Source organism: Chiloscyllium punctatum, chromosome 17, assembly GCF_047496795.1.
Source record: "Chiloscyllium punctatum isolate Juve2018m chromosome 17, sChiPun1.3, whole genome shotgun sequence".
NCBI classification, from domain to species: Eukaryota; Metazoa; Chordata; class Chondrichthyes; order Orectolobiformes; family Hemiscylliidae; genus Chiloscyllium; species Chiloscyllium punctatum.
In genome coordinates, this window is record NC_092755.1 from 4292206 (window position 1) to 4364294 (window position 72089).

Below are 72089 nucleotides of genomic sequence, written 5' to 3' on the forward strand. Positions count from 1 at the left end.
CTGTACCCCTCTCTCTGTACCCCTCTCTCTTCCCCCTCTCTCTGTCCCCGTCTCTCTGTCCCCATCTCTCTGCGACCCTCTGTCTGCCCTCCTCTCTCTGCCCTCTCTCTCTCTGCCCCCTCTCTCTGTACCCCTCTCTCTGTCCCCTCACCCTCTGCACAATCTCTCTCTGTCCCCCTGTCTCTCTGCCCCCATCTCTGTCCTCCCTCTGTCCCCCTCTCTCTGTCACCCCCTCTCTGTCCTCCTCTCTCTCTGTCCTGCACTCTCTCTGACCTCCCTCTCTCTACCCCCTTCTCTGTCCCCCTCTTTCTGCGCCTCTCTCTCTGCCCCCTCTCTCTGCCCCCTCTCTCTGTCCCCACACCCTCTGCCCCCTCTCTCTCTCTGTCCCCTCTCTCTCTCTGCCCCCCCTCTCTGTCGCCCCCTCTCAGTCCCCCTTTCTCTGTGCCCCCCCTCTCTGTACTGCTCTCTCTCTGTTCCCCCTCTCTCTCTGACCTCCTCTCTCTGTCCCACTCTGTCTGTCCCCCTCTCTCTGTTCCCCCTCTCTCTCTGTCCCCTTCTCTCTCCCACCCGCCTCTCTCTGCCCCTCTCACTCCCATCCGCCTCTCTCTATCCCTCCCTCTCTCTGTCCCCCTCTCTCTGTCGCACTCTCTCTACCCCCTCTCTGTCACCTCTCTCTGTGTCCACGTCTCTCTGACCCACTCTCTCTGGTCCCTCTCTCTCTCTCTGACCCCCTGCTCTCTCTGTCCCCATCTCTTTCGGTCACCCCTCTCTATCCCTCCTCTCTCTGTCCTCTCCCTCACCGTCTCCCCTGCACCCCCACTGTCCCCCACTCACTCCATCCCCCATTCTCTGTCCCCCTCTCTCTGTCCATCTCTCTCCATCCCCCATTCTCTGTCCCCCTCCCTCTGTCCCATTCTCTCTGTCCACTCCCTCTCTGTCCATCCCTACCCTCCCTGCCCCAAAGCAGTCCATCCTCTTCTCGGTCCCCCTCTCTCTGACCCACTCTCTCTGACCCACTCTCTCTCCCCCACTCTGCACCACTGTCTCTGTCCCCCCTCCCTCTTTCCCCGGTCTGTCGTCCTCATTCTGCCCCCTCTCTGTCACCACTCTCTCTGTCCCCCTCTGTCTCTCCCCCTGTCTCTGCCCTCTCTCTCTCTGACCCCTTCTCTCTGTACCCCTCTCTCTGTACCCTCTCTCTGCCCACCTCTCTCTTTCCCCGTCTCTCTCCCCCTCTCTCTCTGCCCCCATCTATCTCCTCCTCTCTCTGTCCCCCTCTCTCTGTCACCCCCTCTCTGTCCTCCTCACTCTCTCTCCTGCACTCTCTCTGTCCTCCCTCTCTCTGCCCCCCCTCTGTCCTCCTCTCTCTGCGCCCCTCTCTCTCGGGCCCACTCTCTGTCCTCCTCTCTCTTTGTCCTCCACTCTCTCACTCCTCCCTCTCTCTGCCCACCCTCTGTCCCACCTCTTTCTGCCCCCTCTCTTTGTGCCCCCCTCTCTCTCTGTCCTGCTCTCTCTCTGTTCCCCATCTCTCTGACCCGCGCTCTCTGTCACACTCTGTCTGTCCCCCCTCTCTCTGTTCCCCCTCTCTCTCTGTCCCCTTCTCTCGCCACCCTCTCTCTGTCACCCTGTCTCTCTCACCCGCCTCTCTCTGCCCCTCTCTCTCCCATCCGCCTCTCTCTGTCCCTCCCTCTCTCTGTCCCCCTCTCTCTGTCGCACTCTCTCTGCCCCCTCTTTGTCACCTCTCTCAGTGTCCACGTCTCTCTGACCCACTCTCTCTGGTCCCTCTCTCACTCTCTGACCCCGTGCTCTCTCTTTCCCCATCTCTTTCTGTTCCCCCTCTCTATCCCTCCTCTCTCTGTCCTCTCCCTCACCGTCCCCCCTGCACCCCCACTCTCCCCACTCACTCCATCCCCCATTCTCTGTCCCCCTCTCTCAGTTCCCCCTCTCTCTCTGTCCCCCCTTCTCTGTCGCATTCTCGGTCTCTGTTCCTGCTCTCTCTGTCCCCCTCTCGCTGCCCCCTCTCTCGGCCCCACTCTCTCTGTTGCCCTCTCTCTGTGCCCCTCTCTCTCTCCCACTCTGTACACCTCTCTCTGTCCCACAGTCTCTGTCCCCCCTCCCTCTGACCTCCTCTATCTCCCTCTCTCTCTGTCCCACTCTCTTTGACCCCCTCTCCCTCCCCCGCTTTCTGTCCCCCTCTCTCTGAACCCCTCTATCTCCCTCACTCTCTCTGCCCCCTCTCCGTCCCCCCTATCACTGTTCCCCTCTCTCTGACCATGTCTGACACCATCTCTCTATCCCACTCCCTCTATAACTCTCTCTCTGTCCCGCCACAATCTGTCCTCCCTCTCTGTACCCCTTTCTCTCTCCCCCCTCTCTCTGTCCCCCCTCTCTCTGTCACCCCTCTCTCGGTCGCCCTCTCTCTGCCCCTCTCTCTGTCACCCCTCTCTCGGTCGCCCTGTCTCTGCCCCCTCTCTGTCACCGTCTCTGTCACCCTCTCTTTCTGTCCCCCTCTCTCTGACCCCTCTCTCTCCCCCACTCTCTGTCCCCCTCTCTCTGTTGCCCTCTCTCTGCGCCTCTCTCTCTCTCTCTCCCACTCTGTACACCTCTCTCTGTCCCCAGTCTCTGCCCCCCCTCCCTCTGATCTCCTCTATCTCCCTCTCTCTCTGTCCCGCTCTTTGACCCCCGCTCCCTCCCCCACTTTCCGTCCCCCCTCTCTCTGACCACCTCTATCTCCCTCACTCTCTGTGCCCCTCTCTCTGTCGCCCTCTCTCTGCCCCCTCTCCCTCCCACCCGCCTCTCTCTGTCCCACCCTCTGCCTCCTCTCTCTTTCACCTCTCTCTCTGCCACCTCTCTCTGTCCCGCTCTCTCTGTACCCCTCTCTCTCTGTCCCGCTCTCTCTTTCCCCCCTCACACTGTAATCCCCCTCTCTCTGTCCCCATCTTTCTGCACCCTCTCTCTCCCCCGGTCTCTGTTCCTCTCTCTCTGTTGCTCTCTCTCTGTCTCCCTCTCTCTGTCCCCTCTATCTGTCATCCTCTCTCTCTGTCCCCTCTCTCTGCCTCTTCTCTCTCTCCCACTCTGTACCCCTCTTTTTGTCCCCCAGTCTCTGTCGCCCCTCCCTCTGACCTCCTCTATCTCCCTCTCTCAGTGTCCCTCACTCTTTGACACCCTCTCACTCCCCCACTTTCCGTCCCCCTCTCTCTGACCCCCTCTATCTCCCTCACTCTCTGTGCCCCTCTCTCTGTCGCCCTCTCTCTGCCCCCTCTACATCCCACCCGCCTCTCTCTGTCCCACTCTCTGCCCCCCCTCTCTGTCCGCTAGTTCTCTGCCACCTCTCTCTATCCCGCTCTCTCTGTCCGCTCTCTCGCTGTCCCCCTCTCTCTTCCCCCCCCTCCCTCTGTCACCCCCTCTCTTTGTCCTTCTCTTTCTGCACCCTTTCTCTCCCCCGCTCTCTGTCCCCCTCTCTCTGATTCCCACTCTCTGTCCCCAACTCTCTGTCCCATTTCTCTCTGTCACCCTCTCTCTGTCCACCCCACCGTCCACACCTCTCTGTCCCATCTTTCTCTGTCACCCTCTCTGTCCCCCTCTCTCAGCCCGCATCTCTCTCCCCGACTCTGTACCCCTCTCTATGTCGCCCGCTCTCTGTTCACACACCCTCTGACCCCCTCAATCTATCCCCACTCTCTGTCCTCTCTCTCTCTGTCCCCCTCTCTCTGTCCCCCTCTATCACACCCACTCTCTCCCACACTCTCTCTTTCACCCTCTTTTTGCCCCCTCTCGGTCACCGTCTGTCTGTACCCCTCTCTCTGTCCCCCCTCTCTGTCCCCCCTCTCTCTGCCCCCTCTCTCTGTCCCCCTCTCTCTCTGTTCCCCCTCTCTCTGTTCCCCCTCTCTCTCTGACCCCCCTCTCTGTCGCACTATCTCTCTCTGTTCCCCCTCTCTCTGTCCCACCTCTTTCTGTCCCCTTCTCTCTCTCTGCTCCCCCACTCTCTGTCCCCCCTCTCTCTCTGTTCCCCCTCTCTCTGTTCACCCTCTCTCTCTGTCCCCACCTCTCTTTCGCACTCTCTCTCCCTGTTCCCCCCTCTCTGTTCCCTCTCTCTGTTTCCCCCCTCTCTGTCGCCCTCTCTCTGCTCCATCTCTGTCACCGTCCTTCTGTCCCCCCGTCACCCTCTCTCTGTCCCCCTTTCTCTGACACCATCTCTCTGTCCCCCCTCCCTCTATCCCCGTCTCTCTATCCCCCTCTCTCTCTGTCCCCCATCTCTCTGTCACCCCACTCTCTGAGCCCTCTCTCTCCCCCGCTCTCTGTCTCCCCTCTCTCTGTCGCCCTCTTTCTGACCCGTCTCTGTCACCGTCTCTCTGTCCCCCTCTTTCTCTGTCCCCCTCTCTCTCTGTAACCCTCTTTATGCCCCCTCTCTCTCCCCCGCTCTCTGTCCCCCTCTCTCTGTTGCCCTCACGCTGCGCCCCTCTCTCTCTCTCCCACTCTGTACACTTCTCTCTGTCCCTCAGTCTCTGCCCCCCTCACTCTGACTTCCTCTTTCTCACTCTCTCTCTGTCCCGCTCTCATTGATCCCCTCTCCCTCCCCCACTTTCGGTCCCCCTTTCTCTGACCTCATCTATCTCCCTCACTCTCTGTGCCCCTCTCTCTGTCGCCCACTCTCTGCCCCCTCTCCCTCCCACCCGCCTCTCTCTGTCCCAACCTCTGTCCCCCTCTCTCTGTCTCCTCTCTCTCTGTCTCCTCTCTCTGTCCCGCTCTCTCTGTCCCCCTCTTCCTCTGTCCCCCTCTCTCTGTCCCCCCTCTCTCTGTCACCCCCCTCTCTCTGTCAACCCCCTCTCTCTATCCCCCTCTTTATGCCCCCTCTCCCTCACCCGCTTTCTGTCTCCCTCTCTCTGTCCGTCTCTCTCTGTCCCCCCTCTCGCTGTTCCCCCTCTCTCTGTCCCCCTCTTTCTGCTCCCCCTCACTGTCCCTTCTCGTTGTCGCTCTATCTCTGCCCCCTCTCTGTCACCGTCGCTCTGTCCACCCTCCCTCTGCCCCACTCCTTCTATCTCCCACTCACTCTATACCCCCTCTCTCTGTCCCCCTCTCTCTGCCCCCTCTCTCTGTCCCCCTCTCTCTGTTGCCCTCCCTCTGCGCCCCTCCGTCTCTCCAACTCTGTACCCCTCTCTCTGTCCCCCAGTCTCTGTCCCCATTCGCTCTGACCTCCTCTATCTCCCTCTCTCTCTCTGTCCCCCTCTCTCTGTGCCCCTCTCTCTGCTCCCCCTCTCTCTGTCCCCCCCTCTCTCTCTGTTCCCCCCTCTCTGTTCACCCTCTCTCTCTGTCCCCCCCCCTGTTGCACTCTCTCTCTCTGTTCCCCCCTCTCTGTTCCCCTCTCTCTGTTTCCCCCCTCTCTGTCCACCTCTCTCTGCCCTCTCTCTGACACCATCTCTCTGTCCCCCTCCCTCTACCCCCTCTCTCTGTCCCGCCTCAATCTGTCCTCCCTCTCTGTAGTCCTCTCTCTGTACCCGCTCTCTCTGTCCCCCATCTCTCTCTCTCCCCTCTCTCTGTCTCCCTCTTTCTGACCCGTCTCTATCACCATCTCTCTGCCCCCCTCTTTCTCTGTCCCTCTCTCTCTCTGTCACCCTCTCTCTGTCAACCTCTCTCTCTGTCCACCTCTCTCTGCCCCCTCTCTCTGTTGCCCTCACTCTGCGCCCCTCTCTCTCTCTCCCACTATGTACATTTCTCTCTGTCCCTCAGTCTCTGTCCCCCCTCCCTCTGATCTCCTCTATCTCACTCTCTCTCTGTCCCGCTCTCTTAGATCCCCTCTCCCTCCCCCACTTTCCACCCGCCTCTCTCTGTCCCATCCTCTGTCCCTACTCTCTCTGACCCTCTCTCTCTGCCACCTCTCTCTGTCCCGCTCTCTCTGTCCTCCTCTCTCTCGGTCATCCCCTTTCTCTGTCCCGCTCTTTCTGCCCCCTCTATCTCCCCGCTCTCTGTCCCCCTCTCTCTGTTGCCCACTCACTGTCGCCCTCTCTCTGTCCCCCTCTCTCTTCCCCCCCTCTCGCTGGCCCCCTCTCTGTCCCCCTCTCTCCGTTTTCCCCCTCACTACCCCCTCTTTCTGGCTCTCTCTCTGCCCCCTCTCTGTCACCATCACTCTGACCCCCCTCCCTCTGTCCCCCTCCTTCTCTCTCCCACCCTCTCTATCCCCCCTCTCTCCGTCCCCCACTCTCTGCGCCCGCTCTGTCACCGTCTCTCTGTCCCCCTCCCTCTGTCCCCTCTCTCTTTCTACCCACTCTCTGTTCCCCCTCTCTCTGTCCCCATCTCTCTGCCCCTCTCTTTCACCGTCTCTCTGTTCCCCCCTCTCTCTGTCCCCCTATCTCTGTCCTGCTCTCCCTCTGTCCCGCTCTCTCTTTCACCCTCTCTCTGCCCCCCTCTCTGTCACCCCTTATCTCTGCCCCCTCCCCTCACTATCACCCCCTCTCTCTGTCCCCCTCTCTCTGTCACACTCTTTTTGCCCCCTCTCTGTCACCGTCTCTCTGTCCCCCTCCCCCTGTCCCCCTCTCTCTGTCCCCCTCCCTCTGACTTCCTCTATCTCCCCCTCTTTCCGTCCCCTCTCTCTGACCCCCCTCTATCTCCCTCACTCTCTGTGTCCCTCTCTCTGTCGCCTTCTCTTTGCCCCCTCTCCATTCCACCTGCCTTTCCCTGTCCCCCCTCATTGTCCCCCTCTCTCTCTGCCCCCTCTCTCTGTCCCCCTCTCTCTCTGCCCCCTCTCTCTGTTCCCCTCTCTCTCTGTCCCGCTTTCTCTCTGTTTCCCCGCTCTCCGACCCCCTCTGTCTGCCCCCTCTCTCTCCCCCGCTCACTGTCCCCCTCTCTCTGTTGCCCTCTCTCTGCCCACTCTCTCTCCCCACTCTCTCTGCCCCCCTCTCTCTCCCCCACTCTGTCCTCCTCCCTTTGACCGCCTCTATCTCCCCCACCCTGCTCCGCTGTCTCTGACCCCGTGTACCTCCCCCTCTTTCCGTCCCCCTCTCTCTGACACCTTCTATCTCCCTCCCTCTCTGTGTTCCTCTCTCTGCCGCCCTCCCTCAGAACCTCTCTCCCTCTCACCCGCCTCTCTCTGTGCCCCCTCTCTGTCCCCTCTCTCCCTGCCCCCCTCTGTCTCTTTCCCCCTCTCTCTCCCCCTCTCTCTCTGTCCCCCTCTCTCTCTCTGTCCCCCCCGACCCCCTCTCTCCCTGTCCTCGTCTCTCTCTAACCCCCTCTCTCTGTCCCCCCCTCACTCTGTCCATTCTCTCTCCCAACCCCTCTCTCTGCCCGTCTATCTCCCACCCGCCTCTCTCATTCCCTCCCTCTCTCTGTCCCCCTCTCTCTGTCGAGTTCTCACTACCCCCTCTCTGTCACATCTCTCTGTGTCCCTGTCTCTCTGCCCTCACTCTCTCTGTTCCCTCTCTCTCTCTCTGTCCCCGTGCTCTCGCTGTCCCTATCCGTTTCTGTTCCCCATCTCTATCTCTCCTCTCTCTGTCCACTCAATCTCCGTCCATCCCTGGCCCCCCTCTGCCCCCACTCAGTCCATCCCCCTCTCTCTGTCCCCCTCTCTCTGTACTCCTCGCTCTGACCCCCTCTCTTAGACCCACTCTCTCTCTCCCACTCTGTACCCCTCTCTCTGTCCCCCACTCTCTGAACCCCCTCCCTATGTGCGTCTCTCTGTCCCCCTCTTTCTGCCCCCCTCTCGCCCCCGCTCTATGTCCCCCCTCCCTGTTTCCCACTCTCTGTCCCCTTCTCTCTGACCCCCCCTCTCTCTTTCCTACCCTCTCTCTGTCCCCACTCTCTGTCCCCACCTCTCTGTCCCATCTCTCTCTGTCACCCTCTCTCTGTCCCCCTCTCTCTCCGTCTACCCCTCTCACTGTCCCCCCTCTCTGTCCCCACCTCTCTGTCCCATCTCTCTCAGTCACTCTCTCTCTGTCACCCTCTCTCTGTCAGCATCTCTCTCCCCGACTCTACACCCCTCTCTATGTCCCCCACTCTCTGTTCACCCACCCTCTGACACCCTCTAGATCCCCCTTTTTCTGTCCCCCTCTCTCTGTCCCCCCTCTATCACCCCCTCTCTCTGTCTCAGTCTCTCTGTCACCCTCTTTTTCACCCTCTCTGTCACCGTCTCTCTGTCCCCCTCTCTGTCCCCCCTCTCTGCTCCCCCTCTCTCTGTGCCCCTCTCTCTGCTCCACCTCTCTCTGTCCCCCTCTCTCTCTGTCCCCCTCTCTCTGCCCCCTCTATCTGTCCCCCGTCTCTCTGTCCCCCTGTCTCTGTCCCCCTCTCTCTGTCTCCCTCTCTCTGTCACCCCTCTCTCTCTGTCCCCTCTCTCTCTGTCCCTCTCTCTGCTCCTCCTCTCTCTTTCCCCCCTCTCTCTCTGTCCCACCTCTCTGTCACACTCACTCTCTCTGTTCCTCCTCTCTGTCCCCCTCTCTCTGTGTCCCCCCTCTCTGTCCCCCTCTCTCTGCACCCTCTCTCTCACTGTCTCTCTGTCCCCCTCCCTCTATCACCCTCTCTGTCCCCCGTCTCTCTCTCTCCCCTCTCTCTCTCTCTGTCCCACTCTCTCTGCCCCCTCTCTGACACCATCTCTCTGTCCCCCCTCCCTCTATACCCCTCTCTCTGTCCCGCCTCAATCTGTCCTCCCTCTCTGTACCCCTTTCTCTGTCTCCCCTCTCTCTGTCCACCCTCTCTCTTTCACCCTTCTCTCTCTGAGCCCTCTCTCTCCCCCGCTCTCTGTCTCCCCTCGCTCTGTCGCCCACTCTCTGCCCCGTCTCTCTGTCCCCCTCTTTCTCTGTCCCCCTCTTTCTCTCTCCCCCGCTCTCTGTCCCCCTCTCTCTGTTGCCCTCTCTCTGCGCCCTTCTCTCTGCCCCCTCTCCCTCCCACCCGTTCTGTCCCATCCTCTGTCCCCCCTCTCTATGCCCCCTCTCCCTCACACGCGCCTCTCTCTGTCCCAACCTCTGTTCCCCTCTCTCTGTCCTCTCTCTCTCTCTGCCACCTCTCTCTGTCCCGCTCTCTCTGTCCCCCCTCTCTCTGTCCCCCTCTCTCTGATCCCCTTCTCTCTGTCACCCTCTCTCTCTGTCCTCCAATTTCGGCCCCCTCTCCCTCCCCGCTCTCTGTCCCCCTCCCTCTGTTGCCCACTCTCTGTCGCCCTCTCTCTGTCCCCCTCTCTCAGTCCCCCCTCTCGCTGTGCCCCCTTCTCTGTCCCCGCTCACTGTCCCCTCTCTTTGTCGCTCTCTCTCTGCCCCCCTCTGTCACCATCACTCTGCACCCCTCCCTCTGTCCCCCTCCTTCTCTCTCCCACCCACTCTATCCCCCATCCCTCTGTCCCCCAACTCTCTGCGCCAGCTCTGTCACCGTCTCTCTGCCCCCCCTCCCTCTGTCCCACTCCCTCTGGCCCCTCTCTCTGTCCCCCCACTCGCTGTTCCCTGTCTCTCTGTCCCCATCTCTCTGCCCCCTCTCTTTCACCGTCTCTCTGTTCCCCCTCTCTGTCCCGCTCTCCCTCTGTCCCGCGCTCTCTTTCACCCTCGGTCTGCCTCCCTCTCTGTCACCCCTTCTCTCTGCCCCCTCCCCTCTCTATAACCCCCTCTCTCAGTCCCCCTCTCTCTATAACCGTCTTTTTGCCCCCCTCTGTCACCGTCTCACTGTCCACCTCCCTCTGTCCCCCTCTCTCTGTCCCCTTCCTCTGACTCCCTCTACCTCCCCCTCTTTCCTTCCCCTCTCTCTGACCCCCTCTATCTCCCTCACTGTCTGTGTCCCTCTCTCTGTCGCCTTCTCTCTGACCCCCTCTCCCTCACAACTGCCATTCTCTGTCCCCCTCATTTTCCACCTCACTCTCTGCCCCCTTTCTCTCTGTCCCCCTCACTCTGACCCCTCTATCTCTGTCCCCTCTCTCTCTGTCCCCTCTCTCTGTCCCCCTCTTTCTCTGCCCCCTCTCTCTCTTCCCCCCTCTCTGTCCCCCTCTCTCTCTGACCGCCTCACTCTGTCCCCATCTCTCTTTGCCATCCCTCTCTGCCCCTCTCTCTCTGTCCCCCGTCTCCATGTCCCCTCTCTCCCTCTGTCCCCTCTCTCTCTGTCACCCCTCTATCTCATCCAATCTCTGTGGCCCTCTCTCTGTCCCCCTCTCTCTGACCCCCTCTACCTCCCCCTCTTTCTGTCCCCCTCTCTCTGACTCCCTCTATCTGCCCCACTCTCTGTTCCCCTCTCTCTGACGCCCTCTCTCTGACCACCACTCTCTGTCCCGCTCTCTCTGTCGCCCTCTTCCCGACACCCTCTCTCTCCCACACGCCTCTCTTTCTCCCCCGCTTTCAGCCCCCTCTGTCTGTCCCCCTCTCTCTGTACCCCTCTCTGTCACCCTATCTCGCCCACCCGCTTCTCTCTATCCCCCCCTTTGTATCCCTCTCTCTCTGCCCCTTGTCTCTCTGAACCCCTCTCTCTGACCCCCTTTCTCACCCCGACTCTGTTACCATCTCTCTGACCCCCAAAACCTCCCTCTCTCTGTCCCCCTCTATCTGATACCCTCTACCTCCCCCTCTTTCTGTCCCCCTCTCTCTGATTCCTTCTATCTCCCCCACTCTCTGTGCCCCCCTCTATGTCCCCCCACTCTTTTTCCCCCTCTGTCGCCCTCTCTCTGATCCTCTCTCTCTGCCCCCTCTCTCTGTCCCCCTATCTCTGACCCCCTCTCTCTGTCCCTCTCTCTCTGTTGCCCTCTCTCTGCCCCCTCTCTCTCTTGTCCCCCTTTCTCTCTGTCCCCCTCTCTCTGACCCCCTCTATCACCCCCACTCTCTGTCCCCCTCTCGCTGTCGCCCTCTCTATGACCCCCACTCTCTTTCCCCCTCTCTCTGAAACCCTCTCTCTCCCACCCGCCTCTCTCTCTCCCCCACTCTCTGCCCCCTCTCTCTGTCGCCCTCTCTCTGTCCCCCTCTCTGTCTCCCTCTCTCTCCCACTCGCTTCTCTCTATACCACTCGCTTTTCTCTATCCCCCTCTTTGTCCCCCTCTCTCTCGGCCCCTCGCTCTCTGTCCCCCTCTCTCTCTGTGCCCCACTCTCTCCATCCCCCCACTCTCTGTCCCTCACTCTCTCCACACCCCCACTCTCTGTCCCCCTCTCTCTGACACCCTCTCTCACCCCAAATCTGTACCCCTTTCTCTGTCCCCCACTCTCTGTCCCCGTCTCTCTGACCCCCTCTATCTCCCCCGCTCTCTGTACCCCTCTCCCTGTCGCCCTCTCTCTGCCCACTTTCCCTCCCACCCGCCTCTCTCTTTCACCCTCTCTCTGCCCCCCTCTCTTCCCCCGCTCTCTCTGCCCCCTCTCTCTCTGAACCCCTCAATCTGTCCCACTCTCTCTGTCCCCTCTCTCTCTGTCCCCCTCTCGCTCTGTCCCCTCTCTCTGTCCCCCCCCCTCTCCCCTACTCTTGGTGCCCCTCCCTCTGTCCATCTCTCTCTGACCCCCTCTACCTCCCCCTCTTTCTCTCCCCCCTTCTATCTCACCCACTCTCTGTGCCCCCTCTCTGTCCCCCTCTCCCTAACCCCCACTACCTCACCCTCTTTCTGTGCCACTCTCTCTGACCCCCTCTATCTCCCCCACTCTCTGTGCCCCCTCTCTGACCTCCTCTACCTCCCCCTCTTCCTGTCCTGCTCTCTCTGACACCCTCTATCTCCCACACTCTCTGTACCCCTCTCTCTGTCTCCCCTCTCTTTGTCCCCCTCTGTCGCCCTCTCTCTTTCCCCTGTATCTGCCCCACTCTCTGACCCCCCATCTCTGTCCCCCTCTCTCTGTCCACCTCTCTCTGCCCCCGCTCTCTCTCTGTCCCTCTCTCTGTCCCCCTCTCTCACTGTCCACCTCTCTGTGACCCCCTCTATCTCCCACACTCTCTGTCACCCTCTCTCTGTCCCCCTCTCTCTGACTCCCACTCTCTGTCCCCCTCTCTCTGACACCTTCTCTCTCCCACACACCTCTCTCTCTCCCCCGCTCTCTGCTGCCACTCTCTGTCGCCCTCTCTCTGTCCACTGCTCTGTCCCCCTCTCTCCCACCCACTTCTCTCTATCCCCACTCTTTGTCCCCCTCTGTCTCTGTCACCTCTCTCTCTCTGTCCCGCTCTCTCTGTACCCACACTCTCTGTCCCCCGTCTCTCTGTCCCCTCTCTCTCTGTCTCAATCTATCTCCCACACTCTCTGTGCCCCTCTCTCTGCCCCCTCTCTCTGCCCCCCTCTACCACCTCCTCTTTCTGTCCACCTCTCTCTGACCACCTCTATCTCCCCCACTCTCTGTGCCCCTCTCCCGGACCTCATCTACCTCCCCCTCTTTCTGTCGCCCTCTCTCTGACCCCCTCTCTCACTGTCCCCTTCACTCTGTCCCCCTCTCTTTGTCGCCCTTACTCTGACCCTCTCTGCCTCTGTCCCCCTCTCTCGGTTCCCCTCTCTCTCTGACCCCATAACTCGGTCCCCCTCTGTCTGCCCCATCTCTCTCTGCCCCTCTCTCTCTGTCCCCCTCTCTCTCTGTCCCACTCTCTCTGTCCCCTCTCTCTTTGTCCCCCTCTATGTCCCGCAGTCTCCGTGCCCCTCTTTCTGTCCCCTCTCTCTGAACACCTCTACCTCCCCCTCTTTGTGTCCCCCTCTCTCTGACCCCCTCTATCTCCCCCACTCTTTGTGCCCCTCTCTCTGTCCCCCTCCCTCCGACCCCCTCTATCTCCCCCTCTCTCTGTCTCCCTCTCCCGGACCCCCTCCCCTTCTTTCTGTCCACCCTCTCTGACCTACTCTATCTCTCCCACTCTCTGTGCCCCTCTCTCTGTCCCCCTCTCTCTGACCCCCCCTCTCTCTGCCCCCTTCTCTCTGTCCCCCCTCTCTGTCCCCCTCTCTCTGTCCCTCTCTCTCTGTCCCTCTCTCTCTGTGTCCCGCGCTCTCTGTCTCCACTCTCTGTCCCCCTATCTCTGTCGCCTTCTCTCTGCACCCCTCTCTCTCCCCTCTCTCTGTCCCCCTTTCTCTGTCGCCATCTCTCTGACCCCTTCCCTCTCTGTCCCCACTCTCTCTGTCACCTTCTCTCTGGCGCCCGCCCTCTGTCGCCCTCTCTCTGTCCCCCTCTCTCTGACTGACTCTATCTCCCCCACTCTCTGTCCCTCTCTCTCTGTCGCCCTCTGACTGACCCCCTCTCTCTGTCCAACTCTCTCTGCCCTCTTTCTCTCTGTCCCTATCTCTCTGTCCCCCTGTCTCTGTCGACCTCACTCTGTCCCCTCTCTCTGTCGCCCTTTCTCTGCCCCCTCTATTCGCCCCCCTCTCTCTTTCCCCCCTCTCTGAGCCCCTCTATATCACCCACTCTCTGTCCTCCACTCTCTGACCTCCACTCTCTGTCCCCCTCTCTCTGTCGGCCTCTCTCTGTCCCCCTTTCTATCTGTTCCCCCTCTCTCTTTCCCCTCTCTCTGACTGCCTCTATTTTCTCTGCTCTCTGTCCCTCTCTCTCTGTCCTCCTCTCTCTGCCTCCTCTATCTGTCCCCCTCCCTCTCTTTGACCTTCTCTCTGAGGCCCTCTATCTCCCCCACTGTTTTTCCCCTCTCTCTGTCACTCTCTCTCTAACCTCCACTCTCTGTCTCCTTCTCTCTGTCGCCCTCTCATTGACCCCTCTCTCTCCCACCCGCCTCATTCTGACACCATCTCTCTCCCACCCGACACACTCTCTGACCCACTCTCTCTGTCCCTCTCTCTCTGTCCCCATCTCTCTCTGCCCCCCACTATCTGTCCCCCTCTCTCTATCTCCCCCTCTCTCTGTCCACTCTCTCTCTCTCTCCTGCTATCTGCCCCCCTCTCTGTCGCTCTCATCTTGCCCACTCTCTGTGCCCTCCCTCTATCGCCCTCTCTCTGCCCCCCTCTCCCTCCCACCTGCCTCTCTCTTTCCCTCTCTCTCTTTAATCCTCTCTCTGACACCCTCTCTCTCCCCAACTCTGTACCCCTCTCTTTGACCCCCACTCTCTGTCCACTCTCTCTGTACCCCTCCACCTCCCCCACTCTCTGTGCCACTCTCTCTGTCGCCCTCTCTCTGCTCCCTCTCCCTCCCACCTGCCTCTCTCTTTCCGCCTCTCTCTGCCCCCTCTATCTGTCCCCCTCTCTCTGTCCCCCTCTCTCTGTCCCCCTCTCTCTGGCCCCCTCACTCTGTCCCCCTCTCTCTACCCCTCTCTCTGAACCCCTCTCTCTGAACCCCTCTATCTCCCCCACTCTATGTGCCCCTCTCTCTGACCCCCTCTACCTCTCATTCTTTCTGTCCCCTCTCTCTGACCCCCTCTATCTCTCCCACTCTATGTGTCCCTCTCTCTGTCCCCCTATCTATCCCACCCGCCACTCTCTATCCCCCCTTTTTGTCCCCCCTCTCTCTGTCCCCCACTCTCTCTGTCCCGCTCTCTCTGTTCCCCATCTCTCTGCCCCCCTCTCTCTCCCACCCGCCTCTCTCTCTCCCCTTCTCTCTCTGCCCCCTCTCTCTGTCCCTCTCTCTCTGTCCCCTCTGTCTTACCCCCGATCTCTGACCGCTCTCCGTCGCTCTATCTCAGGCCCCCTCTCTCTGACCCCCTCTCTCTGTCCCCCTCTCTCTGCCCCCTCTCTCTGTCCCCCTCTCTCTCTGTCCCCCTCTCTCTGACCCCCTCTATCTCCCCCACTGTCTGTCCCCCTCTCTCTGTCCCTCTATCTCTGACCTGCTCTCTCTGTCCCCTTCTCTCTGTCGCTCTCTCTCTGCCCCCTCTCCCTCCCACCCGCCTCTCTTCACCCCTCTCTCTCTGTCCCCTCTCTCTCTGCCCTCCTCACTCTGTCCCCCTCTCTCTGCCCCCATCTCTCTCTGCCCCACTCTCTCTGTCCCCTCTCCCTCTGTTCCACTCTCTCTCTGTCCCCTCTCTCTCTCTCTCCCCCTCTATCTCCCCAACTCTCTGTGCCTCTCTCTCTGACCCCCTCTCTCTGAACCCCTCTCACTCCCCTCTTTCTGTCCCCTCTCTCTGACCCCCTATATCTCCCCCACTCTCTGTGCCCCTGTCTCTATACCCCTCCCTCTGACCCCCTCTATCCCCCCCTTTCTCTGTCTCCCTCTCTCGGACCCACTCTAGCCCCCCTCTTTCTGGCCCCCTCTCTCTGACCCCCTCTATCTCTCCCACTCTCTTTCCCCCTCTCTGTGTCCCCTTCTCTCTCCCACCCGCCTCTCTCTGACCCGCGCTCTCTCCCACCCGCCTCTCTCTCTGTCCCTCTCTCTCTCTGTACCCCTATCTTTCTGCCCACTCTCTCTGTCCCTCTCTCTCTGTCCCCTATCTCTCTCCCCCGCTCTCTGCACCCCTCTCTGTCGCCCTCTCTCTCCCCTTCTCTCTGCCCCTTCTCTTTCCCCCTCTCTCTCTGCCCCCCTCCCTCTGTCCCCTCTCTCTCCCCCGCTCTCTGTCCCCCTCACCCTCTCTCTATCCACTCTCTCTCTGCCCCTCTCTGTCCCCCCCCTCTCTCTGTCCCGCTCTCTCTGATCCCCATCTCTCTGCCCCACTCTCTCCCCCACCCGCCTCTCTCTGACCCTCCTCTCTCTGCCCCCTCTCTCTGTCCCCCACTCTCTGTCCCCTCAGTCTCTCCTCCGATCTCTGACCCTATCTGTCGCCCTCTCTCTGACCCCTCTCCCTGCCCCGTCTCTCTCTGCCCCCTGTCTGTCCCACCTCTCTCTGTACCCCACTCTCTGACCCCCACTCTCTGTCCCCCTCTCTCTGTCGCACTCTCTCTGCCCCCTCTTCCCCCCACCCGCCTCTCTTCACCCCTCTCTCTCTGCCCTCCTCACTCTGTCCCCCTCTCTCTACCCCAATCTCTCTCTGCCCCACTCTCTCTGTCCCCTCTCCCTCTGTTCCACTCTCTCTCTATCCCCTCTCTCTCTCTCTCCCCCTTTATCTCCACTACTCTCTGTGCCCGTATCTCTGAACCCCTCTTACTCCCCTCTTTCTTTCCCCTCTCTCTGACCCCCTATATCTCCCCCACTCTCTGTGCCCCTCTCTCTGTCCCCCTCCCTCTGACTCCCTCTATCTCTCCCACTCTCTTTCCCCCACTCGGTGTCCCCTTCTCTCTCCCACCCGCCTCTCTCTGACCCGCGCACTCTCCCACCCGCCTCTCTCTGTCCCTCTCTCTCTCTGTACCACTCTCTTTCTGCCCCCTCTCTCTGTCCCCCTCTCTCTGTTCCCTATCTCTCTCCCCCGCTTTCTGCACCCCTCTCTGTCGCCCTCTCTGTCCCCCCTCATCTCTGCCTCCTCTCTTTCCCCTCTCTCTCTGCCCCCTCACTCAACCCTCATCTCTCTGTCCCCCTCCCTCTGTCCCCTCTCGCTCCCCCGCTCTCTGCCCCCCCCACCCTCTCTCTATCCCCACTCTCTCTGCCCCTCTCTGTCCCCTCCCTCTCTGTCCCGCTCTCTCTGATCCCCATCTCTCTGCCCCCTCTCTCTCCCACCCGCCTCTCTCCGACCCTCCTCTCTCTGCCCCCTCTCTCTGTCCCTCTCTCTCTGTCCCCTCGGTCTCTCCTCCGATCTCTGACCCCTCTCTGTCGCCCTCTCTCTGACCCCTCTCTCTGCCCCGTCTCTCTCTGCCCCCTCTCTGTCCCACCTCTCTCTGTACCCCTCTCTCTGACCCCCACTCTCTGTCCCCCTCTCTCTGTGGCCTCTCTCTGCCCCCCTCTCCCTCCCACCAATCTCTCTCTCTCCCCCCTCTCTTTGTCCCCCCCTCACTGTCCCCCTCTCTCTCTTTCCACTCTCTCTCTGTCCCCCTCTATCTCACCCACTCTCTGTGCCCCTCTCTTTGTCCCCCTCCATCTGACCCCCTCTATCTCCCCCACTCACTGTCTCCCTCTCTGTGTCCACCTCTTTCTCCCACCCGCCTCTCTCTCTGTTCCCTGCTCTCTGTCCACCTCTCTCTCTCTGCCCCCTCTCTCTGCCCCCCTCTCTGTCCCCCCTCTCTCTGTACCCCTCTCTCTGACCCCCACTCTCTGTCCACCTGTCTCTCTCCACCTCTATCTCCCCCTCTCTCTGTCCGCCTCTCTCTGACCCCTCTCTCTGCCCCCATCTCTCTCTGTGTCCCTCTCTCTGTCCCCATCTGTCTGCCCCCATCTCTTTCTGCCCTTCTCTATTTGTCCCCCTCTCTCACTGTCCCCCTCTCTCTCTGTCCCCTCTCTCTCAGTCCCCCTCTATCTCCCCCACACTGTGTTCCCCTCTATCTGTCCCCCTCCCTCTTACTCCTTCTATCTCCCACTCTCTGTGTCCCCCTCCCTCTCCCACGCGCCTCTCTCTCTGTCCCCCCTCTGCCCCCTCTCTCTGCGCCCTCTCTCTGTCCCGCCTCTCTGTACCCCTCTCTCTGTACCCCTCTCTCTGACCCCCACTCTCTGTCCCGCTCTCTCCTTCTGCCGCTATCTCCCCCTCTCTCTGTCCCCCGATTCTGACCGTCTCTATCTCCCCCACTCTCTGTGCCCCTCTCTCTGTCGCCCTCTCTCTGCCCCCTCTCCCTCCCACCAACCTCTCTCTGTCCCCTCTCTCTGTCCCCACCTCTTTCTGCCCCTCTCTCTTTGTCCACCTCTCTCACTGTCCCCTCTCTCTCTCTTTCCCTTCTCTCTCTGTCCCCCCTATCTCCCCCCTCTCTGCCCCCCTCTCTGTGTCCCCGTCTCTCTCCCACCCACCTCTCTCTGTCCCCCTCTCTCTGTATACCTCTCTTTGCCCCCTCTCTCTGTCCTCACTCTCTGTCCCCCTCTGTCTGTCCCCTCTCTCTGTCCCTCACTCTCTGCCCGTCTCTCTCTGCCCTTCTCTCTCTGACCGCATCTACCTCCCCTCTTTCTGTCCCCTCTCTCTGACCCGGTCTATCTCCCCCAATCTCTCTGCCCTTCTCTCTGTCCCCCTCCCTCTGACCCCCTCTATCTCCCTCTCTCTCTCTGCCCCTCTCTCTGTCCCCCTCCCTCGGTCCCCTCTCTCTGTCCCCCCTCTCTGTCCCCCTCTCTCTGTACCCTCTCTCTGACCCCCACTCTCTGACCCCCTCTATCTCCCCTTTCTCTGTCTCCCTCTCTCGGACACCCTTTATCACCCACTTTTTCTGTCCCCCTCTCTCTGACTCCGTCTATCTCCCCCACTCTCTGTCCCTCTCTCTCAGTCGCCCACACTTTGACCTCCTCTCTCTGTCCCCTTCTCTCTGTCACTCTCTCTCTGCGCCCGCTCCCTCCCACCCGCCTCTCGTCCCCCCTCTCTCTCTGTCCGCCCTCTCTCTGTCCCCCCTCTCTCTGTCCCCCCCTCTCTCTGCCATCCCCACTCTGTCCCCCCCTCTCTGCCCCTCTCTCTCTGTCCTCCTCTCGCTCTGTTCCACTCTCTCTCTGGCCCCTCTCTCTCTGATCCCCTCTATCTCCCCCACTCTTCTGTGCCCCTCTCTCTGCCCCCCACCAACCTCTCGCTTTCCCCCCTCTCTCTGTCCCCATCTCTATGCCCCCATCTCTTTCTAACCCACTCACTTTGTCCCCCTCTCTCACCGTCCCCCCACTCTCTTTCCCTTATCTCTCTGTCCCCTCTATCTCCCCCATTCTCTGTGCCCCTTTCTCTGTCCCCTCCCTCTGACCCCCTCTATCTCCCCCTCTCTTTTTCCACGTCTCTGTGTGCCCGTCTCTCTCCAACTCGCCTCTCTCTATGTACCCCTCTCTCTCTGCCCACTCTCTCTGTCCCCCCTCTCTGTCCCTCTATCTCTGTCCCCATCTCTCTGCCCCGGTCTATGCCCCCTCTCTGTCGCCCTCTCTCTGCCCCCTTCTCTCTTCCCCCCCTCTTTCCCCCTCTCTCTCTCTGCCCCCTCACTCTATCCTCCTCTCTCTGTCTCCCTCCCTATGTCCCCTCTCTCTCCCTCGCTCTCTGTCCCCCCGTCACCCTCTCTCTACCCCGTCTGTCTCTGCCCCTATCTGTCCCCCTCTCTCTCTGTCCTCCCCTCTCTCTCTGTCCCCTCTATCTCCTCTTCCCTCTGTCCCCTTCTCTCTTAACACCTCTATTTCCCCCACTCTCAGTGCCCCTCTCACTGTCGCTCTCTCTCTGCCCCCCTCTCTATTCCATCCTGTCTCTGTCCCCCTCTCTCTCTGCCCCCCTCTCACTGTTCCACTATCTCTGTCGCCCTCTCTCTGTACCCCTCTCTCTGACCTCCTCTCCCTCCCCTCTTTTTGTCCCCTCTCTCTGACTCGCTCTATCTCCCCAACTCTCTCTGCCCCACACTCTGTCCCCCTCCCTCTGACCCCCTATATCTCCCCCTTTCTCTGTCTCCCTCTCTCGGACCCCCATATCTCCCCCTCTTTCTGTCCCCCTCTCTCTGACTCCCTCTATCTCCCCCACTCTCTGTGCCGCTCTCTCTGCCCCCCCTCTCTTTGTCCCCCTCTCTCTGTCCCCCTCTCCCTGACCCCCTCTCTCTGTCCCCCTCTCTCTGCCCCCCCGTCCCCATCTCTCTCTGTCCAGCTCTCTCTGACCCCCTCTATTCCCCCACTCTCTGTCCCTCTCTCTCTGTCCCCCTATCTCTGACCTCCTCTCTCTGTCCCCTTCTCTCTGCCCCCTCTCCCTCCCACCCGCCTCTCTTCCCCCTCTCTCTCTGTCCCCCTCTCTCTGCCCGCATCTCTCTCTGTCCCCTCTCTCTCTCCCCCTCTATCTCGCCAAATCTCTGTGCCCCTCTCTCTGTCCCCTTCTCTCTGAACCCCTCTTACTCCCCTCTTTCTGTCCCCTCTCTCTGACCCCCTTTATCTCCCCCACTCTCTGTGCCCCTGTCTCTATACCCCTCCCTCTGACCCCCTCTATCCCCCCCTTTCTCTGTCTCCCTCTCTCGGACCCACTCTAGCCCCCCTCTTTCTGCCCCTCTCTCTCTGACCCCATCTATCTCCCCCACTCTCTGTGCCCCTCTCTCTGTCCCCCTCCCTCTGACCCACTTTATCTCTCCCACTCTCTTTCCCCCTCTCTGTGTCCCCTTCTCTCTCCCACCCGCCTCTCTCTGACCCGCGCTCTCTCCCACCCGCCTCTCTCTGTCCCTCTCTCTCTCTGTACCCCTTTCTTTCTGCGCCCTCTCTCTGTCCCTCTCTCTCTGTCCCCTATCTCTCTCCCCCGCTATCTGCACCCCTCTCTGTCGCCCTCTCTCTCCCCCTTCTCTCTCTGCCCCTTCTCTTTCCCCCTCTCTCTCTGCCCCCCTCCCTCTGTCCCCTCTCTCTCACCCGCTCTCTGCCCCCCTCACCCGCACTCTAACCCCTCTCTCTCTGCCCCTCTCTGTCCCCCTCTCTCTCTGTCCCGCTCTCTCTGATCCCCATCTCTCTGCCCCCTCTCTCTCCCACCCGCCTCTCTCTGACCCTCCTCTCTCTGCCCCCTCTCCCTGTCTCCCACTCTCTGTCCCCTCAGTCTCTCCTCCGATCTCTGACCCTATCTGTCGCCCTCTCTCTGACCCCTCTCCCTGCCCCGTCTCTCTCTGCCCCCTGTCTGTCCCACCTCTCTCTGTACCCCACTCTCTGACCCCCAGTTTCTGTCCCCCTCTCTCTGTCGCACTCTCTCTGCCCCCCTCTCCCCCCACCCGCCTCTCTTCACCCCTCTCTCTCTGTCCCCTCTCTCTCTGCCCTCCTCACTCTGTCCCCCTCTCTCTACCCCAATCTCTCTCTGCCCCTCTCTCTCTGTCCCCTCTCCCTCTGTTCCACTCTCTCTCTGTCCCCCCTCTCTCTCTCTCCACCTCTATCTCCACAACTCTCTGTGCCCCTCTCTCTGTCCTCCTCTCTCTGAACCCCTCTTACTCCCCTCTTTCTGTCCCCTCTCTCTGACCCCCTATATCTCCCCCACTCTCTTTGCCCCTGTCTCTATACCCCTCCCTCTGACCCCCTCTATCTCCCCCACTCTCTGTGCCCCTCTCTCTGTCCCCCTCCCTCTGACCCCCTCTATCTCTCCCACTCTCTTTCCCCCACTCTGTGTCCCCTTCTCTCTCCCACCCGCCTCTCTCTGACCCGCGCTCTCTCCCAACCGCCTCTCTCTGTCCCTCTCTCTCTCTCTGTACCCCTCTCTTTCTGCCCCCTCTCTCTGTCCCCCTCTCTCTGTCCCCTATCTCTCTCCCCCGCTCTCTGCACCCCTCTCTGTCGCCCTCTCTCTCCCCCTTCTGTCTGCCCCCTCTCTTTCCCCCTCTCTCTCTGCCCCCTCACTCAACCCTCATTTCTCTGTCCCCCTCCCTCTGTCCCCTCTCGCTCCCCCGCTCTCTGCCCCCCCACCCTCTCTCTATCCCCTCTCTCTCTGCCCCTCTCTGACCCTCCTCTCTCTGCCCCCTCTCTCTGTCCCTCTCTCTCTGTCCCCTCGGTCTCTCCTCCGTTCTCTGACGACTCTCTGTCGCCCTCTCTCGGACCCCTCTCTCTGCCCCGTCTCTCTCTGCCCCCTCTCTGTCCCACCTCTCTCTGTACTCCTCTCTCTGACCCCCACTCTCTGTCCCCCTCTCTCTGCCGCTCTCTCTCTGCCCCCTCTCCCTCCCATCAAACCCTCTCTCTCCCCCCTCTCTTTGTCCCCCCTTACTGTCCCCCTCTCTCTCTTTCCACTCTCTCTCTGTCCCCCTCTATCTCACCCACTCTCTGTGCCCCTCTCTTTGTCCCCCTCCATCTGACCTCCTCTATCTCCCCCACTCACTGTCTCCCTCTCTGTGTCCCCCTCTTTCGCCCACCCGCCTCTCTCTCTGTTCCCTGCTCTCTGTCCCCCTCTCTCTCTCTGCCCCCTCTCTCTGCCCCCCTCTCTGTCCCCCCTCTCTCTGTACCCCTCTCTCTGACCCCCACTCTCTGTCCACCTGTCTCTCTCCACCTCTATCTCTCCCTCTCTCTGTCCCCCTCTCTCTGAACCCTCTCTCTGCCCCCATCTCTCTCTGTGTCCCTCTCTCCGTCCCCATCTCTCTGCCCCCATCTCTTTCTGCCCTTCTCTATTTGTCCCCCTCTCTCACTGTCCCCCTCTCTCTCTGTCCCCTCTCTCTCAGTCCCCCTCTATCTCCCCCACTCTGTGTGCCCCTCTATCTGTCCCCCTCCCTCTTACTCCTTCTATCTCCCCCTCTCTGTGTCCCCCTCCCTCTCCCACGCGTCTCTCTCTCTGTTCCCCCTCTGCCCCCCCTCTCTCTCTGCGCCCTCTCTCTGTCCCCCCTCTCTGTACCCCTCTCTCTGTACCCCTCTCTCTGACCCCCACTCTCTGTCCCGCTCTCTCCTTCTGCCGCTATCTCCCCCTCTCTCTCTGTCCCCCGCTTCTGACCCCCTCTATCTCCCCCACTCTCTGTGCCCCTCTCTCTGTCGCCCTCTCTCTGCCCCCTCTCCCTCCCACCAACATCTCTCTGTCCCCCTCTCTCTGTCCCCACCTCTTTCTGCCCCTCTCTCTTTGTCCGCCTCTCTCACTGTCCCCTCTCTCTCTCTTTCCCCTCTCTCTCTGTCCCTGTCTATCTCCCCCCTCTCTGTCCCCCTCGCTGTGTCCCCGTCTCTCTCCCACCCACCTCTTTCTGACCCCCTCTCTCCCACCCGCCTCTCTCTCTGTCCCCCTCTCTCTGTATACCTCTCTCTGCCCCCTCTCTCTGTCCTCACTCTCTGTCCCCCTCTGTCTGTCCCCTATCTCTCTCCCCCACTCTCTGCCCCCTTCACTCTCTCTCTATCCCCTCACTCTCTGCCCCTCTCTGTCCCCCTCTCTCTCTGTCCCCCCCCTCTCTGCCGCCTCACTCTGTCCCCTCTCTCTGTCACTCACTCTCTGCCCCAGTCTCTCTCTGCCACCCTCTCTCTGACCACATCTACCTCCCCTCTTTCTGTCCCCTCTCTCTAACCCGGTCTATCTCCACCACTCTCTCTGCCCTTCTCTCTGTCCCCCTCCCTCTGACCCCCTCTATCTCCCTCACTCTCTCTGCACCTCTCTCTGTCCCCCTCCCTCTGTCCCCTCTCTCTGTCCCCCCTCTCTGTCCCCCTCTCTCTGTACCCTCTCTCTGACCCCCACTCTCTGACCCCCTCTATCTCCCCCTCTCTTTTTCCACGTCTCTGTGTCCCCGTCTCTCTCCAACTCGCCTCTCTCTCTGTACACCTCTCTCTCTGCCCACTTTCTCTGTCCCCCCTCTCTGTCCCTCTATCTCTGTCCCCATCTCTCTGCCCCGGTCTATGCCCCCTCTCTGTCGCCCTCTCTCTGCCCCCTTCTCTCTTCCCCCCCCCTCATTCCCCCTCTCTCTCTCTGCCCCCTCACTCTATCCTCCTCTCTCTGTATCCCTCCCTATGTCCCCTCTCTCTCCCTCGCTCTCTGTCCCCCCGTCACCCTCTCTCTACCCCGTCTCTCTCTGCCCCTATCTGTCCCCCTCTCTCTCTGTCCTCCCCTCTCTCTCTGTCCCCTCTACCTCCTCTTCCCTCTGTCCCCTTCTCTCTTAACACCTCTATTTCCCCCACTCTCAGTGCCCCTCTCACTTTCGCTCTCTCTCTGCCCCCTCTCTATTCCATCCTGTCTCTGTCCCCCTCTCTCTCTGCCCCCCTCTCACTGTCCCACTCTCTCTGTCCCCCTCTCTCTGTACCCCTCTCTCTGACCTCCTCTACCTCCCCTCTTTTTGTCCCCTCTCTCTGACCCGCTCTATCTCCCCAACTCTCTCTGCCCCACACTCTGTCCCCCTCCCTCTGACCCCCTATATCTCCCCCTTTCTCTGTCTCCCGCTCTCGGACCCCCATATCTCCCCCTCTTTCTGTCCCCCTCTCCCAGACTCCCTCTATCTCCTCCACTCTCTGTGCCGCTCTCTCTGCCCCCCTCTCTTTGTCCCCCTCTCTCTGTCCCCCTCTCCCTGACCCCCTCTCTCTGTCCCCCTCTCTCTGCCCCCCCGTCCCCATCTCTCTCTGTCCAGCTCTCTCTGACCCCCTCTATCTCCCCCACTCTCTGTCCCCCTCTCTCTGTCCCCCTATCTCTGACCTTCTCTCTCTGTCCCCTTCTCTCTGTCGCTTTCTCTCTGCCCCCTCTCCCTCCCACCCGCCTCTCTTCCCCCTCTCTCTCTGTCCCCCTCTCTCTGCCCGCATCTCTCTCTGTCCCCTCTCTCTCTCTCCCCCTCTATCTCGCCAAATCTCTGTGCCTCTCTCTCTGTCCCCTTCTCTCTGAACCCCTCTACCTCCCCTCTTTCTACCCCCTCTCTCTGACCCCCTATATCTCCCCCACTCTGTGCCCCTGTCTCTATCCCCCTCCCTCTGACCCCCTCTGTCTCCCCCTCTCTCCGTCTCCCTCTCTCGGACCCCCTCTACCCCCCTCTTTCTGTCCCCCTCTCTCTGACGCCCTCTATCTCCCCCTCTATCTCCCCCACTCTCTGTGCCCCTCTCTCTGCCCCCCTCTCTTTGTCCTCTCTCTATCTCCCTCTCTCTGACTCCCCCTCTCTCTGTCCCCCCTCTCTCTCCCCCTATCTCTCTGTACCCCCACCCTCTGTCGCCCTCTCTCTGTCCCCCTCTCTATCCGTTATCCTCTCTCTGTCACCATTTCCCTGTCGCCCTCTCTCTCTGTTCTGCTCTCTCTGAACCCCTCTCTCTCTGACCCCTCTATCTCCCCCACTCTCTGTCCCCCTCTCTCAGTCGCACTCTCTCTGTCCCCCTCTCTCTCTTTCTCTCCTCTCTCTGTCCCCCTCTCTCTGCCCCCGTCTCTCTGTCCCCCTCTCTCTTTGTCGTCGTCTCTCTCTGACCCCTAGTCTCCGACCCCCTCTATCTACCCCACTCTCTGTCCCCTCTCTCTCTGTCCCCCTCACTCTCTGAGCCCTCTATCTCTGTTGCCCTCTCTCTGACACCCTCTATCTCCCCCCTCTCTCTGACCCCCTCTCTCTGACCCCCTCTCTCTGTCCCTCTCTCTCTGTCCCCGCTGTCTCTGATCCCTCTCTCATTATCGGTGGCACTGTGGTTAGCACTGCTGCCTCAAAGCGCCAGAGACCCGGGTTCAATTCTCGCCTCAGGCGACTGACTGTGTGGAGTTTGCACATTCTCCCCGTGTCTGCGTGGGTTTCCTCCGGGTGCTCCGGTTTCCTCCCACAGTCCAAAGATGTGCAGGTCAGGTGAATTCGCCATGCTAAATTGCCCGTAGTGTTAGGTAAGGGGTAAATGTAGGGGAATGGGTGGGTTACGCTTCGGCGGGGTGGTGTGGACTTGTTGGGCCGAAGGGCCTGTTTCCACACTTTAAGTAATCTAATCTAATGTCCTCCCCTATTTCTCTCCCTCCCTCACCTTATCTCTCCCCTCTCTATCTCTCCCTGCTCCTTTGCTCTCTCTCCATCTTTTCTCACTCTTGATCCCCCTACCTTGGTCTCTCTTTCTCCACCTCCCCCCGTTTCTCTCTGACTGAATCTCTCTCCTTCCTGTCCATCCCTCCCTCTCTCTCTGACACACACTGTCTCCCTGCTCCTTCCTTCTACCTCTGACCCAGAGACTGGGGGGTTGGTGGTGGGGCTGCGTGTGGTGGGGTGGGGGTGAGATGATCAAGAGATGTGGGAAGTGGGAAGTGGGGAAAATGGGGTAGAGACGGAATTGCGGGACGGAGACAGAGACGGCAGGAGAGAGAGAGCGTGAGGGTGAGGTGGAGATAGAAGAATGGAGGCAGGTGGAGAAACTCATGTTTGGGGTGTGAGAGAGAGGGGGTGAGTGAGGCAAAAAGAATAGTGGAGGAAGGTTGAGAAACCGGGGTTGGGGGCTGTCTGAGAGGGGACCAGAGATAGTGAAAGAGAGGGGTGGTGAGAAAGAGACAGTGTGCAGAAAGAGAGAGACGGAGAGAATTGAGGAGGAAAAGTGGGGGTGAGGAAATGGGGAGGCCAGGTTGCAGTGGGGGGGGGGGGGTCAGAGGGACTTAAACTCAGCTCCTGATCTCAGGGCCCGGTGTCCTCCCCTTCCCTGAGGACCAGGACTTGGGGCTGAGTCTGTCTCTCTCCAGCTCAGCTTCTCCAACACAAAGACACACAACAACATTGGTCACTCTGCTGCTCGGCACGCTTTAATCAACATTTTTATTGTTCACGAATCGAAGTGATGGATACTGTCAGTGGGATGGTGCCTTTTCTCACTGGCCCCTGAGTTGTGAGAAACATTGAAATGTGTCCCTGTAACCCCCTTGTGGGATAAGGATGGACAAACCAGCGCTACCCTCAGTCTGTTACCATAGGGACAGGCTGCTCCATTGCTGAAACACTGAACTGAAATGATAAAATCCCGGATGGATTGATTAATGAGGGAATTTGATGGATGGATGGATTTGGGTGAAGGGGTATTTCAGCACATTCTTCAGCTGCTGCCTGAACTTAGTCTGGGTCATGGCATAAATCGCGGTGTTTGTGCAGCAACTGAGGAGCTGCAGCATGAATCCCAATTCCAGCACAAAGCGATGAAGATACACCCGAATATACACAATATCACCCATTCGGTACCATATAGAATACAGCATTAACGTTGACCATAACAGGATGAAATTGGCCGAGATCATAAACAGTAAAATGATGGATTTTTTTCGGTTTCTCATTTCTGTGTCAGAATGAGCGTCCCCATTGGTGTGAGCGCGGAGTCTCCTGCGGGCTCTGCTGGTCACTAAAATGTGTCTGACGGTGAGAACATTGAGCAGCAGAATCAGGAGAAATGGGACACACGGGGTTAGAATGTGGTGGAGGAACTCAATTGTGACCCAGACACTGGAGATTCGAACAGTGCGTGTTACATCAAAAAACCAGGGGCGGTTCACCAGCAAAAACCGAGCCGTGAGCATAAAATACCAGAAAATGTTCTTTAAACAGCTCAGCACAGTCACTGCTCCCAGAACCACAGCCGCCGTTTTCTCACTGCAATATTTACTTTTCAGCTTCTGGCAAGAAATGGCCACGAACCGATCAAAGGTGAAAGTGACGGTGAACCAGACAGAGCAGTCAGTGGCTGCATAAAGCAGGACGGCGTGGATATTACACACGGGGACGGAGTACAGGAAATAAAACTGTTCCCGATAAACAATGGGAATGTGTCTCAGGATCAGGTCGAGGATAATGACCAGGAGATCCGCCGCTGCCATGGCCCCCAGGTAACGTCTGACACATGGAGACAATCCACAATCTTTATAAAGCAGGACGTAGATGGTCACTACGTTAACTGTGAGGAAGGAAAACAAACCCATTATCCAACAGCCTGGAGGCAAAGAGACCCGTTTGATCGGGGACCCAGTGAGATTTTCAAATGTGTCCCTGTATTCAGGGATTTATTAGGATCTGGAATAACAAATGGGAAGGTCGGAATTACTGACAAAAATGTGACATTATCCACAAGAAACCCTCCCTCCCTAAACACACAGAGACACATCCATAAGGACAGATGGTTTCTAGAACATTCCCACACACTCGATCACTCGAGAGCAGACACAGGTCACTCCTTCCCAGTTCCTAATACGGAGGGTGGAAACGTTGCTGTCCTGAATGATTCTCTCCCAGTTTCCTGACGCCAAACGGAGTTTGGGAATTTCTGTAATTTGGTCTAAATTGTGGTCGATTCTGTGTCGTGAAGAAATGTAAACGCAGGGAAAACGTGTTCACCCCTTTAACTGCCTGAGGGACCTTCGGAACAGTGTCTCCTTCTCCCTGGAATGGGATCTCTTCCCTCGGGATCTTATCATTTGTTCAATTCACTGGCGTCCGGCCGTTCACAAATAATGTCAGGGACAGAACGTTCCAGGGAATGTCAGTTATAAAATGTCGGGGACAGAACGTTCCGGGGAATGGCAGTTATAGAATGTCAAGGACAGAACGTTCCGGGGAATGGCAGTTATTGAATTTCGGGGACAGAACGTTCCGGGGAATGGCAGTTATTGAATTTCGGGGACAGAACGTTCCGGGGAATGGCAGTTATAGAATGTCGGGGACAGAACGTTCCAGGGAATGTCAGTTATAGAATATCAGGGACAGAACGTTCCGGGGAACTCCGTGACCTGACCATGACCTTCCCCCATCCTCTCTGACCTATCACCTCTCCCCCACCTCCGTCTCCCGATCACATTCCCAGCTCCCTTACCCCAGCCTCAGCTCCTGCACCAGCCCCAGCCCCAGCCCCAGCCCCAGCCCCCTCCCATTTATCTCTCAGCTCCCCGGCCCACCAGCCTCATTCCTGATGAAGGGATTAAGCCAGAAACATTCATTCCCCTGCTCCTCGGATGCTGCCTGACCTTCTGTGCTTTTCCAGCACCACACTCCCAGTCAGGAAACAGTTCGACACCGTCGTACTCACAGGATCAGGCCTGATTGGTAATTTAGATTAGATTAGATTACTTACAGTGTGGAAACAGGCCCTTCAGCCCAACAATTCCACACCGATCCGATGATATGCAACCCACACAGACCTATTCCCCTACATTTACCCCTTCACCTAACACTAGGGACAATTTCCCATGGCCAATTCACCTAACCTGCACGTCTTTGGATTGAGGGAGCACCCGGAGGAAACCCTTGCAGACACGGGGAGAATGTGCAAACTCCACACAGTCAATCACCTGAGGCGGGAATTGAACCCGGGTCTCTGGCACTGTGAGGCAACAGTACTAACCACTGTGCCACAGTGCTCACCCATAATGTTTCATTAAGGCCAATCACCATCCCTGGGTAATCCTGTCTCACTGGCAGGACAGACCCACCAGTGGTGGGTACTCCCTGGGATACAGTCAGGGAAGGAGTTACCCTGCAATTACCCAACATTGATTCCAGAACCCAGGAAATCTCATGGTCAAAGAAATCGCCTGAGGGTGGTTATTTTCTGCCCCCCACCTCTCCTGTCAGTGATAACTCACTTCCCATCGATGTTGGAAACAAATCAGAGGAGGCACTGAGGGTGACAAGGACACAGACAGTCCTCTGGGTGTGGGACTTCAATGTCCATCACCAGGACTGTCTCCACAGGCCCACCGCTGCCTGAACATCGACAGGCTTCAATGCACAACAGCCAGACTCGAGGAAACATTCTCACAAAACTCCTTTTCCCAGAGGGATCTGTCCCTGACAGTATCTGTAGGAGCAGCTAGCACACAGTTCTGGTGGAGGGAAAGTCTCAGCCTCATACTTGACATACTCAAGATTCGTGTGTTCCTGGAAAAGCACAGCAGGTCAGGCAGCATCCGAGGAGCAGGAAAATCACCGTTTCGGGCAGCAGACCTCCATCATGAATGAGGTTGAGAGCCTCCGGGATGTGGAGATAAATCATATTAGGCGTACTGCTCACTGTGTGATGTGACACTCCCTCCTGTGAAGTAGGACATACTTCTGAAGGACTGAGCACATGGAAACTGGCCATCCATGAGGCACTGTGGGCTAGTAACAGCTGCAGCATCAATGGCCTTCCCTCCATCATAATGTCAGAAGTGGCCTATTCACTGATGGTTTCAAAATATTCAACACTACTCACAACTGCAACGATACTGAAGCAGGCTATTCAGCCCATCAAGAGTTTTAAACACGAGCAGAATGAGGCCATTTGGCCATTGGAGGCTGTTACTCAGCGATTGGAGCAGATCTTTTAATCTCTCATACCTGTTACACAGGAAATGGGCAAGGACACAGACAGTCCTCTGGGTGTGGGACTTCAATGTCCATCACCAGGACTGTCTCCACCGGCCCACAATCAGCCTTTCAAAGCTGCTAAACAGGAATACGGGGAGCTGTGTAGACCACAGCAGTGTATTGATCGATAAACCCAGACTAGATATCTGTCCAGGACGGGGATCTGTGCAGACCACAGCATTGCATTGATCTATAAACCCGGACTAGATATCTGACCAGCACTGGGAGCTGTGCAGAATTCAGCTGTGCATTGATCTATAAACCCGGACTAGATATCTGTTCATCCCCGGGAGCTGTGCAGAATTCAGCAGTGCATTAATCGATAAACCCAGACTAGATATCTGTCCAGCACTGGAAGCTGTGCAAAATACAGCAGTGCATTGATCTATAAACCCAGACTAGATATCTGTCCAGCAATGGGAGCTGTGCAGACCATAGCAGTGCATTGATCTATAAACCCAGACTAGATATCCGTCCAGGACAGGGAGCTGTGCAGAATTCCACAGGGCACTAATGTGTGAACCTGAAAGAAATATCCATCCTGTATGTGGAGCTGCACGGACTACTCCATTGCATTATCTATGAACCTCAACCAATTAGTCTGACCAGCACAGCGAGCAGTGAATTAATCTGTAAAAGGGAAGCAGTTACCCTCCCAGCATGTAGGACTGCGTACACCACGCCAGTGCATTGATGTGTAAACCAGGAACAGTTACCCTTCCAGCATCTAGGACTGTGTACCACACCCCAGTGCATTGATCTGTAACCCAGGAGCAGATACTCTCCCAGCATGTGGGACGGTGTACACCACCCCAGTGCATTGATCTGTAAACCAGGAGCAATTACCCTCCCAGCAATTAGGACTGCACAGATCCCCGTCCTGGACAGATATCTAGTCTGGGTTTATAGATCAATACACTGCTGTGGTCTACACAGCTCCCCGTATTCCTGTTTAGCAGCCTTGAAAGGCTGATTGTGGGCCTGTGGAGACAGTCCTGGTGATGGACATTGAAGTCCCACACCCAGAGGACTGTCTGTGTCCTCGTCCATTTCCTGTGTAACAGGTATGAGAGATTAAAATATCTGTAAACCAGGAGCAATTACCCTCCCAGCATGTAGGACTGTATACACCACACAAGTGCATTGATCTTTAAACTAGGAACAGTTACCCTCACAGCATGTAGACTGTGTACACCACCCCAGTGCATTGATCTGTAAAACAGGAGTAGTTACACAACCAGCATTTAGGAATGTGCACCTCACCCCTGAGCATTGATCTGTAAACCAGGAGCAGTTACCCTCCCCGCATGTAGGACTGTGTACGTGACCCCAGTGCATTGATCTGTACCGCAGCAGCAGTTACCCACCCAGCATATCGGACTGTGTACAACAACGCAGTGCATTGATTTGAAAACCAGGAGCAGCTACCCTCCCAGCATGCAATGCGGTGTACCCCACCACAGTCCAATGATTTGTAAACCAGGAGCACTTACCCTCCCAGCATGTAGGAGTGTGTACACCACCCCAGTGCATGGATCTGTAAACCAGGAGCAGTTACTCTCCCAGCATGTAGGAGTGTGTACACCACCCCAGTGCATGGATCTGTAAACCAGGAGCAGTTACTCTCCCAGCAAGTAGACCTGTGAAACCAATACCAGTGCATTGATCTTATGCCAGGAGCAGTAACGACCCCAGCATGTAGGACAGTGTACACCGCCACAGTGCATTGATCAGTAAACCAGGAGCAGTTACCCTCCACGCAGGTAGGACTGTGTACACCACCACAGTGCATTGATCAGTAAACCAGGAGCAGTTACCCTCCCAGCATGTAGGAGTGTGTAAACCACCCTAGTGCATGGATCTGTAAACCAGGAGCAGTTACCCTCCCAGCATGTAGGACTGTGCACCCCACCCCAGATCATCGATCTGTAAACCAGGAACAGTTATCCTCCCAGCAAGTAGAGCTGTGAAACCAATACCAGTGCATTGATCTAATACCAGGAGCAGTAACGACCCCAGCATGTAGGACAGTGTACACCGCCCCAGTGCATTGATCAGTAAACCAGGAGCAGTTACCCTCCACGCAGGTAGGACTGTGTACACCACCACAGTGCATTGATCAGTAAACCAGGAGCAGTTACCGTCCCAGCATGTAGGACTGTGCACCCCACCCCAGTTCATCGATCTGTAAACCAGGAGCAGTTACCCTCCCAGCATGTTGGACTGTGCACCCCACCCCAGTTCATCGATCTGTAAACCAGGAGCAGTTACCCTGTCAGCAGGTAGGATTGTGTACACCACCCCAGTGCATTGATCTGTCAACCAGGAGCAGTTACCCTCCCAGCATATAGGACTGTGTACACCACCCCAGTGCATTGATCTGTAAACCAGGAGCAGTTACCCTCCCCGCAGGTAGGACTGTGTACACCACCACAGTGCATTGATTTGGAAGGCAGGAGCAGTTACCCTGCGAGCATCTAGGACTGTGTACATCTCCGCAGTGCATTGATATGTAACCTAGCAACAGCTACACTCCCTGCAAGTAGAGCTGTGTACCCTACTCCATTGCATTGATCTGTAAACCAGGAGCAGTCACCCTCCCAGCATGTAGAGCTGTGTACACTACCTCAGTGCATTGATCTGTAAGCCGGGAGCAGTTACCCTCCCAGCATGTGGAACTGTGTACCCTACGTCTGTGCATTGATCTGTAATCCAGGAGCAGTTGCGCTTCCTGCATATAGAGCTGTGTACAGCACCTTAGTGCATTGATCTGTAAAACTGGAGCAGTTACCCTCCCCGCATTTAAGACTGTGTACAACACCCCAGTGCATTGATCTGTAACCAAGCAGCAGCTAGCCTCCCAGCATGAAGAACTGTGTACACCACCCCAGTGCATTGATTTGTATACCTGGAGTAGTTAACTTCCCTGCATCTAGGACTGTGTACCACACCCCAGTGCATTGATGTGTAAACCAGGAACAGATGCAGACCCCACCCCCGGCATGTAGGACTATGTACACGACCCCTATGCATTGATCAGTAAACCAGGAGCAGTGACTGTTTCAGCATGTAGGACTGTGTACACTAAGCCAGTGCATTGATCTGTAACCCAGCAGCAAATAGCCTCCCAGCATGTAGGGCTGGGTACCCCACCCCAGTGCATTGATCTGTAAACCAGGAGCAGAAATCCTCCAAGCAGGTAGGACACTGTACCCCACCCCAGTGCATTGATCTGTAACCAAGCAGCAGCTAGTCTCCCAGCATGTAGAGCTGTGTACACCACCCCAATGCATTGATTTGTATAACTGGAGCAGTTAACTTCCCTGCATGTATGACTGTGTACCCGACCCCAGTGCATTGATCAGTGAACCAGGAGTACTTACCCTCTCAGCATGTAGACTGTGTACATCACCCCCGTGCATTGGTCTGAAAACCAGTTGAAGATGCCCACCCAGCATTTAGGGCTGTGTACTCCACCCCAGTGCATTGATCTGTAAACCATGTGCCGTTACATTCCCAGCATGTAGGACTGTGTCCGCCTCCCCAGTGCATTGATCTGTAAACCATGAGCAGTTACCCACCCAGCATGTAGGACTGTGTACCCCACCCGAGTGCATTAATCTGTAAACCTCGAACAGTTACCCTCCCAGCATGTAGGACTCTGAACACCGCCCCAGAGCATTGATCTGTAACCCAGGAGCAGTTACCCTCCCAGCATATAGGACTGTGTTCAACACCCCAGTGCATTGATCTGTACGCCAGGAGCAGTTACCCTTCCAGTATGTAGGACTGTGTACCCCACCCCAGTGCATTGATCTGTAAAAAGGGAGAAATTACACTCCCTGCATGTAGGACTGTGTAACCCACCCTAGTGCATTGATCTGTAAACCAGGAGCAGTTACCCTCCCAGCATGTAGGACTGTGTACACCACCCCAGTGCATTGATCTGTAAACAGGGAGCAGTTACACTCACTGCATGTAGGACTGTATAGCCCACCACAGTACTTTGATCTGTAAACCAGGAGCAGTTACGCTCCCTGCATATAGAGTTGTGTACAGCACCTTAGTGCATTGATGTGTAAAACTGGAGCAGTTACCCTCCCCGCATTTAAGACTCTGTACACCACCCAGTGCATTGATCTGTAACCCAGCAGCAGCTACCCTCCCAGCATCTAGGACTGTGTACCACACTCCAGTGCATTGATCTGTAAACTAGGAGCAGATGCAGCCACACACCTCCCCCACCCCCAGCATGTAGGACTACGTACACGACCCCAATGCATTGATCTGTAAACCAGGAGTACTTACCCTCTCAGCATGTAGGACTGCGTACATCACCTCAGTGTATTGATCTGTAAACCAGGAGCAGTTACCATCCCAGGATTTAGGACTGTGTACACCACCCCAGTGCATTGCTCTGTAACACTATGTTCGATCACTGCCCAGCGTGGGGAAACGTGCAGCCCATGCTGGAAGTGACAGGATGTGCAGCTCCCATCCATTTCCAGCTCCATATTTCCATTGTGCCATGATAAGGGCATGCTGTGGGTGCGAACATCACTGCCACAGAGAGGTGGCGGGAGAATCAATTTAATTATCACCACATGGGAGGGGTTTGGGAAATAGACAGAGAGGGGGAGACTGAGAGATAGTGTCATGGAAGGATGTGTTCCCAGGTTTCAGAATGCTGAAATGTAGACACTTCGATAGCATCCTGTAACATGATCCAGTCTTCCCAGTAAAGATGGGAAAAAGGAATATTTGAGCATTTGATCTACAGCTTTGTAAATGGGAGTGGTTTCAACAGAATCTATGACTCATTGGGCAGATTCTAACAATAATATTTCTCAGTGACATTTTCATTGAGTGTGACAGAAGGATTATCTGCACGAGGCTGAGATAGTTTCCTGGTGCTATCGTATCAAACTCACCTCATTAACGACCCACCCCACCCCATGGTGTCCCTCTCAGTCAATACCAGCCCGATTCTCCCACCCATCATTGCTGTAGGTACTCACCATTGCCTGGATGCCCCGGGATATTCATTGTTCCCTGACACTGGTGGCATCTTTAAAAGGCCAATGGACACAAGGTTGAGCTTTCTCAGTTTGGAGTTCCCTGCACAGTTTACCCGGTGCATGGGGGATAAGGGGTAATTACACCACGATTTGTCGACTGGGGGATGGAGTTCCTGATGTATGGGCTAGTACAGAGGGGGACCATTCTCTTCCCAGAGGGGGTCACACCACCAGACCCACAGAGCATGGTCTGAGCTCCCCACCCAGCTCAGTGCAGTATCTGCAGTCTGAAGAAATGTCTAGCAAAACAGGACAAGCATCAATAACCTTCCCCGCTCTGTCCGGATAAGGGTCACTGTATTCTCTCTGCTCCCTCACACTCACTGTATATCTGTTGTAGCACCTTTCCCCTCCCGCCGTGCTCTCTCTCTCTCTCTCTCCCTCTCTCTCTCCTGCTCTCTCTCCCTTTCTCTCCCTCTCTCTCCGTCCCTCCCTCTCTCCACTTTACCCCCCTACACTAATAGCACTGCATGGATACAACACTGTGGACTGACTCCCACCGGATTCCTCAGCATGACCCCGTCCCCCACCTACACCAGCACTAACAACAGGGCCACCCACTCCCACCCTCCCTCCCTCCCTTTCTCCCATTCCAGGAGAAACAGCCTGGAATAGGACAGAAAGGGCCAAGCCGGGTGGTGGAGTGCCCGATATCCGTTCCCTCACACCCCCCCACCCCGCCATGTGGGAAGACCCTGGTAGGAGTCAGAGAGGACCGGGACGCCTCGTGTGGAGATTCTGAAACATCCACGTCCCACCGACCGAGTGAGGAGCAATGTTCAGTGAAGGGCAATTCTCACTTTAAACCCACTGACAGCTCCGTTTCCTCCCGGCACAACTTACAAGCCGTGGCCCTGATGCCATCCCCCTTTTGTGTCGAGCTGGTACAAATGGAATCCCCGCGGTCTCGGTGGGCAGGAGGGTGGATTCACAACACATCGTCACCACCACCTCCCAATGATTCGGGTGACCATCCTCCAAGGTGGACTTCGCGACAGGCAGCAGAGGAAAGTGGCCGAGCAGAGGCTGATAGCTAAGTTTGGTACATATAGGGAGGGCCGCAACCGGGACCTTGGGTTCATGTCACATTACAGGTGATCACCATTGCACTACACACACACACACACACACACAGAGATATTCCTACACACACACACACACACACACTCACAAACACACGGACACAGGTACACACAGACGCGCACACAGACACCCACACACACCCTTATAGACACACACACTCCCACGCATGCATCCCTTCACAGACTTAGGACACACTGCACTCACTACACAAACACACACACACTTTCTCACACTCACAACCCCCATCCCAGACAGACACACACACAGACAAAGACACACATGCACACATATACTACATGTAGTTTGCTCAAAACCTACATACATTCATGTAGAACTCTGAGCTCAAAAACTGCATGAATTTATGTAAAACTCTGTTATCTCACATTTTAGATTGAAATCAATCTAAACACCAGGTCATAGACAGAGAACACAGGGGCTAACACCTTCAACATATTGGTAAAAACAATGACTGCAGATGCTGAAAATCAAATACTGGATTAGTGGTGCTGGAAGAGCACAGCAGTTCAGGCAGCATCCAACGAGCAGCGAAATCAACGTTTCCGGCAAAAGCCCGCCCGAAACGTTGATTTCGCTGCTCGTTGGATGCTGCCTGAACTGCTGTGCTCTTCCAGCACCACTAATCCAGTACCTTCAACATATTGTCTAATCATCATCATTGTTAACAGCTAACCCGAGAATGCAACTTCATAAAAAGGGTTTAGTGATTTACACATGGAAGAAGAGAAACTATCACTGTATTCCAACAGACAAAAGGCTTAACAGACAATCAATTCTTCAATGTATAATTTCAGTTACATCAGACTGCAAATTTTTGCTATAAATTCTGTGTTACGATTGCGCCCTCCACAATCTCCTGATGAAGGAGCGTCGCTCCGAAAGCTAGCATGCTTCCAATTAAACCTGTTGGACTATAACCTGGTGTTGTGTGATTTTTAACTTTGTACGTCCCAGGAAGGGAGCATGGAGACTCCATCCTCCACCTCCTCCTGTAAACAGCTCAGATACTGAACCAAATCTGTGATAGTTACTGATCTCCTCACTTGTCCTGACATCTTCAACAATCTATGCACATATACACACAGCGCCCTCTGCTCGTGCACCCCCTTTATAACGGTACGACCTGTATTAAACTGCCTTTCAATGTCCTTCCTACCAAAGTACACTTCTCTGCACTGATCCCCATCTGCCTTCCACCTGAACACTACTCCAACGTGTCACTGTCCTGTCAGAGTTCCACACTGTCTTCCATAGATTTTACAATTCTTCCAGGTTCGGTGCCATCTACAAACACTGAGATTGTCATAGCATCACAGTCCCCATGAAACAACTGAAATCCTGCCCCACACACTAGTGTGAGCAAGTGAAATACTGATATATTCCCACAGACACAGTCGAATAATGACGTGCTGTCAATGGGGCAACAAAAATCCAGACACAGACGAGACAGAGTAGATGAAATATTGACAAACCACAGAGCAAGAGAAATCTGGATAGGTCCCACTAATCGATATTCATCAGGGTATAATGTGATGAAGTTGAAAGTGTGTACTGTACCTTTAAATGAGGGTGAATGCTGTTCTGAACTGAGAGCTTACAAGCACCTGTGATATGAGAGGATGGCAGACCCAGAAACAATATATTGCTATAGAGCTGGAGTCGGGAAATAAGCTGTTAAGAGAAAGAGGGTCCCAGAGTTGTGAATAGTTAATGTAAAATGTTCACTTTCAGAGTTAAAAAATAAATTGATGTTTTTATTTAAACAGTGGGATTTGGTAGATCTGTCACTCATATTTTAACGGTTTACGAGGCGAATTGAGCATTTCTTTATGTTTAGTTGAAGTTACCAGTTGAGCTTCACGCAGTGCCCTAACCATTCCCGTGTGTATCTGTCTCTGTGTGGGGCAGGTCTGGCAGTCTCTGTGGTGCTTAAAGTGATGCGATGCCATCCTCTGCTGGCCTCCACACGCCACTGCACAGACATTGGCAGAGAGTGAACACCAACAGGGATTCATTCAGAGAGGGGGAGGGAGAGGGCAGCTGCTCACAGCACCATCCAAACTGATGTCTTATCCATGGACTGATCTAAATGTCCTTTAAACATTGTATCTGTCCCTGATTTCACCACTTCCTCTGGAAGTTCATTCCACACACAAGCCAGCTTCTGTCTAAAATAATTACCTCTCATGACTTTTGTAAATCGTTTTCCTCGCATCTTCAAATATCCCTCAGTTTTGAATCCCCAACTCTAGGGAAAAGACATCAGCCCTTCAGCTTATCTGTACCCCTCTTGATTTTATAAACCTCTGTAAAGTTACCCCTTAATCTCATCCTCTCCAGTGAAAAAGTCCCAGCATACCCAGCCTCTCCTTGTAGCTCACTCCCTCCATTCCCAACAACATCCAGGTTGATCTGTTCTCAGCCCTCTCCAGTTTAATAATATCAAGGTCAATAATATCAAAATGAATACTCAAGGTGTTTTCTAAGGGTACGGGGAGTCCAAAACTATAGTACATAGGCTTAAGGTGAGAGGGGAAATATTAAAGTGACCTAAGGGTCAGCTTTTTCACCCAGACGGTGGTGTGCCTATGGAATGAGCGGGCAGGGTGACCAGACTGGACACAGTATTCCAGAAGCGCTCTCACCAATGTCCTGTACAACCACAACATGACATCCCAATTCCGATGATCAAAGGTCTGTCCTATGAAGACATGTGTGTTAAACACTTTGTTGACCACACTATCTATATGAGATGCAAATTTTAAAGAACTAAACCTGACGGCCTAGGTTTCTGTACTACAGCACTGCCAAAGGCTCTACTTTTAATTGTATAGCTCCTGCTGTTGTTTGATTTACCAAACCTAATACCTCGCATTAATCCAAACTAAACTCCATCAGCCACCCCTCAGCCCAGTGAGTGATATTACTGTCACCTCACCTTCCCCCTTCAATTTTAAAATGCCCATCCGTCTCCAGGATGCCTGTACACTCCGGCCTTGATTTTAACAAAGACCCTGAGCTTGGTTTGCCTTGTGTGGTTAGGGGGAGGAGGGACAGATTGAGACACAGTCAGTGGGGAGGAGAGGCTGGACAGTAATCAGCGGCCTGGTGTAATTTCATGGTTTTAGGAAAAGGGGAGTTACACGTCAGAGTTGGGTAAGAGAGATCGGTGTTTTGGGTTCAGAAATTAAGCTCTTCCTTCGTCTCTGGTGTTCAGTAATAAATATCTATTTGAGACCCTTCATTGGGCAGAGTGTGTCTGCAGAATTTCTTTCCTTAATATTGTTGACTACAGGTGATAGCAATTAAAAATGTTTCTAGTTAATTTCGATGGCACAGCACGTACACTCAATATCCTACAGTGGAGACAAATATCTTGCATTTGTTTAATAATACAAAGTGTTGTTTGTAATTCAGTAATGGTAACCTGATTATAATAAATCCACACCAAACTGAAAGTGGGCAATAAAATATGACCCAAAATCTGGTTATGGTAGTGTAGTGGGTAGTGTCCCTGTCTCTGAGCCAGATCTCTGGATTTGATTCCAATTCCTGAACTTGTGTGGTAGTGTTCCTAGCTCTGGACTAGAAGGCCTGGATTTATGTCCTGCCTGTTGCAGAGGTATGTGAGAACAGGCTGATGAGCAAACACACAGGAGAATACTGTTACAGCTTTATGGGTATTGCTGAGTGATGCTAGTCTCCCTACCTCCGGACACAAAGTCCAGGCGTAAAGCCCACAGAAGTGTCTCATGATATATCTGAACAAACTGATTAAAATGGATTTAGAATTGTGACTTGATGGAGAAGGAAGAGGTGTCAGTATGGCACTTCAGAATTTAGGCCCAGGATGACTGAAAGTACAGTTATTCGTGTCGACTAAGTCACATTTCGCAGCAGTAAAGGTTTATAAAATCAGAATGGTCATGGATAGGGTGAGTAGTCAGGGTTTTTTCACCAGGTTAGGGGCGTCCAAAACTAGAGGACATTGGTGGAAAGTGAGAGGGGTAAAATTTTGATGAGGCCCAAAGGGCACCTTTTCACGCAGAGAATGGTGTGCGTCTGGAATGAGCTGCCAGAGGAAGTGGTGGAGGCTGGTACAACTGCAGCATGTAAAAGGCATCTGGGTACTGTCAGACCTGCCGAGCTTTTCCAGCAATTTCTGTATTTGTTAAAAAATGCATTCATTTTAACACAGGCATTCTGAATTCATTAAATATTTCATTTTTTAAATGACGCAGGGCCATGTAAACATATTTCAAATCGGCCGAGATCAGTTTCTGCTAAGGCTATGGCTCTGTGTATGACAGTAGCAATGATGCACCTACATGGAACAGGGAATGTGATGGAGACATAGTTTGGACAATGTACAAGGAGACCTCACATGGTCCAGTTTGGGAAAGGATGATATTATTGTGTGATTCAACTCAGAGAGGGAGAAAATGCAATCTTCCTGAGAAGGAATGGCCTATTGTACTTTCCCTCCTTCATTGTGCCTCATCACAGCAATGTGTGAAAGCTAAAACAAACTCTACAGTCATCATTACCGTTCTTATTTTTATAGAATCCCTGCAGTGTTGAAACAGGCCCTTCGGCCCAACAAGTCCATACCAACCTTCCCAATCCATTCTCCTATATTTACTCCTGACTAATGCACCTAACCTCGAATTCCCTGAATACTACTGACAATTTTGCATGACCAATCCACCAAACCTACACAGTCTGAGCTGTGGTAGTAAACTGGATCACCCATTAGAAGCTCACACAGGAAAATGGAGAATGTGCAAACTCCACAGAGACAGTCACCCAAGGCTGGAATCGAACCGAAATCCCTGGTGCTGTGTGGTAGCAGTGCTAACCACCGTGCTACCCTTTGGATACTCCCGAACCAGAATTCATTGGAATCTACTCTCTGCCTCAAGCAAAGGGAATTCAGCCAAATCCAACTCTCCCAGGATGAAATCCCATTGATAGCAGCTGTGTGAGTACAATATCTTCAGGAGCAGAATAACGTTTTGGACAATCTCAATTTTTACTTTTGTCATGAGTTCCATTAATATCTGGACAAAGTTCTTTCAAATTAACATTGCAGAAATTTTGTTAATCTGTGTGTGTGTTTGTGTGTGTGCATGTGTTTGTGTGTGTGTTGTGTGTGCGTATGTGTATGTGTATGTGCATGTGTGCGTTTGTTTGTGTGTTTATGTGTGTGTGTGTGTTTATGTGTGTGTACGTGTGTGTGTGTGTGTGTGTGTTTAGAAAGGGTAGTATTAGACCATAAGACCATGAGACTTAGGAGTGGAAGTAAGGCCATTCGGCCCATCGAGTCCACTCTGCCATTTAATCTTTGCTGATGGGCATTTCAACTCCACTTACCCGCATTCTCCCTGTAGCCCTTAATTCCTTGTGACATCAAGAATTTATCAATCTCTGCCTTGAAGACATTGAATGTCCCGGCCTCCACTGCACTCCGCGGCAATGAATTCCACAGGTCCCACCACTCTCTGGCTGAAGAAATGTTTCCGCATTTCTGTTCTGAATTTACCCCCTCTAATTCGAAGAATGTGTCCATGGGTCCTAGTCTCCTCGCCTAACGGAAACAATTTCTTAGCGTCCATCCTTTCCAAGCTATTGATTATATATTTGCAATACCCAAACAGTTTGCCATTCATCTTTCCACCATAGTTTGAGTAACATTGCTCTTGATCGTAACCATGTTGTTTTAGCAGATTAAAGAAACTAGCCTGATTTGTTGCTAAAACTGACCCTGACCCAGTCTGAGACTGATATCTTCGGCCATATCACCGACCTGGATACATTTGATAGTTGTTGTGAGCAGTGGAGGAGTGGGACTAGAAAAGGAAGCAGTGACCCCAAAAAGCCGTGGAACTATAGACCGGTGAGCCTGATGTCAGTGGTGGGTAAGTTGTTGGAGGGGATTCTGAGGGATAGCATTTACATACATTTGGGAAGGCAAGGGCTGATCGGGTTAGTGAACGTGGCTTTCTGCATGGGAAATCATGTCTCATTAATTCGGCTAATTTTTTTAAAGAGGTGACAAAGAAGATTGATGAAGAGAGTTTGGTTGACATTGTCTATATGGATCTCAGCAAGGTGTTCATTTAAAGAACAAAGAGCAAAGAAAATTTACAACCCTCCAAGCCTGAGCTAATCCAAATGTACTGACTAAATCTGTCGGTCAATTCCTAAGCATCTCTATCCCTCTGCTCCCCACCTACTCCTGCATCTGTCCAGACTCATCTTAAATGAATCTACCTATCCTGCCTCTACCACCTCTGCTGGCAACACGTTCCAAATGCCCACCACCATCTGTGTGAAGTACTTACCGTGTGTATCCCCCTTAAACATTCCACCTCTCATCTTGAAAGCACGACCTCTTGTTACTTAATCCTTCACCCTAGGAAAAAGCCCCTCTCTATCCACCCTGTCTATGCGCTTCATGATTTTGTAAACCTCAATCAAGTCCCCCCTTAATCTCCTTTTTTTCCAGTGAAAATAAACCGAACCTACTGAGCCCCTCTTCTTAGCAAGTATTTCATTCTGATTAGTAGACAAATGAGTAAGGTTCGGTCACATGTAATACAGAGGAAGCTAGTCACAATCGGCTTGAAGGAAGAGGGATATTTTTCAGACTGGAGGTTTGTGAGCAGAGTGTGTTGCAAGAATCAGTTCTGAGTTCACTGCATTTCATCATTGATGTAAAGGATTTAGATGCGAATATGGGGCCATAGTTATTAAGGTTACAGATGACATCAGAAAGGTGGTGTAGTAGATTATCTCAGAGCACAACGAGACCACAATTAGATGGGACAAAGTGGCAAGAAGTGAGAGATGAAGTTTAATTTAGATGAATACGAGGTTTTGCATTTTGTGAACACAAACCAGGACAGGAATTATCCACTTGATGGTAAGGTCCTGGGGCGTGTTGTGAAACAAAGGGATAGAGCTGCAGGTACATTGCTCCTTGAAAGTGGAGTCGCAGGTGGACAGAGTGGGACAGAACACATTTGGCACATTTCCCTTAATCAGTCAGAGCATTTTGTATAGGGGTGTGGTGGAATGTTACACATGTACAGGATGTTGGTCAGGCCACTTTAAGAATACTGCATGCAACTCGGTTTTCTGCAGAAATGATTTAGACACAGATGTTCCAGGACTGGAGGTTTGAGCTCTAGGGAGAGGCTGATTGGGTTGAGGTGTTTCTCCCTGGAGTGTCAGAAGTTGAGGGGTGACATTATAGAGGTTTATAAAATCATCAGGGGCATGGATATTCTGAACAGCCACGTTCTGCTCTCCAGGATAGTGGAGTCCAGAACAAGAGAGCATAGGTGGAAGGGGAGAGGGTGAATGATTTAGAAGGGACCTGAAGGTAAATGTTACACACAGAGAGTGGTGTGTGTACAGAAAGTACTGTCAGAGGAAGTGCTGAAGGCGGTTACAATCGCACATTTAAAATGTACCTGAAAGAGGAGGGATATTGGCCAAATGCTGGCAAATGGGACTGGATCAGAGTTGATATCTGATCGGAGTGAACAGATTGGACTAACGGGTCCGTTTCCGTTCTGCATGACTCTCTGATTCTATAAACAAGGATGACGAATAATTCTGAAAGGACCTTTCAAGTGGGAATTCTCTTCACTGGAAGTTTATCGTGCCTCCATGCTCACATTGATTGAAAGCTGCATTAGGTAAATATTTGACAGAGAAGTGAGTTACGCATAATGGGATATAGACAGAAAAGTGGAGCTGAGACCCCAACCTGATCAGCCACAATCGTAGTGCCTGGTGGAGAAGGCTCAAAGTATCTAATGACCCGCTCCTGCTCCTCAGTCCGATTTTTCTGTATTCCATTCAGCCCATCAAACTTGCTAGACAGGAGCAGTTGGAGCCACTTACTCCTATAAACTGGTGCACAGAAAAAGAGGAGACCATTCAGCCCTTCAAGACTGTCCCACACGCTTTGAGGTGATTTGAGAAATGTAACTGGAAAACCCAGGCACGGGTATGAAAGAGGCCCCTCATCTCTCTATACAGAGCTTCCCCTCTCTGCAACTTGTGCTTCCTTTGTTGGTCATGTTGTAGACCTAGATTCACTGTGAATGCAGCCCCTATACCTCACTCAGAGATGGCTCACAAAATCATCTGCTCTCCCTGACTGCAATATGCAATAACATAACACCATGAAAATAACACCCACTAACTTTCCAATAACAGAATGTGAGAACATCAGAAACAGGGGCAGGTCGTTCACTCCCCAAGCCTGCCTTGTCCTTCACTAAGATTGTGGCTGATCTGCTCTCTTTCTGAAATCCTCTTTAATACCCAATTCCTCATAGCCCTCACCTCTCTGACAGATCAATATGCATCTACCTCCTTTTCAAATAATTTCAGTCATCTCATTCCCCAAACACTCTTGAGAACAGAAATCCTGACATTCAATACCACCTGTTTGAAGAAAACACTTGCTGCTCCTATATCATGGTTTATTGATATGAACAAAAGAGGTTGAGACAAGGGTTCAGGTAAAAGTGACATGCCCTGATATCAAGGCAGTGGTTGACTTCTGTTGACATCAAGGAGCTGAACAAAACTGGACTTAATGGGAACCAGATAAAATTCTCCAGTGTTTGGAGTCAAACATGGCACAAAGGAAGATGTTCATCATCTCAATCCAGGGTCAGCTCTGTGGGAGATCCTCAGGGTAGCTTCCTCTTCACAAACATCTTCAGCTGCTTCATCAATGTCTCCCCGCCCCCACCTTCCCCACCATAAGATCAGAAGTGGGGATGGTCGCTGAAGATTCCACAATGTTCAGAACATTTTGTCCCCCGTCAGCTCCTGAACTGGTCTGTGTCCATGTGCAGCAAGACCCAGACTCCATTGAGGCTTGTGCTGTTAACGTGTCAGTAACTTTCATGTAACAGCACTGCCTGACACTGCACATTGCCACAGTAAAACAAGAGTTCATTCAGCACCTAACACTGGTTTCACAGGAACATGAGGAAGCCATTCAGCCCATTGACACTATGAGAGAAGACCAGGGACAGCCCATTCAGTGCCTCTGGCCTATTACTCAGGAAGGGAAGGAGTCTAGTGTGATGGACCACACGAGAGCCCCTCGAAAATATTTGAAGGCAGTAGCCTAGATTCTAATATTTTATTATTTTAAAGGGAATGTAAAGGGTCTGTTCCAGATGCAATGTGACAGCATCAAGAGAAAATTCAGAGAGAGTAGCAGCCAGGAGACATTCCCTGAAGCTTCCAACTCTTTGGAGACCCCTATAGTTTTTGATGTTACTGAGAAACCAAAACCCAGTGATCGTAATCTGCGAGAGCTGGCCACACCCTTTCAGGCTGCATTAAAATAAACCTAAGGCCTCCCTCGCTGTTTACTCAAGTGGTCTTAACTAACCAGTTTGGGAATGATCGTTCAATCTCTCTCTTAAAAGAAACCAGGACAAAATAACCTCTTAAAGCTACAGCATCATCACACTTGTCAGCACATCGAACTATCAAACAGGAATCGGGGTAACCAGTCAGGCCCTTGGCCCTGTCCAATCGGATGAGGAAGAAGTCAATCAGCCCCTTGAGTCACTTATACAGCAACAGTAGGAGGCCATTCCCACCTCAATGCACTTACACAGGGGCAGAATGTGGTAATTTTTGCTGATTCCTGATGAATGTCTTATTCCCGAAACGTCGATTCTCCTGCTTCTCGGATGCTGCCTGACCTGCTGTGCTTTTCCAGCAATCGACGCTCTATCCGATCCTGGATTAGTGGTGCTGGAAGAGAACAGCAGTTCAGGCAGCATCCGAGGAGCAGTAAAATCGACGTTTTGGACAAAAGCCCTTCGAGGAGGAAAACTTCTTCAAGGCAGGCATCCTTGCAAGAGGATGCGCAGTAGGGTTAAAATCAACGAGGTAAAAACAATGACTGCAGATGCTGGAAACTCTGATCTCCAGCCTCGGCAGTCTTAAGTGTCTCCAGATTGATGCTCTAACATGATGAACAATTCGAGCAGAGGCTGCACAGACAGACTGCTCCACGTTGTTCCTCCTGGCTTCGTTGCTTATGATTCACATGTGGGAATTTAACGTGGTTTTCTAGTGGTGAGCAGGGAAGCCATAAGTCTTGTGTGAAGTCTCAAGAAGGTATCTTTCATCCCCGAGAAGCCAGCATAGTGTTCTTTATGCAGGACGGATGCTGGTGGGAATGGCTACCTGTACAGATGGAACGTATTGTGGCTCCTGTTGAGGATTGTGAGCTACATGCATTCAGTATGGGTTCACACGCCGACGGCACAACAATGTGGGGAGAGTTAATTTGGGCATATAAACTATTAGGATAGTCACGTTAGACTGATGAATGGACTCTCTATGTTCAAATAATGCTGACCATGTTCATGTTGATCTTGTCTAAAGCACGTCCTGTTCAGTGTAACCTGTATGGCTTACTGTGTCCAAGCCTATTTCCACCCCATGAGTTGTCTGGCCATGCTTACTATGGTCTGCCTCCAATGGTCATCTCCATAACCCTTGATTCCCCTATCTTTGAGAGCTCTATCCAACTCTTTCTCAAATGAATCCAGAGACTGGGCCTCCACGGCCCTCTGGGGAACAGCATTCCACACAGGCACAACTCTCTGGGTGAAGAAGTTTTTCCTCATCTCTGTCCTAAATGGACTAAAACATATTTTTAAGCTGTGTCCTCTGATTAGGCACTCACCCATCAGCGGAAACATGTTTCCTGCTGCCAGAGTGTCCAATCCTGTCATAATCTTATATGTCTCAATCAGATCCCCTCTCAGTCTTCTAAACTCAAGTGTATAGAAGTCCAGTCGCTCCAGTCTTTCAGTATAAGGTAATCCCACCATTCCAGAAATTGACCTACGCTGCACTCCCTCAATAGACGGAATGTTTATCCTCAAATTTAGAGACCAGAACTGCACACAGTACTCCAGTTGTGGTCTCACCAGGGCCATGTACAGCTGCAGAAGAACCTCTTTGCTTCTATACTCAATCCCTCTTGTTGTGAAGGCCAGACGGCTATTTGCCTTCTTCACTACCTGCTGTACCTGCATGCTTACCTTCATTGACTGGTGTACAAGAACACCCAGATCTCACTGTACTTCCCCTTTACCTAAATTGATTACATTGAGGTAGTAATCTGCCTTCCTGTTCTTGCCATCAAAGTGGATAACCATACACTTATCTACATTAAACTGCATCAGCCATGCATCTGCCCACTCACCTAACTTGTGCAGGTCACCCTGTAATCTCCTAACATTTTCATTACATTTCACCCTGCCACCCAGCTTTGTATCATCAGCAAATTTGCTAATGTTATTGCTCATACCATCTTCTATATCATTAACATATATTGTAAAAAGCTGCAGTCCCAGCACGGATCCATGTGGTACCCCACTAGTCACTGCCTGCCATTCCGAAATGCCAACCAATTTTCAATCCAAGCTAGTACTTTGCCCCAAATACCATGCGCCCTAATTTTGCTCACTAACCTCCTATGTGGGACTATATCAAAAGCTTTCTGAACGTCCAGGTTCACTACATCTACTGGATCTCCCTCATCCATCTTCAGAGTTACATCCTCAAAAAAGTCCAGAAGATTAGTCAAGCATGATTTCCCCTTCATAAATCCATACTGGCTCTGACCTATCCTGTTACTACTATCCAGATGTGTCGTAATTTCATCCTTTATAATAGACTCCAGCATCATTCCCACAACTGAGCTCAGACTAACTGGTCTATTATTTCCTGCTTTGTCTCTCCCAGCTTTCTTAAAAAGTGATATAACATTAGACACCCTCCAATCCGCAGGAACTGACCCCGAATCTATCGAACCCTGGAAAATAATCACCAACGCATCAACGATTTCTCGAGCCACCTCATTCAGTACCCTGGGATGTAGACTATCAGGCCCCGGGGACTTACAAACCTTCAGACCGAACAGTCTCTCCAACACCAATTCCTGGAAAATATAAGTTCCCTTAAGTTCAGGTCCTTCACCCACTGTTACCTCAGGAAGATTACTGGTGTCTTCCCCAGTGATGACAGATCTGAAGTACCAATTTAATTCTTCTGCCATTTCTTTGTTCCCCGTAATATATTCCCCGTTTCTATCTTCAAGGGCCTAATTTTACTCCTACCATTTTTTTTGCCTTGCACATACCTAAAAAAGCTTTTACTATCCTTCTTTATATTATTGGCCAGTTTACCTTCGTACCTCATTTTTCCTCTGCGTATTTCCTTCTTAGTCATCCTCTGCTGCTCTTTAAAAGCTTCCCGGTCCTCAGTTTTCCCACTTATCTTTGCTATGTTCCACTTTTTCTCTTTTATCTTTATATGTTTCTTAACATCTCTCGTTAGCCATGGCCACCCATGCCTCCTCCTGGGATCTTTCTTCCTTTTGGGAATGAACTGATCCTGCAACTCCTGCAATACACAGAAATTTCCGCCATTGTTCCTCCACGGTCATCCCTGCGAAAGTATTGCACCATTGAACTTTCGCCAGCTCCTCCCTCATAGCTCCATAGTTCCCTTTATTCAACAGAAATACTGTCACTTCCGACTGTAGTCTCTCCCTCTCAAACATTTACAGAGCTTTCCCACAGACTGCACAGAAACATCAGGAATGGAGTAGGCCATACAGCACATTGAGCCTTGCTCATTGTTGTTCATGTTCAAACATCTCCACAATGCACTTATCCCACACAATGAATATATCCGTTTATGTGATTAACCTTGGGAGGCTATCAAATAGGAAGTGCAGTAGTCCCTTTGGTCCATAGAGTTTGCTACCCAATTCAATTTAATGATGGCTTGCCCTTTATTTCCACACTGTACTCCTGCTCTCCCACCATTCCTTTACTGTCTCTAAATCCTTATTTATATTCAGTGGCTTGGCTTCCAGGTTCGAGTGCATTCCCCAGGTTCACCAGTCGCTGAGTGCAGACATTTATGGTCATCTCATTGCAGAATGGCCTGTCTGTATCTAATACTGTGGACCCTTGTTTTAGACACCAGAGCCTGGGGAATTATCATCCCTGCTTCCAATCCGTCTCACCCTGTCAGAGTTTTATAGATCTCACTGAGATCTCCTCCCATTTTCCTAAACCCCATGGAATGCAGGCCCAGTCGCCCCAAACTCTGATCCCACAACAAACCTGTCATCACAAAGATCGGTCTGGTCATCCTTCACTGCTCTCCCTCAATGTCAGGTTTGTCCTTTATGAGGTACAGAGACCAAACCTGCACACAATACTGGACAGTGTTTGCGATGGGGAGTCGCCAAGGCCTTGTATAATTGCAGTAAGACACGCTTACTCCTGGACTCAAATCCCCATGAATTGAAGGTCAGCACTTCATTGATCTTCCTAACTGCTTTCTTTCCTGCAATATTGCTTTCAGTGACTGGTGTACAGGGAGATCCAGATCCTTTGCAATGTTACAGATCCCAACTTGGTGGGTCTATGTACCCTGGTCAGCGTGCCAATGCCATTCCCAGTACTGACTTCTGGGTTCAGACCTTACTGCGCTGCAAGGACCTCGGAGGCTGCGCAGAAGGAAACAACAAAAAGGAGCATGCGTCCCTTTGTAGATCAACATGTTTCAAACAATCCCTTTTCAAACGATAGGCTTCCAGTCTTTTGTTGCCACCAAAGGGCACACCGCCACCTCTACCCACATTGCTCTCCATCTGCCACGTATTTGCCCATTCACTCCACTTGTCTTAGTCACCTTGAAGCTTTTTTACAACCTCCTCACCCACTCACAATCTAACATCCTTTAGTTCTGTCAGCAGGTTGAGATATATTGTAATTGATTCCCGCAACCAAATGTTTAATGGGTAGTGTGAACAGCTGGGGTCTGAGTAACGATCTCTATGATAGCCCAGCAACCTTCCTCTTTTATTTTATTTAAAAATAATATTTATTTCCTGAATCTGGGTGTGACTGGCTGGGCCAGCATTTATTGCCTGTCCGTGGTTGCCCCTTGAGAATGTGGTGCTGAGCTGCCTTGTTGAACCGCTGCAGTCCACTGTGGATTCAGTGACAGTAACACCATTGAATGCCAAGCATCAGTGGTTAGATTGTATTTTAGTGGTGATGGTCACGGTGTGGCAGTTTTGTGGCGTGAATATTACTTGTCACTTGTCAGACTGGATACTGTCCAAATCTTGTCGCATTTGGACATGGCCTGCTTCAGTATCTGAGGAGCAACAAACATTGCTGAACATTGTACAATCATTAGCGAACATCCCCACTTCTGACCTTATAATAGAGGCAAGGCCATTGATGAAGAAGCCCTGAAGATGTATGGGCCAAGACCACTGCCCGAGCAACTCCTACAGACTTCTCCTGGAGCTGAGGTGACTGGCCTTTATCAACCATAACCATCTTCCTACGTGTCAGGTATGATTCTAACCAGCGGGGAGTTTGCCCCTGATACCCATTGATTGCAGTGTTGCTAAGGCCCCTTTATACTTCACTTGGTCGAAGGCAGCCTTATTTTAAAAGGCTATCGCTCTCACCCCACCTCTGGAATTCAGCTCTTTTGTCCATGTTTGAACCACGGTAATGAAGTTAGGAGCTGAGTGGCCCTGGTGGAGCCCAAACTGGGCGTCTTTGACCCGGTTATTGCTGAGCAGTTGCTGCTTAAAAGCACTGACACGTTCCACCACTTTACTGATGATCGAGAGTAGACTGATGGGGTGGTAATCGGCCGGATTGGATTTGTTCTGCTTTTTATATACAGGAGATACTTGGGGTAATTTTCGACGTAATCGGGGAAATGTCGTTGTTGTAACGGTATTGGAACAGCTTAGGTAGGGCAGTGACAAGGTCTTGAGAACAACATTTCAGTACTGTTGCCAGAATGTTGTCAGGGTATGTACCCTCTGGGGTATCCAGTGTCTCCAACTGAATTGGGATGTCGGGTGGGCTGAACCAAATTGGCTGATGACTGGTAACTGAATTGCTGAGGACCACTGGAGGAGGCTGAGATGGATCATCCACTCAGCACTTCTGACTGAAGATTATTGTGAATGCATGAACGTTATCTTTTGCACTGAAGTGCTGGGCTCTTCCACCATTAAGGATGCGGATACTTGTGGAATCTCCTCCTCCAATAACGTGTTGAATTGTCCATAACTATTCTCAACTAGAAGTGGAAGGACTGCAGAGCTGACATCTGATCCTTTGTTTGTGGGATCACTTAGCTCTGTCTATCACTTACTGCTTATGCTGTTTGGCACACAGATAGTCATGGTTGGTGGCTTCACCAGGCTGACACCTCATTTTCAGTTATTCTCAGTGCTGATCCTGCCCTCCTGTACACTCCATTGAACCAAGGTTGATCCTCTGGCTTGATAGTAATTGTTGTGAGGGGGATACGCCAGGCCATGAGGTTGTGTGGGTGTACAATTCTGCTGCTATTGATGACCCACAGCACCTTATGGAAACTCAGACTTGAGCTGCTATATCTGTTCAAAGTCTGTCCCAGTTAGCACGGTGATAGTGCCCCCCACAATTGTGGAGGTTATTCTCAATGTGAAGGTGTGACTTTGTCTCCACAATGACTTTGCGGTGATCACTCTTACCGAAACTGTCATGGACTGATACTTCTGCAACTGGCAGGTTAGTAAGGCTGTGGTCAAATATGGCTTTTCCTTCTTGTTGGTTCCTTCACCACCTGCCGCAGACCAAGTCGAAGAGTTATATCCTTTCGGACCCAACCAGCTCAATCAGTAATGCTGCTGCTGAACCACTCTTTTTGTGAACATTGACATCCCCCACACAGAGTACATTTTGTGCCTTTGCCACCCTTAGCGCTTTCTCCAAGTGTTGGTCAGCATGCAAGAGATTTAAAAACTATATGTGTAGATTGGGTGAATGGGCAAACATTTGACAATGAAAATTAAAGTGGATAAATATGGGTTATTCAAGTTGGACAGCCCAATAAAAAGGCAAATTATTATCTAAATGGAGAGAAACTTCAAATTGCTTAAGTGCAGAGGGATTTGGGTGCCTGCTTGCATATCACAGAAAACTTGCTTGCGGGTACTTGAAGTAATGAGGAATGCAAGCATACGTTCAGCGTTTATTTGTAAAAGGATACAGTAGAAAGGCAGGGAGTGTTGCTGTAGCTATGCAAGGCATTAGTGAGGTTGCAACTGCAGTAGAGTTTGGGTGTCCTGCAGAATGAGGTATTTCCATTGGAGGCAATTCAGAAGAGCTTCATTAGATTGATTCCATATTTGAAGTGTTTGACATATGAAGAGAAATTGAGCAGTTTAGGCCTATTATCTCGAGTTTATAAGAATGGAAGGAGAGGTCATTGAGGTCTGGAAAATGCTAAACGTAATTGAAAGTGTAGCTGTTTAGTGGATATTTTTCATGTGGCGCAATCTACAATAAGAGACTACAGCTTGAGGATCGAGAGATGGCAGGAAAGTGGAACAGAGACCGCGATGACATCAGCCATGAATGTATTCCATGGCGGAGCAGGTTCGAAGGGTTGGATTCCTGACTGATGCTCCTTGTTCATATTCAGCTTTACGACTGTTTTACATAGTAATGGGGGAGGATTATGTATCAAACAGGAAGCAGGCACTCCGGATAAATCAGTCTAAATCAGTTTGACAGAACGTCACCAGTGGAGTCACACAGTGAGCAGTGCTGGTTCCTCAACTATTCACAATCTATATCAATGATCAAGAGGATGGAACAGATATAGAGGTATTGAGTTTGGTCATGTTGCTGTGATAAGCAAGAGATTAAATTATCAAGAGAGGGTGGAGGGTCTACAGATAGATACAGAGAGCTAAAGGCAATGGATAATAATTTGGCAGTTGCAATATAACATGATATAATCTGTCATTTCATTTACAGGAATAATGGAAGGCAGTATGTTACTGAAATGGAGAGGGATTACAGGGATTAATGATACTGTGAACTGGAGGGTTCACTCAGACCCGTGCAGACATGGGAGGTTTTGCTCCATCCCTGATCGTCTGCTCCTTGATGATCCAAGTGACCCCATTGCTCTCCGTACTCATGGAATGTTTTGAAGTGTTTGGTTGGTGATGGGGGATGCTGTTTTCAAACGTGTATCAAGGGGATGGCCTTTATCCAAGATACATTCACTCCTTTCTACATGGAGACCCGAAGACTATGGGAATGGCTGCCTGCTTGTGAACGAAGAGGCTGTGGTTGCTGTATAGACAGGGGTATTCACCAACATGATGTGCTGTGATGGTCACGCTGCAAGATTAATACAGAGAGTGCTCCTTCAGTTCCTCTAACTCTCCCCATTGACACGGCTAGTCCGCAGATGCGATTTACACCATCGGGAATCCCACTATACTGGATACACCCAGCAGTTCTCTGCTGAGGGTGAAACAATGTATTTACCTCATCCACCATATATATCCTCCGTCACTGAATGGTTACATTGATGGCAACATGCTGGTAGATGATGGATATGTCACCCAGTCCTGTTTGAAAAGTTCCAGAACATAGAAGCTGAATGAAACTGTGACCCGAACAGCCACTGGCAGCACCGTCCTTCCACCTGTGGTGAAGCTGCAGGACGTGTTAAAGAAGGTGACACCGCTCTGTGACCAGCTCCTTGTTCAGTCAGGTCCCCTCACACTCTGCTCCTGTGTTAAGTGGAACTTGGGAAGCTGTTCCTGGAAAATCCGGGGTGGACACAGCAGATCCCTTTCCCCACACACACTCACTGCGTGGTTTCAAAGCTTCCCCTCTCTGCAGCCTCTGCTCCATTTGTTGTTCATGTTGCAGACCCAGATGTTGTAACTACAGTCCCCAGGCTCCATCCAAAGGTGGGTCACCAAATCCTCAGCTTACATCACAACCTCCAGCAAAACCATCCACAGCTGCTGCACTAACATTTGAATAGAAGGAGTCAATTAGAAATCCCTCGTCGAAAAGTGTTGTGGACCAGACCAGATTCCTGCAAAATATTTTAAGAAGGCCGCTTAGACCCAAACCTTTCTTTATTTTGAATATAGATGTGAAGTGTGCTTTCCAGATATGTTGTGACTGGTCAAACCACTCGACATTAAGTGAAGCATCATCTATTTAAATGATTTAGTTAAAATACAATCATAGAAAAGAACATTTCAGGATGGCTTGTATGTTGGAACACTTACACAAACAATAGATACCTTATCTTCTTGGTATACACTGCTTGGCACAAAGATATATTCAAATACAGATCCTTACAGTAGTTTTCTGATCCAGGAGAAATCAACATCAACAGAAATCTCAGAGAGAAAAGCAGCTGGGGATCATGTATTGAAACTTCCAACCCTTCTGGGATCCCCAGCAGCTTCTGAATGCTACAGCTAAAAACAAAACGAGGAAACCTGGTCTGGGAGAGCTGCCCACTGCCCTTCCATTGTTACCACCGTTTTAATAAAACCTAAATGCTTTCTCAGTTTTTACTTAAACTGTTTTCAGACAGCAGTTTGCACATATGCCTTTAAAAGCTCTCATTAAAAAAACCCTCGAGAAAATAACCTTTTTACAGTGATAGTATTCTCACAACTCCACCTTTAATAAAATGATCCATCAATATACAAAAATGGATTCATTTTAGACTTCCTCATCTTCCTCTTTTACCAGATTGAAATGCATATACCTTACATTGACTCGGACGATACAAATGTTCACAACTCGATTCGATTTCAGTCATTTTATTCCTGCCACAGAATGCCTTTGTTTTTCTTCATCCAAGTCTCCACAACGTGTCAAAACTTACTTTTTCTCGCACTGTCAACTTAATAATTTCAAATTGAATGGCAGCAATAACAAGCTCAATAAAAACAGACTGGTATTTATCTCCCTAAACCTCTTCAAAAACTTTAAGGGATCACGATCAGTGATAAAGATTTGTTTCAGGTATGTTATTGGCAATTTAATAGCTGAAATGTTGTAACGCCAACACCAAGCTCAAGGCCTCCATCCCCATTGTGGAATAAATCTGTGATGTTTGCACTGGACACTCTGACCACACGTTACATAATGCAGCACTTCCAATCTCTCCAATAGTCCTTCTGAATGACATAGCTCCTCATGTCTCAGCATAAAAATATTACATCCTTCTGTACCACTTAATGCTGTAGCCGCTTCGCCTGCTACTCCTGGCCTATGCCAATAAACCTTACTCTCACAGGGATATGTTTTAAGAAGATCTCGCACATTCTTCTCAATCCCTCACAGAAACCAAACTTTGATTTCTGAACTCAATCATCAACAGTGATTTCAGTTTCTAATCTTGCCATTGTTACGCTCTGCCCTTCCACACGAGTTCTCACAACTGCATGAAGTGAATTGTTGAACTTCTACATAATTTGAGTCTCTCTAAGAGGGTCATAACTTTGCTCTGTTTTAATACCCTTCCCCACCTTTCAAAATTACTTTGTTAGATTCTTTCAAACACAACGTGCGTTTAACCAGGGATGCTATTTTAGATTCCTGAAACACTGTCGGCTTCTGGCACAAGCTCATATGCACTTCAGATGGCTTTCTTCACCTCCTCCGATCGGGATGCAAATACCTATCAGCTTTGTTTGGATAAACTAAATCCATATGTTCTCTGGTCACTGCACTTGTTTAGCCACTTTCTGAAATGAAATTAAAAAGGCTCCCCCATCATTCTCATCAAATTTAGATAATGCCTGGATGTATTTAAACAGATCCTGATCAGGCCTTTGGCTACCATAGAGTTGCTCAACCTCACTATCCTCTAATGAAAATCCATGCAAACTCAAGAGGAATTTAGAATAACTTAACTATTGGAAAACTTAACCGAATAATGGATACAGTACGTTCTACAAATGAACTGGTCAATCTATTAGCATCACCTAAACACACCCCTTGGCAAAAAGGAACATTCAGACATGCATTTTGCATACAGTTCTCCAATCCAGGAGGAAACACCATCAAGTGAGGCTTTAGAGAGAGTAGCAGCTAGGGATAATTTACTAAAACTTCCAACCCCTCTGGGACCCCAAGCACCCGGTGATTGTTACAGCTACAAGAAAAAACAATCTAGACAGCCTGGTCTGTGCGAGCTGGCCATTGTTACTACTATATGTTAAAAACCCTACAAGCCCCGTAACTTGAGCTGTTTTCAGTCAGCAGTTTGGCCTTTAAGACCTCTTACGAAAAAAAAATGAGAAATTAACGTTTTATTTAAAAAAGTAACAGCATTGTTACACAATTTCGATGCCTGTTACTTCACTCAATAGGCTTCCTCGTGTTACTTATCGCAAGGTCACCTGAGAGGGACAACCACAGGTACAGACCAAGTTACAAGGATGTATCTCATAACTTCTGAAACACCCCTGTCCATGGACCATCACATGGGACATACCAGAAACTGAACAACAGCCTGACACACACCATTTCAGTATTTCTGAGCTACACAATGCCAGCCTTCGATACACTAGGGAGCCAAAACCCAAAGTCAGGGAAAGATACAGAGGGACAGAGAGATTCACATTAAAGACAGAAACAGACAGTTAATTAACTGAAAAGATGTTGTCGAAATATGGAGAAAAAGACAGGGCAGTAGGACTAACTGGAGAAGTGAGATCTTCGTGAGTACAATTAAAAGAATGAGAACATTGAATAAAGGCATTGTCAGCTCAGCTGAAATGGTTTGTTACATCAAATTCTCAATCTGCTTCACAGAACACCACAAACAACATAAACTGGGACAAGATGACAGCCCAGCATGGAGAGCTGTGCAGACCATGCTAGTGTGTTGCTCAGTAAACTGCACTATCTGCCCAGCATGGAGAGTATTGCAAACTTTACTATCATAAGCTATCTCCCCTCGCATCAGATTGCTGCCTACAATGGGAAGGTTTGCTGTGTGTGTGTGTGTGTGTGTGTGTGTGTGTGTGTGTGTGTGTGTGTGTGTGTGTGTGTGTGTGTGTGTGTGTGTGTGTGTGGTTGAATGTGAAGCTCATTGTTTGGGAAGGAACGCACATGGAGGAAACTATTTTAAATACCAACAACAGGCAGGCTTTTTGTTAATCAACAAAGGGAACGAAGGAAGTTTCATGGACAGATGAGATAAAGTGTTTGAGAATGTTAAAATAAAGTCATTACTAGACACAATAGCAATATACATCGGCGTGTACATGAATGACAGATGAATGGGAGTTTGGTGTGAGGTCGAATCAGATTGGTTTCGGAAGGTTTGAAGCCGGGAGTGTCAGCAGCAGATTATTAACTTCATTAAGACGGTATTTCATAGCTCAAGGTTCAAACAGCAGATGGAATAAACCAGTGAGATATATTCTGGAGTGGTGAGTATTTCAAGTTAGAAATGGTCAGGGAATGGTGTCAGGAATCAGCTCATGGTCAAAGGGATCTCCCACAGTTGTGACTTGTCTACTTCAGCCGCAGACATTACCCAGGGATGAGATGGAAACAATGGCAGGAAGTGGAGTTTGTAACCAGAACAGTAGAGAATGACCTCATGCTTTTAATATTTAAATAACAAAGGCCATGATACAATAAATTGTATTTCCTCGCTGAAACTGAGTAGGTCAACATAGAGAGTAACAATGCCAGCTCAGAGAGGGAGCCAGTAATTGAACAAGATCATTGATGTAGTTAGTAGTGGTCTGTAGAGTAATTATCTGGAATGAGAGTTTCAACAGAAAAATAATAGTGACAAGAAGTGTAGACTATATAAAAGAACAGTAATACAGTCATAACTGGTTTATAGAACAAAAGAAAATCTGGACGTTGACACTTACCAGGAACACCAACGATAGCCAGGAAAGGATTATAAAAATATTGAATAATGAACAGAGCGTAGTGGATCCGCAATGATAATGACCGCCAATAAAATGCAGAAAAACGCCAAACATAATCGGATAAGCTCCTGTCTATTGTTGGAACATTCCAGTCTAATGTTCTCAGATTCTGATCCATTTTTGGAACATTCCAGTCTAATGTTCTCAGATTCTGATCCCATCTCCCCCTCTCTCTGGGTCTGCTGTTCCCTATCAGTGCTGTCGGTGATGCTCCCGCTCATGTTATGGGATAACACATTGAACGGCGCCTATTTATCATTAAAAGATGGAAACCCTCCACTAGGATAATTAGAATCCATAGAGATTGGCTTTAAGCACAGTCACTGAACAAACACTGGGAAACAAAGGCTACGGCAAAGGATGAATGGGCAGTGCACAACAATCAACAGAGAGGAGGGTTCCCTCCCAGTTGGGGAACACTTCAGTGGTCCCGGACATTCAACCTCGGACCTTCTGGTGACCATCCTTCAAGGCGGACTTCAGGAGAGGCAGCAGCTAAAAGTAGCCGAGCAGAGGCTGATTACAAATTTCGGTACCCACAGGGAGGGCCTAAACTGGGGCCTTGCAGGTGACATTGCAGGTGACCACCATTGCACTATACATACACACACACAGAGGCACTCCTATGCACACACATATATACGGACACATTTGTACACAGACACGCACACAGACACACACACACACCCTTACAGAAGCACACACTCTCACAGGCATCCGCTCAGAGACTTAGACCACTCTACACTCATGCACACACATATACACTCTGTCTCACTGATACTCAAACCCCCCACCCCAGACACGCACACACACTACCACACCCACACATGCACGCCCTCACAGATGTAAGACACTCGACATCACCACACACACATGTACACTTCCTCTCACACTCATAACCCCCAACCAAGACAAACACACACATACAGACGAAGACCCACATGCACACATATATTTTGTGGGGTGAATTTGTACTTGCAGAGTTACATTGTACTTTGCTCAAAAACTGCATGCAATCATGTAGAACTCTGTTATCTTACTTTTCAGATTAGAATCAATCTAAACCTCAGGTCATAGACAGAGAACACAGGGGCTAACACTTTCAAAATATTGTCTAACTAACACTCGTGGTTACTGCTAACCTGAGAATGCAACTTTAAAAGAAAAAGGTTTTGTAATTTACACATGAAAGAAATGAAACTACCATGATATTCGAACAGATCAAAGACTAAACAGACAATCAGGGTATTTTACAAAGGGATAAGAGAAGGCCATTCAGCCCATATTAGCCTGTTGTAATTGAAAAGGTGGAAATCTAAAATATTGGCATATCTTGCCAACAGATTCATTCAAAACGAAGAGATATGTCACTGCAGCTGTATGAAGTGCTCCTGAGAAGGCACCTGGAGTACATTGTGTTGTTTGTGCTTCTGTAACTGAAAAGGGTTGGACCGACATCAGATACAGTTTAATGACTGCTCGTAATCCACGGATTGCTGTGTTATTTAATGTCTCGGGTCTGTTACACAAGGACAGGAGGAGGCCATTCATGCTTTCCAGTTTATTACAGAAGGACAGGAGGAGCCCATTCAGCCTCTCGAGCCTGTTACAGAGGGGCAGGAAGTGTTTATGTAACTTCCAAGTCTGTGACGCATAAATATTAGTTTTAAATTAGTTTTGGAATAGGAAAGACCTGATGTAAGCATTAAGGTTCTAACTTTGAACAAGGCCAACGTTGAAAGTGTTACATGAGCCATGTAAAAGGCTAATTGGAACACCCTATTCACAGGTAAAGGAATGGTTGGAAAATGCAAGGCCATCAAAACTTGGTTTCAGAGAGTCCAGAGCCAACGTGTTCCCATTAGTGAGAGGGGCAAAGCTGGTGGGTGCAGGGAGTGCTGGATAGCTAGATATATTGATGCTTTGGTCAAGGTAAGGAAGGAGGCATATGTCAGGTAAACAGAGCTGAGATCAAGTGAATCCCGAGAGTTGTGTAAGGGCAGCAAGTGTACAGTCAATGAGGAAATCGGGCCAGAAAAATGTGGACAGGAGATGGCTTTAGTAATACGGTTAACGAGGAATTGAAAAAATTATACAAATCCTTTAATGTCAAAAGTTTAACTAGGGAGCGAATAGGGCCCCTTAAAGATCAGTAAGGCTACCTATGTGTGGAACCACAGGAGATTGGTAAACAAGTATTTCTTCTCAGTATTTAATGTGGAGGAGGTTACAACAGCGAGAGAATGAAGAAATATATAGTGAAATCTTGAAAGTGTCTATATTGCAAGGAGGTGTTGGACATTATAAACACATAAAGGTGAACAAATCCCTTGGACCTGAGCAGTTGTATACCAGATGTTTGTGGGAAGCTAAGAAAGAGATTGCTCAGCATTTTGCTGATATATTGGTAACATTGATTTCCACAGGTGAGGTGTCAAAAGACTGGAGGGCCTCTAACAGTGTCATTATTTAAGAAAGTAAGGAAAAAAACAGGTAACCATAGATCGGTGAGCCTGACGTCAATGGTGACTAAATTGTTGGAGGAGATTTCGAGGAAAAAGATGGATATGCATTTGGAAAGAGCAGGACTGAAGAGGGCTTTGTACATTGGAGATCACATCCCACTGACTGGGTGGAATTTTTTGAGGAAGTGATGAAGATGGTTAATGACGGCAGGACAGTGAATGTTCTCTTTATGGAATTCGGTAAGAAAACCAAAATGTTCTACCTGGTAGACTGGTTAACAAGGTTAGACTGCCTGGAATCCAGGGACAGCTCGCCTGTTATATACAAAATTTTCTTGAATATTGGAAACAGGGCGTGACAGTGGACATTTGTTCTTTAAATTGGAGACCTGTGACCAGTGGCGTGCTGCAAAGATTAAGAGTGGGTCCACTGCCTTTTGTCACACATACAAATCATTTACATTTGGGTATATGAAGTATGGTCAGTAAGTTTGTAGATAATACTAAATTTGGTGGTGTACTGGACAGTGAAGAATGAACTCTCAGACTATAATGGGAACTTAATTAGGTGAGCTGAGGAGTGGCAGATGGAGTTTATTTTAGTTAAATGTGAGGTGTTGCATTTTGGCAAGACATATAGTTCGGGCCCTGTTGAAAGCTGCCAATCAAGGAGATCTCCATAGAAAGTATCGAATCCATACAGTGAGGAAACAGCCTATTCAGCCCATCGAGGCCACACCCACCCTCTAAAAATTATCCCATTGGACAAACCCCTACTTTATCACTCTGAGCCTGCATTTCCCACAGCTAATCCACCTCGCCTACGCATCCCTGGGTGCTTTACACAATTTAGCATGGCCAATCTACCCTTATCTGCATATCTTTATACTGTCAGAGGAAAACATAACATCCAGAGGAAACTCACGCAGACACGGGGAGAATGTGCAAACTCCACACAGGCAGTCATTCAAGGATGGAGTTAAACCCAGATCACTGCACTCAGAAGTAGCAATGCTAGTCACTGAGCTACTGAGTCTCCTTATGGTGCAGGTTCTCCGTTCTTTGAAAGTGCCGTCACAGGTAGACAGCGCAGTGAAGAAGGCACCTGGTGATCTCCCCTTTTTGGTACGTGCTTTGAGTCCAAACATTTTCACGACGTGTTGCATCTGTACAGGACATTGGTTTGACCACTTTTGTAATATTGCCTTTAATTCTGTGGGCGGCATGGTGATACAGTGGTTAGCACTGCTGCCTCACAGCGCCTGAGACCCGGGTTCAATTCCCGCCTCAGGCGACTGCCTGTGTGGAGTTTGCACGTTCTCCCCGTGTCTGCGTGGGTTTCCTCCGGGTGCTCCGGTTTCCTCCCACAGTCCAAAGATGTGCAGGCCAGGTGAATTGGCCATGCTAAATTGCGCATAGTGTTAGGTAAGGGGTAAATGTAGATGTAGGGGTATGGGTGGGTTACGCTTCGGCGGGGCGGTTTGGACTTGTTGGGCCGAAGGGCCTGTTTCCACACTGTAAGTAATCTAATCTAGTCTCCCTGCTTTCGGAAAGATGTTGTCAAACTTGAAAGGGTGCAGAAGAGACTTAAAATAATGTTGCAGGTGTTGGATGGTTAGAGTTATAGGGAGAGTTTGAATAGGCTGGGACTATTTTCAAGTGGTGAGGCTGAGGGGTGACGTTAAAGAGTTTTATAAAATCATGAGGGGCATAGATAAGGTAAACAGTCGACGTCTTTTACCCAGGATAGGTGAGTCCAAAATTAGAAGACAAAGGTTTAAGGTGAGAGTGGAAAGACTTTAAAAGGAACACGAGGACAACGTTTTCACACAGAGACTGCTGTGTGTATGGATTGAACAGCCAAAAGACGGGGTGGAGGCAGGTAGAGTTACACCATTTAAAAAGCATTTTGATTGATACATGCATGGGAAGTGTTTTGAGGGAGATGGAGCAAGTGCTGGCAAGGGGGACGAGATTTATTTCGGATATTTGGTCGGTATGGGCGATCAGCCCGAAAGGTATTTTTCCGTGCTGTACATCTCTGAAAATCTATTGCCTCTTGAGAGTATAACACATGAACAGGAGGAGGGTGTTCAGCTTCTGAATTCTGTCAGACAACTTGTTTGTTCAATTGCTGAGAGGAAAATACAAAAATACATCACTCAGATTTTGATGGTGTTTTACAAATACAGGAAGCTTCGAGTCAAGAGAAGCTGTAAGGAAAGTGAAGAGGCCATTCAGGCCCTCGACTCCATTCCACAGGAGCAGCAGGTGAGCACAGAGCTATTGGAACCTGTTAGTCAGTAGCAGGAGGAGAACATCTACTTTTGCAAACCTTGGATCAGGATGGAGTCACACAGCTGCTCAAGATTGGGACACAGGAACAGGAGGCAGTCATTCAACTGCTTGATTCTGGGACACAGGGACAGGAGGGAGTCACTCAGAGCTCGAGACTGGGGCACAGGGAAATCTGGAGATTAGTGAGGCCCCATGATCCTGTTATGCAAGGACAGCAGGAGGTGACTCACTCCCCACCAGTATGGGACACTGGGAGAGAAGGGGAGTTTGCTTGGAACAAACAGAAATATATGAATAGGTTGCATTAGTGGTCCATTCAATCCAACATTCACTAAGACCACGGCTGATCTGATTGTGATTCCCTCATTCCATTTTACGGAGACTCCGCTCTCTGCAGCCTCTGCTCCGTTTCTTGGTCATGTTGCAGACTCAGATGCTGTAACAACACTCACCATGACTCATCCAGAAGGACGGGTCTAACCGGATAAGTCAGGATTTGAGGGGTCCAATGGCAAGAATGAAAACACAAAACAAAGGCATTGTCAGATGTTTTGTACTCTCACATTCGTAATCCAACTCGCGTAACAGCCCATCCATTACATCTTCAGGATGGAACACTGTGTAGATCCGGCTAGTGTGCAGCTGTATGTAAACCAGCAATGTCCAGAGTGAAACTCTGTGCAGCCCACAAAGGTGCTTGATCTATAATCCTAGACTAAATGTTCAGTGTGGGGAACTGTGCAGTTCGCACTGGTTCATTCAGACACAAACCCAGGCTGTTGCATTGTTCGGTAACACTGTGTTGGATCACTGCCCAGTGTGGTGAAAAATATAACCAATGCTGGAATTGACACAATGTGCAGTTCCCATCCATTTACAGTTCCATATCTGCACTGTACCTTGACTAGGGGTGCTGCGAATGTGAAAATCAATGTGAGGAAGAGACATAAAATGGAAACAATTTAAATACCAATAGTTCTGATTAAGGCGCATATCACTCTAGTATTTAAAGTTGAATTAACTGAGATAATATCCAATGTGGTTTTGTGAACGGTACAAAGAATTAAGAGGGGGATGGTGATGTTATAGTGGTTGCACTATAAGCCTCCAAATAATCAATGGGAATTAGAGGAACAAATATGCAGGGAGACTGGCGAGACTTGCAGGAGCAATAGGGTTGTCATAATAGGTGATTTTAATTTTCCTAATATAGACTGAGACTTCCAGATAGTGAAGAACTTAGACGGAACGTAATTTGTTAAGTGTGTTCAGGAAAGCTTCCACAAGCAATATAGAGAGGTTCTTATTGGGGAAGGGACAAACTCGACCTACTGTTCGGAAATAAGGTCGGATAGGTGACGGAGGTAAAGTGGGCGAGCATTTTAGGAATACTGACTAGAGCTGTATTAGTTTTAAAATAGTAATGGTAGGGACAAAATTGGCCCACAGATTCAAGTTCTAAATTGTGGCAAGGCGTACTTTGTTGGACATGGACAGGGGATTGCAGGGGATGATTGGAGTAGTTTGTTTCCAGGTAAAACGATCCTGGGCAAGTGCGAGGGCTTCAAAAGAGAGATAGCTCGAGTTCAAGGTCTATATGTTCCTGTGAGGATGAAGGGACAGTGAGGCTGGAAGAGAGAACCCTGGATTACAAGAGATATTGAGGCTCTGACCAGAAGAAAGTGAGGCGTGGCTCAGGTACAGGCAGATGGGACCAAGGGAATCCCTGGAGGTGCACAGGGGGTACAGGAGATTAAAAGGAAGGAAATCAGCGGGGCGAAAAGGGGGTATGAGATAGCCTTGGCTGAGCAGATTAGTGCGAATCAAAATTCAGTATAGAATAGAAAAAGAACAACCAGAGAGAGAATAGGACACCTTATAATCCAAGACCGGCGTGCATGTGTAAAACTTCAAGAGATGGGTGAAGTCCTCAATTTCCCCTCTGTGTTTACCATGAAGAAAGACATGAATACCTGTGACCTTTGGGAGGTTAGTTGTGATATCTTGGTACAGTTCATATCACAGTAGAGGTGCTGTTGGACATATTTCAATGCATAAAGTCAGACAAATCTCTTGGTCCTGACCAGATATATCCAAGAGCACTGCAGGTCGCGAGAGAAGACAGTTCAGGGGCCAAGGATCGGGAAGACTGGGCGATAACAAATGTGCACTTATTCAAGAGGGCTGCAAAGAAAAGCCTGGGAAAGATAGACCAGTAAGCTTCACATCTGTTTTCGGTAAACCGCTTGAGAAGGTTCTGAGATATAAGATATGCATGCATTTGGAAAAACAGAGTTTGATTTGGAGCAGTCAGCATAGATTTGTGCGTGGCAGATCATGCCTTAGAATTTTTGTTAGAGTTTTTGAGGAAGTGACCAGGAAGGTTGACAAGGGCAGGGTGGTGGGCAGAGTCTATATGGATTTCAGTAGGGCCTTTGATAAGGTTCCACATGGTAGGTCGCTCTGGAAGGTTCGATTACATGGACTCAAATGTAAACTGGCAAATTGGTGACACAATTGGCTTGACGTTATGAAGCAAATGGCTATGGTGGAGGTATGCTTGTCCGTCTGGAGGCCTGTGACTAGTGGAGTGCCTCAGTGGTCGTTCCTGGGCCCATTGCTGTTTGTTATCTATATCAATGATTAGGATCAGAGTGCACAATGCAAGGTTAGTAAGTTTGCAGATGACTCTAAATTAGGAGGTATCATTCACAATGAGAAACAATATCAGAAATAGCAGCAGTACCTTAGTCAGCTGAGGAAGTGGGCTCAGAAATAGCAATTTGACTTTAATACAGAGAAGTGTGACGTCTTGCATTTTGGAATGTCAAATCCAGGTAGGAGTTTAATGATGGACGATAGTGCCTTCAGGACTGTAGTGGAACAAAAGGACGTTGGAGATCGGGTGCACGGTTGTCTGAAAATTGAGTAACGGATACACAGGACAATGAAGAAGGTTGTTGGCACACTGGTCTTCATCAGCACATTGAGTATAGAAGTTGGGACGTTATGTTGCAGTTGTACAGGATGTTGGTAAGGCTGCAGTTGGAGTATTGTGTTCAGTTTTGTTCATCTTGCTCTAGAAAGGATATTATTGAACGAGAAAGAGTGTAGAAAAAATTTACAACGATGTTTCCTGGGCTAAAGGCTCTAAGTTATAGGCAGAGGTTGGACAGGTTAGAACTTATTTCTTTACAGCGTAGGAAACTGAGAGGGTTCTTATAAAGGTGCAGCTCTTATAAAATCATGAGAGGTGTGTATGGGGTGAATATCTCAATTTTTTTCCCTAAGGTTGGGGAATCGAGGACTAGAGGCGATCCATTAATGTTTGGAAAGGAAAAAATATATATAAAAAGGAACCTGAGGGGCAACTTTTTTACACAGAGTGTGGTATGCATACAGACTGAACTGCCAGTGGAAGTGATTGAGGTGGGTACAATAGCACCATTGAAAAGGCATTAAGACAAATACACAGATAGGAAAGGATTAGAGGGATACAGAGCAAGGGCAGGGAAATGGGGTGAGTGTGGATGGACATTTTGGTTGGTATGGAACAGCTGGGCCAAATGGCCAGTCATACTGGCAGTCTCATGCAATATGACTGTAAATGAGTGGAGGCAGAGTGGGGGAGACTGAGAAAAAATGTCATGGAAGGATATGTTCACAGGTTTCAGAATGGTGAAATGAAGACATTTCGATAGTATCATGCAACACGGCTCAGTATTATAAAGAATTATGAGTGAAAAGCGATGGAGAGTTTTGGATGAGCATTTGTTCTGCAGCTTTGTAACTGGGAGTGAGGACAGCAGAATCTTCGCCTCAATGGGCAGAATCGAACAAACAACTGTCTCAGTGACATTTTCTTTGAGTGTGACAGAGGGGTTGTCTGCACGAGGCTGAGCTAGATTCCTGGTGCTATCTTACCAAACTCATCTCATTAACTACCCACCCAACTCCATGGTGTCCCTCTCATACAGTGCTAGCCTGATTCTCCCACCCATCATGACTGGAGGTACTCAAAATCGCCCGGTTGCCACTGGATATTCCATGACCCCTGATACTGGGGCCACCTTTAAAAGGCCAAGGGGCACACGGTGGACCTTTCGAGTTTGGAGCTGCCCTGCACAGTTTACCCCGAGCATGGCAGATAAGGGGAAATTACATCACGTTTTGTCGACAGGGGCACGGAGGTCCTGGTGGATGAGCTAGTACAGAGGGGGACCATTCTCTTCCCAGAGGGATCACTCCACCAGACACACCGAGCATGATCTGAGCTCACCACCCACCTCAGTGTAGTATCTGCAGTCTGAAGAAATGTCCAGCAAAACAGGACAAGCTTCAATAACCTTCCCCACTCTGTTAGGATAAGGGTCACCATATTCTCTCTGCTCCCTCACACTCACTGTATGTCTGTTATAGCACCAGTTCCCGAACAAGGCCCATGCTCTCCCATTCTCACTACTGCATACAGCACCTTCCCTCTCTTTCTCTCTTTCATCTCTAATGCCCCCCACACAGTTTAGATTAGATTACTTTAGATTACTTACAGTGTGGAAACAAGCCCTTCGGCCCAACAAGTCCACACCGCCCCGCCGAAGCGTAACCCACCCATACCCCTACATCTACATCTACCCCTTACCCAACACTACGGGCAATTTAGCATGGCCAATTCACCTGACCTGCACATCTTTGGACTGTGGGAGGAAACCGGAGCACCCGGAGGAAACCCACGCAGACACGGGGAGAACGTGCAAACTCCACACAGTCAGTCGCCTGAGGCGGGAATTGAACCCGGGTCTCCGGCGCTGCGAGGCAGCAGTGCTAACCACTGTGCCACCGGGATAGAATATTCTGGAGAATGCCAATAATGGGATTTTCCAGATCATGTTCCAACTTATTCCCAGTTTCAGTAAAGCGGCAGTGTCCCAGTGTATGACATGTAAGAGATGGAGTAGAGATGTACGTTTATCAAATCACACACAACGAGCTTACGATGAGCCAACAGACCCGGGGGCGGGGGGGAGGAGCGGTGCTGGGGGGGTGGGGGGGGGGGGGTCGGTGGTGTTTCAGACATCCAACGCAACAGAATACTTTTCCTAGCACAGGAAGTGTGGGGGAGATGCTAAACGAGTATTTTGCATCAGTATTTACTGTGGAAAAGGATATAGACAATAGACAATAGACAATAGACAATAGATGCAGGAGTAGGCCATTCTGCCCTTCGAGCCTGCACCGCCATTCAATATGATCATGGCTGATCATTCCTAATTAGTATCCTGTTCCAGCCTTATCTCCATACCCCTTGACTCCACTATCTTTAAGAGCTCTATCCAATTCTTTCTTAAAAGAATCCAGAGACTGGGCCTCCACTGCCCTCTGGGGCAGAGCATTCCACACAGCCACCACTCTCTGTGTGAAGTAGTTTCTCCTCATCTCTGTCCTAAATGGTCTACCCCGTATTTTTAAGTTGTGTCCTCTGGTTCGGCACTCCCCCATCAACGGAAATATGTTCCCTCCTGCCAGAGTGTCCAGTCCTTTCATAAGCCTATACGTTTCAATCAGATCCCCTCTCAGTCTTCTAAACTCAAGGGTATACAAGCCCAGTCGCTTCAGTCTTTCCGTGTAAGGCAATCCTGCCATTACAGGAATTGACCTCGTGAACCTACGCTGCACTCCCTCAATAGCCAGAATGTCTTTCCTCAAATTTGGAGACCAGAACTGTACACAGTACTCCAGGTGTGGTCTCACCAGGGCCCTGTACAGCTGCAGAAGCACCTCTTTGCTTCTATACTCAATCCCTCTTGTTATGAAGGCCAGCATGCTATTAGCCTTCTTCACGACCTGCTGTACCTGCATGCTTGCCTTCATTGACTGGTGGACAAGAACACCCAGATCTCTCTGAACAGCCCCTTTACCTAATTTGATACCATTGAGGTAGTAATCTGCCTTCCTGTTCTTGCCACCAAAGTGGATAACCAGACATTTATCCACATTAAACTGCATCTGCCATGCATCTGCCCACTCACCTAACTTGTCCAGGTCACCCTGTAATCCCCTAACATCCTCATCACATTTCACCCTACCACCTAGCTTTGTGTCATCAGCAAATTTGCTAATGTTATTGCTGATACCATCTTCTATATCATTTACATATATTGTAAAAAGCTGCGGTCCCAGCACGGATCCCTGCGGTACCCCACTGGTCACTGCCTGCCATTTCGAAATGGAGCCGTTAATCACTACCCTTTGTTTCCTGTTAGCCAACCAATTCTCTATCCAATCTAGTACTTTGCCCCCAATCCCGTGCGCCCTAATTTTACTCACTAACCTCTTGTGTGGGACTTTATCAAAAGCTTTCTGAAAGTCCAGGTACACTACATCCACTGGATCTCCCTCGTCCATCTTCCGAGTTACATCCTCAAAAAATTCAAGAAGATTAGTCAAGCATGATTTCCCCTTCATAAATCCATGCTGACTCTGTCCTATCCTGTTACTATTATCCAGATGTGCCGTAATTTCATCCTTTATAATAGACTCCAGCATCTTTCCCACCACTGAGGTCAGACTAACTGGTCTATAATTTCCTGCTTTCTCCCGCCCACCCTTCTTAAAAAGTGGCACAACATTAGCCGCCCTCCAATCCTCAGGAACCAACCCTGATTCTATTGAACTCTGGAAAATAATCACCAGCGCATCCACGATTTCCCGAGCCACCTCCTTCAGTACCCTGGGATGCAGGCCATCAGGAAGATATAACATGTAGGGAAATAGATGGTGACACCTTGCAAAATGTCCATATTACAGAGGAGGGAGTGCTGGGTGTCTTAAAACGGTTAAAGGTGGAAAAATCCCCAAGACCTGATTAGGTGTACCCTAGAACTTTGTGGGAAGCTAGAGAAGTGTTTGCTGGGCCTCTTGCTGAGGTAGTTGTAATATGGATAGTCACTGGTGAGGTGCCGGAAGACTGGAGGTGGCGAACGTGGTGCCACTGTTTAAAAGGGTGGTAAGGACAACCAGGGAAATATAGACCAATGAGCCTGAAGTTGTTGGTGGTCAAGGTATTGGAGGGAATCCTGAGGGACAGTATGTGCATGTATTTGGAAAGGCAAGGACTGATTAAGGATAGTAAACATGGCTTTGTGCGTGGGCAATCATGTCTCACAAACTTGATTGAGTTTTTTGAGCAAGTATCAAAGAGGATTGATAAGGGCAGAGGGATAGATGTGATCCATATGGACTTTAGTAAGCCGTTCGACAAGGTTCTCCTTGGGAGGCTGATTAGCCAGGTTAAGTCTCATGGAATACAGGGAGAACTAGCCATTTGGATACAGAACTGGGTCAAAGGTAGAAGACAGAGGGTGGTGGTAGAGGGTTGTTTTTTAGACTGGAGGCCTGTGACCATTGGAATGCCACAAGGATTGGTGCTGGATTCACTACTTTTTGTCATTTACATAAATGACTTGGAAGCGAGTATAAGAGGTACAGTTAGTAATTTTGCTGATGACACCAAAATTGGAGGTACAGTGAACAGCGAAGAGGTCACCTCAGATTACAACAGGATCTTGACAAGATGGGCGAATGGGCTGAGAAGTGGCAGATGAAGTTTAATTTAGATAAATGCGAGGTGCTGCATTTTGGGAAAGAAAATCCTTGCACTACTTATACACTTATTGGTAAGGTCCCAGGGAGTTTTGCTGAACAAAGAGACCTTGGAGTGTAGGTTCATAGCTCCTTGAATGTGGATTCGCAAGTAGATACGATAGTGAAGAAGGCGTTTGGTATGCTTTCCTTTATGAGTCAGAGTATTGAGTACAGGAGTTGGGACGTCATGTTGCGGATGTACAAGATATTGGTTAGGCCACTGTTGGAATATTGCGTGCAATTCTGCTCTCCTTCCTATCGGAAAAATGTTGAGAAACTTGAAAGGGTTCAGAAAAGATTTATAAGGATTGGAGGATTTTACCTATAGAGAGATGCTGAACAGGCTCGGGCTGTTTTCGCTGGAGCTTTGGATGCTGAGGGATGACATAGTGGTTTTCAAAAGTAAGGGGCATGGATAGGGTATATAGGGAAAGTCTTGTCCCTAAGGTCAGGGAGTCCAGAAGTGTGGAGGGCATAATTTTAAGGTGAGACGGGTAAGATATGAAAGAGACCTACAGGGCAACTATTTCACACAGAGGGTGGTACATGTATGTAATGAGCTGCCAGGTGAAGCGGGGGAGGCTGGTACAAGTGCAACATTTAAGAGGCATTTGGATGAGTATATTTAATAGGATGGGTTTGGAGGGCTATGGGCCGGGTGCTGGCAGGTGGGACTAGATTGTATTGGGATATGTGGTCGGCATGGACGGGTTGGACCGAAGGGTCGGGTTCCATGCTGTACATCCCTATGACTCTATGACTTATATTAATCTCTGTTTTTGGTGCACCATGCTGGTGAGAAAGTCCAAAGGGATAGTCTCCATGATGAGTTTACAAAGGCACAACACATCCTGGGACTTGCAGCCATCCAACACAGAGAGTAAGGATTTTTTTCCCCATGTGCATCTGTGTAAGATTCTCTAGGCAGGCGCAGGAAAAGAGAAACCGTGTCCATCTCCAATTCGGTCCCCAAGACCCACTCAACCACACCTAACACAGAGCTCCAATATATACAAAGCCTGCAGCAGGACCACATGCAATTAGTAGGAGTGCCTGTAGTCATTCTGCATTTAAGACATGCTGAAGATAATCCCACTTTGAATTTTGAGAGAAAATCTGGTGTCAGATAGACTCTATGAAGAATTTGCAACTGCATGGAATAGGTCCTATTACAGATCAAAATCCTTCGAGCATTTTCACAAATATCCTCCCATGTCTCCAAAGAGATCTAAACCCCCAACTCTCTCGCACAGACGTCACGAAGCTGCACAGTCTTGTCTGAGGAGACACTCTCCAACAAATGACAAAGGGTACCGACAAAGAGTGTATTCTTAGCAATAAGCACCCGCTTCTCTGTATTGGATCTGAAAGAGTCTGTTAAGAGTGTGTGTTTTTAAAATCAAATCTCTAATCTGGAAAAAAACCCAGAAGAAATCTCTACTAGGTAGTACATACTTACGAGTTATTTGATCAAATGATATCATTGTTTCTCCCTCAAGTAACACATGGTGGCTCAGTGGTTTGCACTGCTGACTCACCGCAAAGGGTCACTGGTTTAGTTCCAGTCTTGGGTGTTTGGCTGTGTGGAGTTAGTATGTTCTCAACTGTGACAGCGAAGGTTTCCTCCTACGGTCACAAAGATGTGCAGTTGAGATGACTTGGCCATTGCTAAATCGCTCAAATTGTTCAAGGATCTGTAAGCTCAGACATTAGTCAGGATAAATATAGAATGGTAGGGGAATGGGTCTGGGTGGGTTACTCTTCAGAGGGTCGAAGTGGACATGCTGGGCCCAAGGGCTTGTATACACACTGTAGGGATTCTACTAATTCTAAATCACCCAAGCACAGTACTCCCCTGGCTGCCCATAGTTTAAACTGGAATCCATTATCCCCGGTTGACAACCCGGTATACCAATTCCAGGGATAAGAAACATGGTTTTGGCTGTATTGCCCTCAATCTGACGCATTGTTCTTCAAGTTTTAACAGTATTGATAATCATTAGTTTTTGACAATACTCCATAAATGTTGTCATTTTATCTAAAAACAACAGACTAATAAGGGTTCACTTTGTCTGAGAGGGCTCAATTTCTAGCTGTATTGACATCGAGTCCTC